Source organism: Stegastes partitus, unplaced genomic scaffold, assembly GCF_000690725.1.
Source record: "Stegastes partitus isolate 25-593 unplaced genomic scaffold, Stegastes_partitus-1.0.2 Scaffold1226, whole genome shotgun sequence".
NCBI lineage: Eukaryota > Metazoa > Chordata > Actinopteri > Pomacentridae > Stegastes > Stegastes partitus.
This window is the reverse complement of record NW_007578957.1, coordinates 152,148-206,950: the sequence shown is the minus strand read 5'-3', so window position 1 is coordinate 206,950 and position 54,803 is coordinate 152,148. Positions and strand designations below refer to the sequence as shown.

The window sequence follows — 54,803 nt, the reverse complement described above, 5'->3', positions numbered from 1 at the left end:
AATAGTGGGGGGTGAACAACAGAGTATTACTGCCCCCTGCTGTCCTCCTCACTGCCACCAACCTGGGCTGCACTTTCTGGAAGGTCAGTAAAGCACGCAGTGCACACATTTATCACTCACATCAGTGTAAACACAAAGCATGCGCAAACATCTCCACTTTATCAGTGCAAACATGATCAGTCGCCGTCCTCCATGTGGAGCCTAAATGATACCCATGAAGGAAAAGCCATCTGCAGCTGGCAGGCTTTAGGGTCAACCACAGGCCTTAATGCTGCTGCTGCTGCTGCTGTGGTGGTGGTTGTGTGAGCTTCAGGGCAACACAGAGAGCTCCATCCTCTCAGTCTGGTGAGTCTGTTTGCTTAAACAGAGCCTCCCTCATGCAGCCATGTGGGATCCTGACAGAGACGCTGTCTGGGTGAGGGGTGAGGGGTTGGGAATCTGGGGGAGGAATGTCACAAACAGGTGTCAGAGCCTGAGGAAACAGAGCCACTGTCTCTTTAAAAAAATATGCATAAATAAAGATCCATAATCATGTAACAGTTTAAGACATGTATTGTTAGAAACCCCCTCCTCATAAAGCACAATCAGCCTGTTATCTCTGCACAGCTATAAAAGCATCTCAGTGATAAGAAAAAACGACTTTTAATAACGGTCTGTCTTGATTGCTTCTTTAATTATCAAACAGACCGGGAGCAAAGTCCACCTGGACGCAGAACAGGGGAAAACAAATGAGGTGAACGTCCGCGGCGCACAGAGCAGCTTCGCGCCGAGCAGGATGGCAGCAGGACAGGCGTCTGTTCAGCAGCTCACACGCTAATATTCATGTCGATTTATGTCTGTTAAAAGCAGTAAGATGAGTGAATGGCGGTGACCGACTGTCGGATGGAAGATGAGTCCATGAGGTACTCCAAACGGTGAGTAAAGAGCGTTTTTTTCGCGCTTTTACCGCCGAGAATCCAACAGCTGAGTGCGTAAAAAGTGCGTTTTGGCGTATTTCTACCTAAAAGCAACAGGTTGACAAGCAGTTATTGCATTTTTTTAATGTTGTGTTACCATAACGATTGTGTCTTTAAGCATTCACGGATCTACTGTACGTTACTGTTAAATATTTGTCCTGTTTCTGGGGATTTTTTTCCCTTTTATTAATTAATATAAAAACTGAAATATAATGAAAATCCCCCTATAGTGCTATTATGATACACATTCAGTGAGATCTTCCATGATCTAGTCTATTACCTAATGCAGATTAGATTCAACTTTATTGTCATTGCACATTGTACAACGCCAAAATTGGCATTTAATCAAGAATGTAAAAATTATTCATTTACTAATACATACAGTATGTTGCAGTCATTTATAGTGCTACTATTACAATGCTATGTCCGCATTTTACATTGGCTTGTTTGATATTATAAACTGTAATATTTTAGATTTCAGGACCCAAACTGAACCACTTAAGCAAGAAAATCCTAACTTGTACTTTTACAAAGATAGATAAAACTTTCAGAAACTGATCAGTAAACTTAATTAGGAAACTCCACCACCAGGAATCACAGGGGGCACCGAGTTTGACCACTAAGTATATTTAACATGAACAACCAAATAAGAGCAAGAAAACAGTGAGAAAGGGTCTGTTGAGGATGAATTAGTTGGTCGAGTTTAAATTCAGTTTTGAATATAACACAGGTAGTTTTAAAAAACTCAAAGTTCACCCCTGACTGTCTCATATTTGTCTGATTTTTTTCTGTGCAGAAGTATGTTATAAAGTAAAAAACGTGTAAGATGTTTGATCAGAGGTTTGCTCAAAATCTTCACTAATAGTGGGGTCGTGTTGATTTTGGTTTTGTCAATCTGAGCAATGCTTAAAGTGCTATAACTTAACAAATAATCATGCTAGGTTCCTAAATTTTTCTAGACTCATTGATATGTACATATGACCTTTAATGCTACATCCCTGCTTTGATAGAATAATACAAACCAGTTATATGATGGTGCAAAGTGGGTCAAAAATGTTCAAGTTGTTTTTTTTACTTTGATATTTCACCGACAATAAAACCTTTAGAGGCTGGTTGTTTTTTCCTGTGATTGGCACCAACGGGGACTTTAAAATGTAGATGTTTTTTAGCATTTAGGCCAAATCATGGTTTTCTAGCTGATAGTGCTTCAAATAATTTCCAGAGAAGTGGTACCATAGGCAATCACGTAACCATGTTAGATTACGTCTAAAAGGAAGCCACACTGAAAAGACACTGTTGCATGGTACGAAACACTTTTACAGACAGTATGAGAAACAGTAACACTTCAGATTTGAGCCCAGTCTGTGCAAGATTTAAAATCCCAAACACTTTCCTTCTGAACTAATCATTGGCTTTTGCAGTTTTGAGGAAACAAACAGTTAGACTGACATAATGGTGGCGATCATACTTATTTGGATTCATTTACAGACTAAAATAGACATTTTTGTCTGTAAATAATTCATATGTGAATTAAAAATATTCCTACAATGTGGAGATTGGAAAACTACGATTTTTCTTTTAGCCCAGGTAACAATATTATATAACTCTGCCAGCTGGGACCATTATTGGAGTGGTTTTACCTTTTGTACCTGTTCAATGATTATCCTAGTATTGGCCATAAATGCAAAAAATGTAATTTCTTTTTCTTTTTTTTTTTGTCACGAAGTGTGTGTCTGACTGACAGCAGACTCTACATTTTTAAAGCTCCTATTAGTGCCAATAACTGGGGAAAAATTCTGCCTCTTAGGATGAAAAATGAAGGTTTTATGGTGGAATATGGGAATAGGAAAAAAAAACACTGAAATCTTTTGACCAAATCTGCACCATCATATAACTGGTTTGTATTGTTCTGTTACAGTTCTACAATCTCATTTTGCTTTCATCCAAAGCGACGTACATCTGAGAGCAGATACAGCCCAAGCGAGGATGTAGTCAGCAGAAAACAATCTAGATAAGTGCCACAGAGCAAGTTCAAGTGTGAATTATTTATTAAAGCAGGGTTTTACCATTGACTAACTCTAGTTTGTTATTGCTCAAGTTATGGCGCTTCAAACATGCCTTTTACAGATTGGTGTGAAGAAAACGACATGAGCCCACCCCTCTCTTTAAGAATGTTACCTTTAACCCCTGATTTTACACATTTTCAACTCCGTTAATACTCTTCACTTTTTAAAAAGTCAAACTGAAGATAGTTAGGGACGGGGCATTTGGCCAGTTGTGCTGGAATGACCCCACACATAAAAAATGAGAACATAGTTTTGTCAAGATACTATGACAGCTTCTGGTTACACCTTGAATTCCTTTCTGCTGATCTTTGGAAGACATATGGATTTCCTGACTGATCCACAGTGGAAATTCTTTCTTCTCACCACACCAAGACCAGATAACAGAAACCTGCACTAGATAACAAGGCACAGCAACCTTTGCACAGAATGACAGCGTGTCTTTAGCTGGTATCACGTATTATATCATGTATTGTGGGGACCAACTGAATGAGTAGCCAGTTGTGTTTGTCTCGGCAAACTTTATTTGCATCCAAGCGGTTATTTGTTAATCAAAGCTTCTTCTTTTGGTGTCCATTTAAAAAAACATTCAAATCATTTCCCGTCTGATTCATGCCTGTGACCTCCTGTGTTGCTGTTTGGACAGGTGGAGGACGGGATGGTGTGCCTCCGCCGTGAAGAGACTTTTATCGAATCATGCACTGAAGCCCCTGATCCCCCCCTTCTGCCTGGTGCTGGTGGTGATATATGGCCTGGCTGACAGGCTCAGGAACTTTGTGGCCGGCATCTTCATCCCTCAGTATCACTACCCGTATCCTGTGGCTCTCTGCTTCGGAGAGGTTGGTGCCTCACTGCAGCCTGGATTTGCTTTTTTGGACAATTCCCACTTTGGTTAGATTGAATAATCATTACGCATTTGCAAAGGCTGGTTAAAAGCGTGTGAAAGGAAAGCTGCGCACTGCACAAGGTCACTCACATGCCGTTTAGTTCACACACAGAGTAACGTGTCTCCTGACAGTCGGGTATTTGCAATTACATTTGTAGTGTCTCTGAAAGCGTTTAGCCATACAACATACCTGCACTGAAAAAAGTAATGCGTCACCATAAAAGTAAGAACAGTCACTGACAGCTTCATGTTTTATTGGAGCGTTGTATTTATTGGTGCAGTTAACTTTCACATGACCATTTCAACTCAGTATTTGCTGTGCGAGCTGGTTTGAAGGACGTGGTGGAGAGTCGGCTGTGGCGGGGAGTGACAGTCAGGCCTTAATGCCGCTGAACACATGATAGATGTTTAACCAAACGACAGTCCAAAGGCCTGGCATGTGAATGTGAACCTGTTCAAAGGTTACAGGAGGCGCTTGAGTGAGTTTTCTAAATGAAAGTCACTTATGTCCACAGATTGACCTTCACTGTTTATGTTTAGTTCTGGTTGAGTGTAATGTAGTGAAAATGTAGAGGTCTGATAGACATAGTCTGATAGACATACCGTTTACTTTGCGTGATGTCATCTCAGATGTTTTGGAGAGGCTGTAAACTCATAACAGCAGCTCACAGGTTCAACATTGTAGTGAATTAGAGAAGTTTGGTTGGTATGTTGTACATCTTGTGTACACATCCTTTATATTAGTTCTCCATTTCTGTTCTTATTTATGAAACCTACGTATTATGCTTCAAATGAACAGAAGAATAAGCCGGCATGTGAAGAGGATGTTTTCAGTTTTACAAAGGGGTCTTCTCACTGAATATAGTTAAATATTATTTAGAAAATAGCAAGTTTTAATTTATTAAAAGCCATATAAATTATAGTCAGTTGAGCATATTGACACATATTAAGGCTTCAACCAACGATTATCTTCATTATCAAATTTTCCAATATTCATTTTTACGATTAGGTCATTATTATTATTAACAAAACTAAAATGTAGTCACCAACATTTTTGTCCAACATCTCAAAAAGGGATTAAATATACAGTTAAAATGATGCTGAAAATATTTGACCTTTTGGTTATGTTTTTTCTTGTTTTGTTTTTTTTGTGACCGATTAATTCAATCCACTTATTGTGTAAAGAAATAGATGACTAGATGCAAACTCCCTCTTGGTTTGCATGATTTGCATTCAAGTGTCAAAACATGTCCGACTTTTACAAGATGTGTCACCTTCCTGAGAAATCTCATGGCCATAAACACCTTCTCCAATCATTACCGACGTGACTAACAGCGACTGTGTTGAACTCACATTAATCAGTAATTTAATGGCTCACGTCAACATGACAAAAACACTTCTGCTTTCTTGTGGAGGCTTCGGTTGCTAGATCAGTCATTAACACTATCTAATCTTCTCCAGGTTCTGGTTTCCCTCCTGTTCCTAAATCTCCTCCATGTCCTGACCCTGGTGCCTCTGAAACGTTACTCCAGGCGGCTGGGTGAGAGGCTGCTGCTGCCTGCGATATGTGACGGCGCTCAGGCGGTGCTGGTCATGTGGGCCAAGTCCAGGAGCTCGTACGGCTTCTTCCTCCTCACGCTGCCTCTGCTGGCACCACTGACTGTGGCCTTCAGCATCGTCCTGAAGCTTCAATCCCCGATATCTATCCACATCACTGCTCTGATTTCCATAATGAGTGGAACCTCTGTTGTCATCACAGGTAAACCTTTAGATGTCATTGGAGGTGAAATTCAGGGTTTCATCTCTTATTAACTTCGTCTTTTCTCTCTCCAGCATCCAAGGGTTTCTCTGGTGTCGACCCTCTGGAGTACATCTACGCGTCCCTGGCTTTAATCCTACACGGTGTCTCTCTGACGTTGCTGGCTAAAGTGGCCGAAGCTGAGCGCCAGCAGCCTCCTGGTGCCCAGGCCTCGGTTTTTGACATCTACTACACCCAGCTGGTGAACCAGAGCTGGGTGCTGGGCCTGCTGTGGCTGCTGCACCCAGACGCTCCCTGGAAGGTGTTGCGTCAGGGCAGCTGGCACAACCTGCTCTTCCACGGATACCTGCTCGCTATCCTGCTGCTGGGGATGGTGCTGAAGTTCCTGGTGGGTATTTCGGCTCTGTGCGTGTCGCCGCCTGCTGCCGCACTCCTCCACTCGGCAAAGCAGGTGGTTCAGCCGTTTGTTCGTCTTCTGTAGTTTGACTCGGTGAGGACTACGGAAGGTCATCGACTGTTTTGTACTGTACTATGACAACATGCACACACCAATACTGAATCACGGACCCCAGTGTTGTGTTATTCTCCTTCTGACTCACAAAATAAAGTCATAAAATACAGATCCTCAGCATGGAGAAGCAGCACGCATGAGGTAACTGTAATCATGATGGCTAATTGCAAACATATGGCACACTAATGATTTACAGTTGGGTCCAAAGGTCCAAATAAGGAAGTGTATTTTTAATTTTTTTATTAACTAGTAATCAATCATCAGGTGTGGTCTGAGATGACTACATATGGAAATGACGTGGATTATGACTCTCAGGCTGCACCTGTTGTTGCTGCATTATATTTATCACTAATGTGCTACATATGCCGTTGATGCAGGCTTCTTTCTGCATAAACACCACTTCTGTTGTTACTCTCTCAGTGCACTTTAGTTGTTAAATGTGTGTGACAATGTGTCAGAGAACTGAGGCAACTGAACATCTGTACAAGATAGAACACAGTGTAATCAAAACATGTGAAGACCCAAACAAACATCACCCTGTTCTGGTTATAGAACATCATGTGGCTTTTAAAACAAGGACAGACTAACTTTGGCCTTAAAGATGTGCTCCGATGCATGTCAAGTTTATTTTTAATTTTAACACACCCTTGTTGTGTTTTTTTGTATGTGAGAAGACATATTATGAGGAAAATATCAACCTTGTGGTCGAGCTTCTCACCTTGAAACTGTAAAGTACAGATGATACCGATTCAGACATCTGGAGGTTTATACGTAACATATGTTCAGGGTGGAGCTTCCTGTGTCATTATTCCTCATCACTGAATTGCTCCAATACCACAGCTTACCATTGTGTAGTTCAGAGTAGTTTTACAGTGTTGTAGGTGAGCTGGTGTGCTTGAGCAGCAGTGAGTGGGGAGGGGTGCATGGAGAAAAAGGCAGGAACTTTATAGACCTGCACATCCAAGCCATTTGAAGACATTAAGGGATTGTTTTCATGGAATAAAGAAACTTCTTTACACGTTATTTTGATACGAGAGGAACAATGACTGTGGCTCTAATAGGAAATATGTTTCAAACCCTTTGGCAATAAGACAAATGAGCAGGTGAGACAATCAAGGTTTCATTTAAAGCTCAAGGTGGTACTCTAGTGTCCAACGTGTATCAATAGACATCTTTTTTTTCCTCATGTATATGAATGAAAAGATGAGTAAATTTGAGATGTTAGCATTATTGTCTGATACTGGAAGTGGGAACACTTCAAGGTGGTCACAGACTTTTGGACCCAACTGTATGTGCAACATAATTAACAGTATTTAAGCGACTAAAGCTCCTGTTTTTACTTCTCACCGAATGTGTTTTCAACCAGAGCTCGAAGAAAAGTTGTCCTTCAATGACTCTGAAGGCTTTTTCAGATGAAAGGGGATAACGATGAAGAACAGGTTGAACTTTGCATAAATGTTTGAGCCCCGTTTATTACATGTTTATTTAACAGTGTTAAAAATATGTGAACTCAAATCATTGACTAAATGAATTTTTAACCAGCAGTTGGTTAAAGTTGCCCTTGAATGAATCTGACCGTTAAAATGTCAGATGAGAAGGGCTCACGATGAGGAGAGTGTTACACAGAAGCTCTAGTGAGGCTGTTGTATTTTATTTGAGAATATCTTTTTTTTTAAAGGAGTTATTATCCGAAGCTCAATTGCATTTTAATTTAAGTAAGTTATTTTTGATATTTTTAAAAATGTGGATATGTATTATATTTAAAAATGTAAATTATATCATTACTGATGCTTTAAAAAAAATACTGTGAAAAATGCTGTAAAACAAAGATAATCTGTAAACACGGAATAAAGTGAAATGAGACTGGACTTTATTTAGAAAACAGTATTTATTCTACGTGTAACAACCAAACACACATGTATCCCGACATGACACAAAACAGGATTCACAGTAAACATGACAGAAATAGTTCATAGCTGCATAATCTTACGTTTACATGAAGTGTATCGTGATTTCAAACAGAGGTAATGGAGAGAGTCTTTCGTCTTCTTTGTCTTGCACTCGGTTTTAAGGTTCTAACATGATTTCCCCAACCTACTCTTTACTCGAAATGTTTTAGATAACAAGACAAAACTGTTAGAGAAATCTGAAATCCACACTTCAGTCACATTTAAAATTCTGATGGCAAAACAGACACGGAAAATTTACAGTGCAACCAAGATTGAAGTTTATCTGGTGCACATGTATGAGCCTCCATTTAATAAACTCCAAACAATTCAAAATGAGTTTTCCAACTGCAGTACAGTAAATATCTTGTCTAGTCCTGAAGAAGAAACTATGCGCTGTAATGTAAACAAACCACCATAAAGCTCTAAGGGACATCTTCAACATCCTTTGGCAACAGAAGAATGTAACGAAGGCACTTCGTCATTGCTGGTGTGTTACTTCTCATTCAAACACTGCCTCATTCACTGTTTGAGTCTATGTGTTGTCCTTTATGAGCGATCAGCGTTGGGTGGTAGGTGTATCCCCAGGCTCTGCAGCAGGTTGGAAGCCGGTCCGGCCAACCCAGCCTGGCAGCTGAGGGACTCCAACAGGTTTGTGACCAGGTTGATGTCCACGTCTAAAGGCTGGATCTCCTCCTCGGTTTCTTCAACTTCTCCCTCTCTACCCAGAGAGGGGTGAGAGGAGCCATTGTCCGAGCTGGCCTTGCTGTAAATCTGCAGAAAGGACAGATGTAGATTCAGGAAGATACAGATGTTGAGGTTAGGGTTGAGCAGAGGGAGACGTGATGAGGATGTAATTACAATCCGTATTTACCGTTTGATTGAAGCTTTGTCCGATATTAGTGCCCATCAACTCCTGATCCATTTGGTCCATGTATCTTTTGAGGCTGTCCAAAGTTTCTGCCCCGTTCATCTCTGCATGACCTACGGAGGCCTCTTCTTTCTCTTCCTCCACCTCCTCCTCATCTTCTTCATCATCATCATCATCATCATCATCATCCAGATCGTCTGAGTCCAGCTCGTCTTCTTTGCTTGCTAATTATAAAAACAAAGGACAGACAGAGAGATTCAGTAAGGAACAAGTTTCAGCTGCGTATCTGTACATCTTTCATGACTTCTACATACCCAGTAGTCTGTCCAGTGCGTTAGACATGGACTCTGGGTCAAAGCTAAAGGGCTGAGTTGAACTGCTCCTGGAATACAAAGAAAGACAATGTGAGGCCTGAAACCGCAAGACTGTTTGCATGACTGTCTAAACACATTAGTAAGAAAGGCTGGAGTGTAAATACAGCAGCATTCACAGCTCAGGTAGACAAGGCAAAATTATGAACATAAGCACATTAAAACTAGACTTTGGTCAGACTTACTGCACCCACCAAGTGTGTGTGTGAGATTTTCTGTTTATTACCTTTTAGTAAATCATTACATTCATTGACTATAATTTGAATTTCAATCAGGCCTCATAGTCATTTAGTCTCACCAGGGCAGTTCGGCACCCTCATGCGACGACATGGCGTTGAGGAAGTTCTTCATCCCTTGACTGACGGCTACCAGGCTGTAACCGGCCTCCTCTTCCTCCTTGGTGTCCTCCGCCTTCTCTCCCTTCCCCTCTGCTTCCCCGACACGCTGCGCCTGCTTGGTGGAGCTGGAGGGGTTTCGGCTGCCAACATCAGCTAACCCCCCGCTTCTCTCCTGCAGCAGCCGCTCCAAATCCTGAGCTGTGATATCCAGCCAGCTGTCACCTGGAGATTGACACAAAGAGAAACTAATTATGGGATATGGTTGAAAGAGAGGAAGGTAGAGAATGGGGGATGCATACCAAAAAAGGGACAGGAAGTGAAAGGAACTGGAAGGAAGAATCCCAGGTGGAGGGAGCAGACCAACAAAGGCACCGTTTACTTTCTCACAAGGTCATACAAATGTTACAGCATGTACTTTTATTTAAGTAAAATACAAGCCATCATAGGCAGACTTCAGCTAGCTAAATGTTGTATAATTATACATTTCTATTGATCTGTAAACGATGAACAATCTCAAGTGAGAAAATTACACTTTAGTGAGGAGTAATGTCTTTCATGTGAAGTACGGAACCCAGTTTCTTTAATTTCAAACCTTCTCATTGTGCAGGAAATACTTACAATACACCTGCCAGAATTTATCATCAGCTGTAAGTAAAAATAAGTCTATATGTTCACATATTTTGATTTGGCAAAATTTCTGCTGACGAGACTGGTCAACTTTCGATCCAAATATTTTTGAGACACTTTCACATTGGCAACATTCAATATGCTCAACATCCAATATGCTCAACATCCAGTATGGCAACATGCTTGAAACGTATTGCAAATACCTTTCAAGCTAAAGACGGTTTAAGCATTTCATTGTCAAATAATTAAGTGTTTCTAGTCAGCTCTTTCACTTACTGTCCTCTTGGGGGAGCTCTGACTCGCGTTTCTTCAACTCCTCCAAGTTGAATGGAGGGCAGCTGTGCAGCAGCTGGAGAACCTCCTCACCTGGAGACAATGTACTGAGAAAACACAACAGGTACATTTAGAAAGACACACCTGGATGTCAAAGGCGGGTGTGTTGACTCAGAGTGAGTCATGTATAATTGCAGCCATGAACCTCACCTTGATGTTGAGGCGACTGACTGTTTAAAGAAGTTTTCTGCAGATCTTGTAAGTTCTCTGTAATGAGCCGAACCTTCCAGTTCTCCCTGCAATTGACAACAATTAAAAAAAAAAAAAAAAAACTTTGACAGTAGACACATGCTTAGTATATTGCATTTTCAATAAACCCTATTAAACTTAAATTGTATGCTTTTAACTTTAACAAATGGTGCGCTAAAAAAGTGAAACTAACCCGGAAGTAGCCGTTCCTCTTCAGACTGTCCATGAAGCCTTTCCACTGAGGGTTACAGCTGACCGGGGCATCAGGCTCTGAGGAAGGCAGTCTGCACTTAGAGCACAGGATCTCAAAGCCATGAGCCTGGGAGTGGAGGAAAAAACACAGATATGCACTTTTGTTAAACATGCAAAACACCCCGTTATCTGCATTCTTGCTTGCAGTAAATGCATGAAGGATGAAGAAAAACACAGATGATGTCTCACCAGTTTCATGCCAAGCTCATGAGCCTTGTACTGGGGCTGAGAGCGAGGAGGCAGGGTGAAGCCGCTCCGTCGGTCTGGGGTGAACTCTTGCTGCTGCAGCTGCGCATACAGGCAACAGGTGAACGTCACCTGGAAATATACATCAAAGCACAAAGGCTGAAACAAACCACCGAAAATATTAACACAAATAGTTATTACAGGAGTGCGCATTAAAACATCTGTTTTAAAAACATCACAGAATAACAATATCTGGACAAGAAGGTTTCCTTTTTAATCGTTAAATGTGAATCCTTTGCCTAGAGCTCTTCAGTCTAAAATATTTGCACGTGTTTACCAGTGTGAGGACTCTTGTATCAGGAGGAAAGGTCTTGAAGCTTCGACACGCCTGCAGATCGACTGGATCGCGCAGGTAGAACGCTGAAACTGCAGGAGCAACCAAGTCTGGTCGCTGTGCCAACACGGTGGCAATACCTGCAGGTATGAAGCAGTGGGAACGGTGGAGGCTGGTTTTTATCTTCTCTGGGTATCTGAGTGGAAAGTAAAGATTGATGCATGTTCATTTCATCATCTATTGATATTAATACATCTTAGGCTTCTGCAAGTCTTTTATAAAGGTTGTGGTTGTATTCAACATTGATTCTGCATCTTAAAACCTTGTGTTCTGACATTTAAATAGCCAATAATACCACAGACCACCAATGCTGATACTGATGTAATCATATTTTCACTTGTGTTTACAGCAGGAATGCACAGACAACACGCCAAATGTATTTATCACAATGTTATCAGACTTTTCTCATGTTCAGAATCCGTCTTACCCCTCTAGTCTTTTCCTCAGGGCTGAACAAATCTTGGGGCTTGCCTGACAGGCTTCTGGGTGGGCAGAAAGAAGGGCCAGAGCTTGTGCCACACTGGGTACCACATCGTTTGAGAAGCCCACGGAACTGGATTTAGAGGGACGAGGCAGAATATGCAACTCTCCTTGAAAAATAAAGACCTGCAAAAGAAAAAGAGTGGAGAAATGAAGGCGTGAACACAGACAAGATGTAAAAAGGCTGTACCGGTAGCTCACATGTCTTTTTACTTTACACTACTCACACATGTGATGACTTTACACTAATGTTAACTATATATATATCATACTCATAACTAAAGGTTTTAGGTTGATCTCATTCCTTTAATGGCAGCTGTTTGTTCATCCCACTAAAGTATGACCAGGCAAAGACTTGAAGATTATCAGAAAAAAATATTTAGTTTTTTGCTAAATTTATGTAAGAATGCACCAAAATGGACCAATGTCATTGAATATACAGCAGAAAAATTTCCACTTGTATTTGGGCCAGTCAGTGTTTAGGAGATAAAAGATCCTCATCATATCTGGCATCTGATTTGAATGACTCACCCTGTTTTCACTGGTGTCTGGGTTCAGCCACTTGGGCAGATAATCTGCTGCTTCAATCAGAATAAACTCCCCGTCGTTATCTTCAACTCTGCACACAAAATTAAAGTTGGAAGCTGAAACACATGTGACTGATAAACACTTTAATACAGCAATCATTATTTTTACTTTAAGAAAAATCTGAACTTCCGTCTTACCTGGCTGTGAGCTCGGGGAACGCCTCTGTGATTTGCTGCAGAAGATAAACAATAAACCACTCGTCCTCAACATTGTCTCCAAACTGAGTGCTGCCTCCAATATGAGCAGGAACACCTCCTGTCAATAAACAGAACAGATAACATTCTTCAGTGTACCAATCAAGTCTTTATAGACACATTTTATGGTCTAAATTGCTTCATATTTGTGCTTCTGACCTTTCTCCGGGTGATACTTGAGGTTGAATGGCTGATGCTGCCAGATGTACTGCATCAGGAGTGGAGCAACTTTTGCTAAAATCTCCTCTAGTAGATGAGCGAGGCGTGTTTCAGTCTCCTCTGAAGTTGAACCGTCTGGCTGGATCAAGAAGAGTTTGTACTGGACCACGTCCTCCTGAATCACTTTCCTCTGCAGGGCGTCCATAGTTGTAGTTTTTTTTGGAAGACCTGATTGTAAAAGATATTATCTGTAAGGTCTGCACTGAGAGCTAATCCAACATTATGTCTCTATTCTATGAAGATTCCCAGTCATCCAGGTCATGCTTAGTTTAATCGTAACAACTGGACTTGCTTGAGTTCCTTGAAGACGTTTCACCTCTCATCCAAGAGGCTTCATCAGTTCTGACTGACTAGTTGGGAGTTCCACATACTTATATCCTAAAGGAGCCATTAACACCTGAGTTTCGGTATCAGATGGGGGTTGTTGTTCCCCTCCCCCCTCGTTATGCGAGTCTTTCGTGCTCCCCCTGCCACAATGGCGTTCGTCAGGGTCTTTTGTGGCTAGGTGTGAATGTGGTTTCACCTTTCTGGGGAGAGTTTTTAGGACTGAATTGTAAACATTTTAGACCTTCACTTCTGTTAAGTTTGAAATAGATGGCTTCTTTCACTCCTCTCTCAAACCATTGTCCTCCCTGGCCTAAATCTATACATTACTGTCTACAATAGATTCAAGTGAAGACAATGATGTACAGATTAACGACGCGGATAACGAGGGGGGAGGGGAACAACAAACACCAGTTAAAACAAACTCAGCGTTAATGGCTCCTTAAGGATATAAGTATCTGGAACTCCCAACTAGTCAGTCAGAACTGATGAAGCCTCTTGGATGAGAGGTGGAACATCTTCAAGAAACTCAAGAAAGTCCAGTTGTTACGATTAAACTACGAGAATTATGTCTGTAGATTCACCTACAAAACAAGACTTAAGTATTATGAGCTAAAGTCTCAGCCGTGTAGGCAGCAGCTAACCTTAATACGTGTTACTTTTAAAACTCACGACAGTCTCTTTGAATTGTCAGTCGAACTTACCTTGTCTTGTAACTAAACGGGATGTATTATGTCAAAATAATCCAGAGTGGCATCAATTCTGAAGAAAATGAAACTGTACTCAATTCTGTGTGCGTTGCTATCACGCCATCTGTGTCTGTTTAGGTCCTGCAGCGAATTACAGTCGACTGCCTCAATCGTGTCACACCAAAGGTTCCTACATTAAATATTTACAGTGTTCAGCTCTGCTACAAACTAAAATAATTTACACGGTCCCAATTTTAAATAGCATAACAAAAATCTACAGAATTTATGATATCAAATAATTAATAACATAGTGAGCATTTAGAGTTTAATCAACATCACGTCGGCTAAGGTCAAGCGGACACATTTAATGATCGTAGTTACGTTGTCGCAAAGAACGCCGGGAATTGTAGTAATTTGGCAATGTAGAGTTTGGCTAGTTTGTGGAAGTCCGAAATCCATTTCCCATGAGACCTCGGGGCCACGAAGTTGCGTATCCATGACAGCCGCGATATTGTTGTTGTCGGTGGTGCTAACCGTAGCTAACATTAGCAAAGATTATCCTCTCAGCAGGCGATAGCTAGCTTCACTAACGTTACCCACTCGTTTATTTTAAGACAAAAACTTAATCAATTGGCAACTTACGGAACAAACAAAATTCCTATTTAGTGTAGCAACGTTAATTTACCAGGACGTGAGGTTTTTGGGAAATTATACAATGCTATTCGTGCCTTGTTGATGTTTTACCTGCACCGCTAGCTAGCTAATTTTTACACGTAGCTTCCTCTTTAACATTAGCAGCAACAGTTTGAAACAACGTTAGCATCTGTGTCCAGAGAGCTGTCCAGTGGTTTTTTTAAGGGGTACGCTCAGGACTTTTGTACTAATGTTGGAGAAAATGTCAGACCTCCCTCCAAACTGTTTGAAGAGAGTCCTGGAAGCGGAGGCAAGAATGAAAGACGAGGACTTGAGCCTATAAAACGGAGACGAAGGAGAATGATTTCACGATACAACAGGAGACCTGTATCGCACAAACTAGAGATGTGAGTATCGTTATTTAAAGGGCAAAGCTGTATTTGCTATTTGATCATCTGTAAAGTATGTTTTTTCTAGCTGTCAGGGATTGATGCTACACTGGGAGGAAGCAGGATGAGTGACTGACTTGTCCAATGCTATCGATTGACAGCCTGAAATTAATGTTTGTATTGACCCAGTTAGTGACTGCCCATCTGGCCTGGTTTAGACATACAGCACATGATGATGTCCACCAGTTTATTAACCTACCAACCACACTAGTATTTGACTACGCCAGATTTCCTTATTTCCACAATATCATGGTGCAGAGAACAGTCAGATGCAGAAACTTATACATAAGTGTATTTAAAGGTATGCAAAACCACCAACATGATCTTTTAAAACTTATAAATCAACAAAAAACATGATTAACACAGATCACATATAACTGAAGAACATCATAATTACATATTTTATATAATTTTTGTTTTGTTTTGACTGGTGTCTGTATAATAAAAGGAAACACAGCATTATACTTTCATGTCAACCTGTTATGTTATTCCAGCTCAAAGCCCATCACTGGCATTAAACGCATCCCCAAAATAAAATACACTCTCTTTGTTAGTTACTTATTTTTTAAAAATTCAATACTCTCAATCTGTTTTCAGTCGTGGGTTGTCTCGAAGCAGCCTCGACCACCATCCTCTCCCGGAAGAAGCAGACGATAACCAAACCCCGCCGCGCTACCTCCACGACCTGCAGGAAGCTGTCTCCGCACACAACAGGTAACTCAGTTTTGGAAGTTCTACAGACGGACATACAGGCCTGGGTTGTACCGTAAGGAGGCAAATCTTGAGATTAAACTACTTACATCAAGTAAACACACACACACACTCTCGCTTGCGTGTTTTGTAATGTTACACCATCTCGAGTGGACAGCTGATTCCCAGGGTTCTTGCTATGTGACACCCAGAAGCAGTGGATTAATTCATATCACATTGCCTCCTTCAGATGTGCGGTTAAAAGAATAAATAATGAGGCAGCCTGTTAGAATATTCAATGACTTTGACATTTGCCCTTCATTTTCCACTTTGATTATATCACAACCCACCACCAGTTAGATTTCCTCTGCCACATAGCAGAAACTTGATTTACATTTTGACAGATATGTTAGGAATGGTTTGCAGTGGGAAGGAATGTTAGAAACTAAGACAACCTATGTGTCCCCAGTTTTCATTACTTTTCAAGCTGTGCACACTCCATGTAACCTCCTTGTCTTTCTGTTTAGCTCAGAGACGTCTGCTGCATCAGGCCACTCTGACTGTCCCACCGTCATCTCCGTAGACTCCAACCAGTCCTGGTCAGGTATCCACAGCTCCACAGGCACTGGCATCTCCACAGAGAGGAGCTCTGTTTTCTCCTGGGGCTACGATGTAAGTCTGCTCTGAAGACGACAATATCCTAATAGTGAACTGATGTTAGCTGTTTGCGCACACACTCACGCGGGACATGTTTTTCCTCGAGCATTTTCTCATCCTTGCTGTTAGTCTGATTCTACAAACAGACAAACACGCACATGTTGATGTCGAATTTTGATTTACTCACTAACATTTGTCACCTTTTTGGCAAATGTTTGGGAAACCATAGAAGAATATGCAACTAGTATTTGTGTTGTATAGCAGATGGCTTGTTTGTCTGCGACTTCTTTATTAATGCAAGGCATGATTCCACTGGGTATTGGTTTGTTATTTTGCTGGGCTTTCTAGACTCAGCTGGTCCTGCAAAACTTTTCCAAGACTCAATAATTTATTTAGTTCATTGTCCTCAAGTTGCTTCTGAGAAAGAGAAAAAAAAAAAAAACCTCAGTTATGCAACCTAACCTGCTGCTTGCTCTCCTCTTTCCTTGTCGCTCCCTTTTTTGATATCACATGAACAATCCAGCTTGACCACGAGCACATCTCGAGGGACCGTAGGAGCTAATTATCATGCACGTTGAAGCCTGCTGTGATGATGTGTCGCCAGTAACTGATGAACAGACTGAAAAGCAGCTGCTTTCTGTCATGGAGCTGGTGTATGAGAACAGAGGTATAACTACCTTTCTTTCCCGTGTTTCTCTCTGTTTCTCTGTCCCGTAGGAGTTCGACAAGGCAGCGTCACGGCAGGTGCAGCAAATGTTTGAGGAGATCGACAAAGAGCTGTACGAGGGGAGAGACGGCGGGGGAGGGATACTCCAGGGGCTGCAGGATGAATGTCAGCAGTGGGCCACGCGTTTCCCACATCTTCGGTATGTTATCCGCTGTTTCCTACCGGCTCCCAGCTCTTTGAGTTTCTGAGTGAAACATGGCAGCGGTGGGAACAAAGATTAAGGCTGATTGTGGAGAAAAACATTTCATTCTTGTTGGAAAACACATTTATATTTTACCTATTCTTTTTTTTTTTGTGTGTGCATGTGTTGCTCAGGATCCTGGGGACTCAGCTGCTGTGTCCCAGTGATGAGGGCTTCCAGTGGTACGCTACTTCAGGGAAAGGCAGCTCTGCCAGCAGCCCGTCAATAGGCAAAGAAAGCAGCGTGAAGTCCCAGGAGAAAGATAAGGGTTGCACAGAGTAAGTCTTCACTGCACTGACTCACTGGTTGGCTGACTGACAGGCTGTCAAAGTTCACCCGATACAGTTCCCCGAAGGCAGATTCAATTTTGTGCTAGTCATGTCATTCTATATGGTGATTTAACACATACTATAAATACATATATCAGTCATTCATTGGAATTGCGTTACTTCGAAACAGCTCAGGTGAAGTCTATTCAGTAATTGCTGGTAGTGAACTCTGTCAACACTAAATAACAAACACACAGAACAAATTACAGTGTTTTTGTTTGAAGCTGTGGCCCAAAAGAGCGACTGTGTGTTTGAAGAAATATTGCAATGTCTGTCTGTGTCTGCTGGCTGTCCAGATGACTGATGTTAGCGTGTCAATTATAGAGGAGTCCTGGCTTGCTGTGGTTTTGTGACCTAGATCCTCTGGCTTGTTAACTGAGTATTTAGGCTGAAGTCCTGCTGGTTAGATGTGCTGAAAAAGAGGCCACGACTGACACTGTTGATGGTCGACGAGGAGGCGCTAGACTATCTGACTAGTTCACCTCTAAACTGGGTTGACGCAACAGAGTTAAAATTAAATCAGACAGACTTGTACATATGCAAAAGTGTCTGCTAGTGCCAAGAATTTCATTCTGCTTCTCGACCCGGTGTTGTCAGACGGTATTTATTATTTATCGACAACATAGAGCTTCTGTCTGTGTCCATTTTGTGTGCACAGATTGAGGCGCTCAACTGTGTGTGCTCTTGTTTTGGGGAAAGTTTGAATGTGCAGGGCAGGAGGGCGGCGCTGATCAAGTCCTCCTCAGCTGAACTGGATGAACCTCCATGCACCTCCAGCAGCCATGACAAGCCCAGAGTGATTGAAGTAGAAGGTTTGATGGAGGAATATCTGGCTTTTGATAGCAGAGACTTGTGAGTTACTTGCTTTTTACAACTGTAAAATACCAAACCTAACGCTTCCACTGCTTGAATAAAAAGGGATTTGTTTTCTGTAGGGATGACGACTGGGACCAGGACTGTTCGGAGTCAGTACGGAGGCATCACTGCCTGCCCCCCGTCTCACCCTACCGGTGTCGCCGCCAAGCTGTCCTCGATCTGCTGTTTGATGATGTGTGGCGGCAGCTGGTTGGCTGCATGAAAGAGTTGGTCCAACGCCACTGGGAGTGCTGCACCTCACGTGGGGCTGAATTTCACTGTTTTGCATGCATTAGGACAAAAACTCTCTAACAAACGTACATTACTTATTTGGAAGTGAACCTACATGTGTGATTGGCAGATGACGACAAGATTTCTGGGAACTTGAGCCCCGTGCCGCAAGACTCCCAGAATCCCTTCATGCTGCTCTCCACACTGCCCACGATGCTTCCCAAACTTGGCCAGAGCCGGGTGCCCCCGCTCACTGCTGGTCTGCAGTTCCAGGTCAGTGGTCTGAGGGGGGGGCTGAGGGGTGTCTGGGTGCGTCTAGGGGGGCAGACTGGCATCCTCATTTAACCACTTTCATCAGTTCAGGATTCAAATCTCTAAATCATTTTTGTCTTTTAAAAAATGTTGCTATTTTCTATCTTTTAACAGATGCCATGAAAAAATATTCGACAATGATAACATCAGTGACCTTTTGTATAGCTATAGTTAATCTCAAATTACTCTTTTTAAACAAAAGACAAAGACAGCAGCACATTTAGGACATTTTTATCAGCGAGTATAATATATACTATGAAAAGAAAAAGATTAAACTAGAATGAAAACGCTTCAGATTAGCCGGCATAGCAACCAATGTTAAGGTGTCTTCTTGCGTAATCCCTTCTGATTTTACACTTGTATGTATTGACAGACTCATCTTACTCTTCTAAGCATCATATGCATCTGCTCCACAGTTCGTAGTAGATTATCACTTGTTTTTCACTCCTGCCTGTTGCTCTTCAGCCTTACAGTGCTTCCAGTTCATTAACTCGTATCACTGTTTTCTTTCCTCTCTGCCCTTCACTTTGCCAACGTGTTTTGTGTTTTCCTTACATTTCTTTTGTCGTTCATTCTTTTTCTTCTGTCTTCATTTCCCTCTTTGTTCATCACCCTTCTTCCTTTCTTCCTTCTATATCCACTACTTTTCTTTGGACATGCCTTTTCTACCTTAAAGAACACAAAGTCAAGGGGCTCAAAGCACAAGTCCAGACGGAAATCCAAAAAGCAGAAAAGGCCTTCCGCTGTATGTAACTCCCTCACTTAGAGCCAAAATGGCGGCGTGTCGCGTGCACGCCGTCCATCGCGGCTCATTTTCTTTACCTCTAGAATAAATGTGCTTGTGCCTGTTGATTAACACGAAAGCATCACCATCGTTTACCTCTTTAATTAACTGCAACTTACTTCAACATGTAAGACTTTATTTAGATCCTTGTTTTCTTTTAGGAGAATGTTGGAATGCATTGTTTTGTTAGTTATCGCCTTTGTTGCATTTTAATTGTTGTGACTATTATTTTTGGATGGTGGCGTAGCAAACATGGGGTCCTTACATCACTGCATGATGAATAACCATTTCTTTGAGTTTATACTGTATTGTGCAAATGGAAATAACTAACCAGTGGGTTGCTCTCATATGTTTGTCTCCTCTCTGCTCCCTCTGTCCTTGATCCCTTAATCATTCTTGTCTTTTTTCATCTTTTGCCCTTCATCCCACCTGTCTCATTACTTTCTCTCGCTCATCTCACACCGTTCCCCAGGGCGGGAGGGTCCCTGTAGGAGCAGCAGCAACTCAGCACAACCTGAATGACCTCATCGTGATCCATAGCATCCCCCTGCAGCAGAGGAACCTGGGTGTGCTGGAGAGAAACCAGTACGGACACGTTTTACTCCCCAAATAGGAAATTAAAGCCAAATCAGTCACACATTTAGAAAGCATGTGTATATTCTTAGTATGTGACTAAATAGACATAGATATCTTGTTGTTTTCCATTTACAGCTAAACACATTCACCTCCCTCATGCCATGTTTTTGTCCCTGGTCTTAACACCTTGTTTGGCAGAGTACTCAGCCAGCTGGCTGGCTAAAAATGCACAATTCATCCTCTGTGTTTCACCCTCTCCTTCCCACTCAGGGAGCCAGAGGAGCGAGCGTCTCACAGACCAGGCTCCAGCGTCGTCCCCTCCAGCAAACCTCGCCCTCGCCGAGCCCTGGAGCAGAGCTCTTCCTCGCTGTCCCGCCCGGCGCAGTCGGCTCGGCGCAGAAACCCTCCTCCCCGAACCCTCCTGCCGCTGGTTCCCAGCCTGAGTCAGTCCAGCACAGCGGGATCCATGGATGAGGTCATCCGCGGGACACGTCTGTGAGTTTTATCATCCCGGGAACCCCACCCTCACTCCCGTCTCGCTTTTTACTCCCTCTTTCTCCCCTATGGCCTCTGAAGTTGTGCAGAGGCAGAGAGATTGCTTTGAAAACACACTCCCTTTCAACGTGTGCCTTTTGGCTCCGTGTCAGTAGAATAATGAGACTGGGAGGTGATGGAAGTTTCGTATGTGAAACCGACTTAACGGATGAACTTGTCAGGAACGAAAGGTGACAGACAAATACTATAAAAGCTGGAAACTCTACGTGATTATCTAATAGTGAACGCAGGAAGTGTAAAGTTCATGACTTTTGTAAAGATACAGTTTGACATTTTAGGTGATGTGCTTGTTTGCTTTCATACTGAGAGTAAGATGCAAATAATGATTTTATTTTTCATCACTGTCATCAAAATCAATTGCACAATGTCACCGTGTCTCGCCAAGAAACAGTTCAGCACATTTAGCTGATTATCAAAGTCTGCTTGGAAACATTTTAGCCTTTTTTTGTGTTGTGGTGAAAAAATTAATTCTAACTTCAGAGTTTCACAGAAATTCCTTCTCATCTCTTTACAAACTTGGAATCATAGATACAGCATAGAACAAACAAACTCTCTATACTTGCTGTCTTTAAGTGTGTTTTATTCCCTCTGCAGACCCACAGCCAGCGACCGACTAACGTCTCCAGCGTTGCCTCTCAGCCGAAACACACTTCTTCCACCCATTGGCACCGGGGATCCAGAATCATCTCACTCAGGGCAGCAGTCCAAACCTGCACAGGTACAGGCAGCAGCACCATGTACCAGTATCCCCGAAGAGTCACATAATGTATAGAGCCCAACAATGTACTGCAGCATTTTGTAAATGTGTCGATCAGTTTTTTATATGCAGTAAAACCCCCGTCATCAGCTGTGTGTCCATTTTTCCGTCCCTCTAGCGTCATAAAGGCCCGTCCAGCCGAGCCCACAGCGCTATAAATGACGAAGCTGGAAGTTCAATACCAAGAGATCGTCACCACCTGCTGGACGTCTTCTCTCGCCCCAACACAACTCACACATACAGGGTGAGAGTCTGGTCATCTGCACAGAATACAACACAGTAGACTTGCAGTAATAATAAGCAGTAACAGTTTTATTTATGGACAAACACAGTAGGTCTTTTTCTAACAGTGTTTTTGTAATTCCAAGTTGTTAGCGGTTGTGTTTAACTTCGGTGTGATCAGTATGTATAGCAGTACGTTTGACTCTGGCTGTGGTTTTTCAGTCGGACACTCCGTACCGTCGTTCCTTCACAGTATTGGACAACATCGGGCAGGGCCGGCCAGGCAGAGCCTCCGTGGGCACAGGTCAGAAATTCAACCTGAATAGCTGAATAGAAATCATTAAAAACCTGCAGGAAAGGGGTGCAGTGGTTCTCAATGCTTCTGTCAGTAGAGCAGATCATCAATGTTCTCATTCAAACTGATGTTAAACTTGATAATACTGTTAAATAATGGCGGATAAAGTGGTGAGCTGGACGTCATCATAGTGTTCAAACTGAAATGTCAGTGATTAGTGATTACTAAAACCACTTAGAGTGACAGAAGCTGGAAATGTAAACCATTTATCTAAAGCTGTGAGCAGTCAACTATGCATCCATTATGCTTAGCTCCTTATTTTACCCATTTATCATTTCCTGTTCTTGTAGCCTCAACATCTCTGTACACTTAGGTAGATTAACTGACTCCGTATATGGATATACTTTAATAAAATCACAATTTCTGTTTGATTCAATCAGTTGAAGTTCCCCACAAACTTTAAAAGTTGGGGTACAGAAACATTGGTTAGGAATCTCTGGTACTGCACACAGATTCCTGCTTTTCCTTTAGGTTGTTACTTACATTAACTGCGTCAAAATGGATTCTGTCGCACACCGCTTGATCACTTATGCATTCATGTATTTATTCATTCCACCAGACTCTCTTGGAATCGGTGTGACTGGCATCAGCCTCGGCATCAGTAGCTCATCTTTCTTGGACTCGTTTTCCCATCACCCCCTGGGGCACTCGCCCATCAAAGACGAAGAGGAGCCAGACCCGCAAGCGCCCGTCCCAGGTCAGTAGATTAAAGTGGCTGGTGAAAGCCTTCCAGATTTGGACCTCAGATCAACTATAAATGTGAGAGGTGGCAGCAGCTGGCTTCAGCTTTACCAACTGGTAATCTTATTTAGGTTGAGGTGGTTCATTAATTTCATTTTTTTTTCTTCTCTCTCCCTCCTGTAGCTCCACTGGGGCCTCGGTCCTACACCAGAGGAGGCATCTCATCCAGAGCCAGCAGACCTGGCTTGTAGTTTGCCTCTGCTCTCCGCACCTTTCAGCCATTTATCTTTATACAGCGCAACAACGTGCAGCATCTGTGCCCACTGAACAGTTTTGTTTTACCGAAGTAGCAGATTTTTTTTTGTTTTTTTCACATTATGCTGCTTTAGTAAAGTTTTTGTTAAAGGACTATTTTTGTATTGCAGAAATCAGCTCATGTGGCTGCCAAACACAACTGACTAGCAACAGTAACTCCATCATCATGTACAGAATGAGCTGTATACATGGATATTTGTACTGGGTATGTATGATGTGAATGTGTATATATATCTATTTATATGTGAATGTACTGTATATTATCCTCTGCGGTGTTGTTGTTGTACTGGTCAGTGACTATGCAGGGAATAACACACCCACCCAGACAGGGATAGAGAGGATAAAAGGCACTTTTTTTTCCTCTCTGATGCAACATCAGAGAGTTTGGTACTGTATCTTTTATAAGAACACAAGTTTCCGTCGCCCTGCGTTTAAAAAAAATCTGTATATATTTCGAGCCTCTCATTGCATATCATTGGAACAGTATCACGAGATGCCACCTTTCTGTTAAAATCAAAGGAATGAATGTGGCATCTGTATGAGCGCAACATCTCTGCAGCCCAAGTGCTTCTACTAATACACCACTGCAGGAATACAAGAGGCATTTATAGGTATTTGTAAATAACTAAAGGAATTCATTTGTCATGTTGGTACAAAATGCTGTATTTGGTGTCATTTTTTTCCTTTTTTTTCTGAGCAAAGCCAAGTGGGGACGCTTTGACAGGTAACATCAGGGTTACTGCACAAAGGCTAGTTTCTACATGTATTCATTCTTGAGATATCAGACAGCCATGCCACAAAGGCAACAAAAGCTTGAAAATTAAAGCTCTTCAATGCATTCTGTTTTATACTTAATAATAAAAAAGCTGCGTACAAACGATGTACTACATAAATATGGATTTATTCGTGTTTTACAACGAGAGAAATGACAAGAAATAAAAGATGCATGAACATTTATGAGGAGGTCTACAGAGGGAACCACGTGTACTTCAGTGTTAATCAAAAAACTGTCTTTTTTTTTTTTTTTAAATGAACAAATGCAGATATCTGCTGCAATCAGAACCTTTAAACTCTTCACTTTTTTCCTTTTTTTCCTTTGGGTGTTTTTTTGGCATATTTTGCTTCCAGGTCTGAGAGGAAACTGTTGAAATTCTGCTCTCTGGACTTCTGCTTTTGCTGCAAAATAAGAAAGAAAAGTTAGAAACAAACAACAACAACAACAAAAAAGCCAAATTTCATATGTACCGTACATGTGTGCATATATACTTGTTACCTTAAGCATCATCACAAGACTATCATCCTCATCGCCGAGCCCCATCTCTTTCTGCATTTCTTCTGCTTCTTGTCGCTCTCTGTCAGCCTGGAAGATCAATTGCAGTGAGACTTTGTAAAATTCAAAGAGAGTGAACACACCACTGAACATCAAAAGTAGATGATTAAAGGGTTATGGGTATATTATGGCAATCCAACAATAATGAAAAAGAAACTCAACTGAACAAAATCTACATAAGCTGTGAGGATTTTCAGGCTCTCACCCTCTTCCTGCGTGCCCTCTTCTTCTTGTTACTCTCCTGAGTAAACGCTGGGAAGGATGTGACTTCGCCGCCGTCTATGGCAGCCTGGATGATGCTGCACAGCCTGGGTTCATCTTCCTGGGAGCAGCACAGAGCCGAAGCTGTGATGGCGTCCATGTCGCCCTGGTGCTGCACGTAAAGCCGGATAACATCCTCACGCTCCTCGTCGGAGCCTTTGTATTTCTTCTCGAACTCAAGGATGTCCTGCACTGTGATCTAGGAGGAGGACGGGGAGAGAGGAAGCGACACAATGTGAAATTGAATGATGCTGCTCCAAATGAGCTAGTTGAGAAATACATTCAAATTAATGTATGGCAGATGCAGTAAACCCCCAACATTCCTGGAATACAAGTGACTCACTTCAGGAGTCACGTCATCACATGTATGAGACAAAGCAATCAGAGTGATTCATTATTGAGTCACGTTAGTAAACAAACAAAACACCTGCTGAGCTCCTGTACCTTGGGGAAGAGGAGTCTCCAGTAGTCTTCCCAGCAGCGGTCCTGACTCAGGACATCAGACTCTTCATCCACCACTCCCTGCTCGTCATAAACAGCCCTCTGCTCCTTGTCGCTCAGCACCGCGTACAGCTTCCCCAACACCTGCACGGACATTTTACACACATATGCAGCCCCTATTATACACTAAATATGAGAATTATAGAAACAGAATTTGGGTTTTTCCTGGCTCAGAATGGGGATTTAGGAGGTGACCACGCATGGCAGTAGGGATCATCAGTCTGTGTTGAGAGAGATCCATCCATTTTCCTCTAATTCTTAAGTTGGGATTTTTCTTTTGCATAGACTAAAAACTCTGAGGGATGCTTAAAATCTCTTTGGAGGCTGCAAAAAATGCCTCAATCCAGGAGAAAACCCTGATGCATGCATTAAAAGACCAGCGTATTGTGTGCATTAGTAACCAGCAGTTCTAAAAAGTCACGTCTACGGCATGTTTTGCCAAGAAATTTGTCAAAACTCAACTGTGCCTTATATTATGGACGCTGCTCCTTTTAAAATCTATGGCAATGCTGTAATTATTTAGCAGATATTTTTTGTACCTGGAAACACTGGATTACCAGGGTTGTTGCAACACTGCTATAGAGTATTTTTAGATTATATAATTCACTTGAGATGCCAAAAAGACTGACATTTCATTCTGGTTATATGTTCTGTACACACTAGTGTTTGGACTGAGTACTGATAAACCCATGAAACACCATGACACATACAGTATAATATAATATGTAATGATGAAACTACACATTATGCTTAGTTTGCCTTCATATCTATGTTATTTTGCTGCTTAAATGACACCATCTTTAATTATTTGAGTGTGTATGTATTTCAGGGGTGTGTTAAAGCTTGAAAATAAACAACAACAACAAAAAAGAAGCTATAAAAGGAGCAGGTTTTGTTTTCAATAAACGTAAAGACATAGCTTACCTGATGAATCTAATAGGCTAACAGGCCTCTGTTTCACTGGTAAAACAATGCTTGAAAAAACTCATCACACATGCATAACAAAAGGCTTTAGGATAAATGTTGACTGCACACCAGGAGGAAGGTGCTCAACCTGCACCATCTCAGTTAGCAAAGCTAGCTAGCTGGTTAGCCTAGCTTGTTTTGTGTGCGCTGTATGACAGCTAACAACAACGGAGGGCTCACCTGGAACTTCTCCGTGGCCTGCGGGTCATCGGGAGCCCGGTCTGGGTGGACTTGTAGAGACACTTTGTAGTAGCTCCTCCGGATGTCCGCCTCGGTCGCCTCTTTGTTGATTCCCAGAACCTCGTACAAGTTGGAGGTGCTGAACAGCTCCTGGCAGCGGTCGAGCAAACCCATCCTGACAGCTCTCCGGTTGCACCGAGGACGTTATTCCGAGTTTTGACCGGTAAAGTATCAACTCTTAAGCTTCCAAACGGCGTGTGTTGCTTCGTTTTATTGCTGTTTACTCTTAAATTCTACCAAATCTTTTGTTCTACGTTGCCTTGGTGGGAGATATCAATTTGGCGCGCTCGCTTGTCACATTCACCCGTACGTACAGCGACGTGCTGACGTAACAACAGAAACAGCTTCTGATTGGTTCATGTGACCGTCGCCGTCAAATAACGTAATGAGGTTATTGTTAGTTGGAAGTTGGTTTCTGGGACACTTTGGGTCAAACTTGTTCGTTATGCATAAGATCAACTATATTCTATGTTCTTTGATGTTACTCTGACTTTAACTGCAACATGAATTATAAATTGCACATACAGAAGTGTTTAAAATATTTTTTTCTAAACAGTTTTAATCTTGCTATATAATTTACAATTTAGGATCCAAGGAGAAGAGTTATAACTTTACTTCATTATCGGTGGTATTTTAAATCCAGGACAAAAATAATCCATAGGGATTTTTTTCTATTCTATTTAACCTACAGTAATCTAAGCAGTAACCTAAGAAATCAAGCTATATAGCAAGTGATCAGCAAGTTAATGTAACAGAACATTATTAGCTAACATAAAGTCAGCTACTTAGTCTTCTAGAGATATGATAATAATAAATATTTACTGCTAGTTTGCCCTGATGTTACTGTATAAAATGGTAGTGTACACAATTAAAAATCAATTGTAAGCTTAGTGTTTTAAAAATCACTGATGTCCAAGGAATGTCCTGTTTTTACACTTACACATTATACACAAGAAGTTTTTTTTTTTTTGTCATTTTTTGTTCTAATTAAAGACACCACATGACTCCCGTGTTAACAATAAAGAAAAGTTAGTATATGGATATTCTGTTTTTAAAAAAACACAAAGGCTTATTTTGTACTGTAAGAAAATGACCTTATCTCAAAACCACTTCTTTTGATTTTCTCAGATCAGTAAAATGATTTCAATACTACTTAAAGATTAGTAAGGTCACTATCATCCAAGAAAGGACCTGAAATGAATATTGACTGATGGTCAGAGGAGGAAATACAGTGAGTAAGGCTTTTAACTTTGAGGGGGCATTTTACTCCAGTTTACACTCTCTATACATATTGATTTATATTTTTGTGGCATAGTTTAGATTCATTTGTCCACTTTGAGGGAGGAGGTGCAAATGAATACAAAGTTAATCTGAGTGATCACCTTCATCACCTATTTGGGCATTTACAGTCACCAGATCTCAACCCAGTTAAACATCTGTAAGAAATTTTGCACCAGTGGGTCAGACAACACTCTCCACCAACGTCATCAAAACACCAACTGAGGGAATTTCTCATGGAAAAAAATGGCGTTCAGTCCCTCCAGTAGAGCTCCAGAGGATGCTGTATGTTGAGGATGTTGTAGAATTAATGCCATGCCATTGCACTGGGGCTATTCTGGTGGCAAATGGTGGCTCAATGCGCTACTAAGACACTTTGTGTTGGTTTTTGACTTAATTTGTCACCCATCTGCATATACTGGTATGATGTTGGTTGCATAGAATTACACCAACTAGCACTGAATTGCTTTAGTTAATTGACTCCTGGTGGGTCAAAAAGACTTGCAAAAAATATATGTGTAGAGTCTGGTAAATCTCATTATTAACTGATAATTAATATGTTATTATATTAGAATTTGGTTCATTTTAAATCGTACTTTAATTGAAACACTTTTGTAATTAAATTTAATTGAACCTTACACTGTTGTTATAATCAGCTGCACATTCTATGACTTTGACCCACTTCAGAAATAGAATTATCAGAATCTGACAGCCAAAAACAATTCAGTGATGTCTGACTGCAGGTAATATTTGGTCTTGTTTATGCAGACTTTGGGTTATGACATAAAAAAATTGATTAGTGGACAAACGACAAACTATATTAGCCTGGCAATGCACAGCTACTTTAAAACACAGTTCTTCTATCTGAAACACTGCTTAAATTTCCCTTTTATTATTTCAACTTGAGTCTTTCCAATGCAGTTATATCTAGTTACCAAAATAAAAATGCAGAATTTTCCTACGATTAAGTTTCGCAAATTATTGAGGCGTTGTACTCAACAAGCCTAATCTAGTACAATACAATCGAAGCAACCATTTGGATGCAAGAAAACCGCCTTGCACAGTCTAATTTACATTCATAGATCAGTCAGTCAAGAACATACAGATACCCTAGTATTTATTGGTGAGTTTGAAGCAGCACAAGAATACATCAAAGACAATGAGGCAAGTCACTAAGTATTTTTCACTGCTTCATGCGAAAGCAGAACACAAAGATACACACCGACTTTGAACTTAGCATCTTTAGATTGCACCCATCTGTGTTTCTAAGCCTGTACAATATGCAGCACTGGAGATGTACACTGCAAAGCCATCCTGTCTCAGATGTTATCTAATTATTGCCCCATCTGCTTCTGTTGCATATTTGGCACAGTCTCTGTTGTTGTTGTTGTATTGACTCTCTGTCATCACGAACCTCGTCTGTCCTTTGTACTCAGACACAAAATAAGCACTTGGACAACTGGCACATCATTATCATGATCAACAACGAAAAAACAAAATGACGAAAGCACAAGAGTTGTATTGTAAATGGTATGAACTTTTGCTGGTGCGCACATCTTTCTCATACGCTTTCCATCCACTTGCACTAATCGTGTAAGTAGAGTTTGAAGACAACCATTGCTCCTCCAGAGGGAATATGTCCTCGTTATGGTAACAGTCTCTCCACAACAGTCAAATGGCTTCGTTCTCTTGGTCAGTCTTAACAGCATGTCCATGGCTGATGCATTTTCCCCTAAATTGGGACAGTTTCAAAACCTCCTGTAGGGGGCGGCAGCTCAGCATTCCTTTCTAGTCTTCACCATCTTGCTGGCGTACTTGATAGGGATCCCCCAGCGTCTCATTAGATAGACATCAAACACATAGGCCATTCCTGGCTCCAGGCCCCCGATCACAGCTGTAGTGACGGCCCGTCGAGGATTCAGCTCCTGGAAATACTTGCAGAGAACCCTCTCGGTGTCAGAGCGCGACTCCGGCCCCAGACAGGGCGCAGTTAGAGCTGTGGTCTCCGCTTCACGGTTTCCAAGCTTTCTGCGGTACACACAGTACAGGCTCCTCTCCTCTGTGCCCATCCACGCCAGGGTGACGCTGTTGCAACCACGCAACCGGTTGAAGGACTTTATCTGCAAGGTGGAGGGCAGAGATGGGACCCCTCGGCGGTGGTAGGCTGATGACGTCTGCATTTTGACTGAAGCCATCAGTCCTCCTGGCAGCGCTGGGTCTCTAGCAGCAGGGATCTGCCCAGCGGTAGCACCTTCTCGCTCCAAGTGGATGAGATATGAAGGACTTCCCTGGAGCCAAATGTGCACCAAGTCCCCTCCCACAGCTTGTGAGGTCAAAACATGACCTTTACTCGACACGGTAACCTTGACCTTCTCATCTCCACCGCAGCTCTGCAAGGTGAGGAGGCCGCTCTGCTGCCAACCGCGAGTACGGAAACTGAAGAACTGCTCTGATTTGGAGCTTCTGTCGTGGAAGGTCACCCATCTCAGCTCTCCCTCTCGAAGCGTGGTGATCGCGGGTCGAGCCTCCTCGTGTGTCCGAGCGTAAGTCCCCTTGTAGGCCGCACTGGTCCCGTTCAGCCTGTCCATCACAAAGACGTCAAAGAAATACTGGGTGTCAGGTAGGAGCTCGGAGACGGTGCAGACGCTCTCCGTCCCCTGACATGCACACTGAAGATCAGCAAACTCATCAGTGAGGGAGGAAGGTGGAGAGCTCTGGGGTTCAGGAAAAGTGTCCCACTGCTGCCACCACCACTCTTTCAAAATGGGCCACACCGTCACTCTCCTCTTTTTCTCCTTCTTCTCTTGCTTCTGGTCGCTCTCCTTCCTCATGCTCTGCTGGGCAGCACAAAGGCTGCGGTAGTTTTGCTGAGAGTTGACGAGGACGCAGTAGTCGTAGCTGTTCTGTGTGTGTGGGAGGTCCGTTATGGAGGCACTGGGCGCCCAGCTGAGGGTGACACTGGTCATGCCCACACCTAACGTGTGAACTCGCGGGTCGGCCGGGAGCAGAGGGAAGATGCCTGAGGGCCCCAGGCCTTCATGGAGGTACACTGTAGCTCTGGTGTTCTGCTGTTTGGAGCGCAGCCTCAGGATGTAGATGGAAGCAGGAGGGTAGGAAGGACCCCTGTATGTGTCCACCGCGTTGCCGGCGAAGCTGTGTATTTTCTCCTCGGTTGCAGGACCTCGCCACCACACCTCGGGCGTGCTCTTTTTGGTGCTCCCTGTGAGGAAAGGCGAAATTGATCAAGTCAGAGATGTGTCTTGCTCATTGTTGCGTCACTTGGATGTTTGACTTTCAGTGAGCAGAAGGATGCATGTTCACAGTTTGACACGAGAAGACTGTTTTTACATTCATCTGCTAAAGAAAGGAAGCTTCTCGCTACGCAACATAAATCTAAACCAAATATATGATGCAACTTATTAAGTGTTGTGTGGAAACTGGCAGCCTTCAGTAGACACACTGACGATGGACTTTTGAGGAAAGTAGGACATATATATAATGCATCTAATATTTGCGTATTCATAGATTCTGGACTTTTAAATTAGGCAGAATGATTTGACAGAATTTTCGGGCCCTAATTATAATTCAAAGCAGAATATTCTGATATGTCTTAAAACCAGTCTGGAAGTGATCTTAGAATATTATGACCAAACACTGGATGATCTTACATCAGGCTGCTAATTGTGATTCTTAAATAAATAGTTGACATTTTTGAAGAGCTGCTTACCAGATGACATCCATGCCACATTCACATCCATGTGGTATCTATACAGTTGTCTTAGTGTCACCTCCAGACAAGGTTGCCAGGCAACCAGTGGAGACTCTAGCACGTCACTGCGTTCAAATAATAAATAATTTCAACAAATAATTCTATGCAAAAGCTTAATTTTTGCTTTTAGATGTCTGTTTATGATGTGGAAAATTTAACACACACGTTACAGTTTAGTAACGTCCGGCCCAGCTAGCTGTTTCCTACCACTTACAGTCTTTATGCTAAGCTAAGCTAATCGCCTCCAGCTCCATGCTTAGAGCAGCATTTACATTTTCTCAAACTGTTCATTTGATTCTTGCTTTTCTTAAAAGTCATATTTCGCTTCCATGTTTCTACCTGAATCCACAATAGTTTATAATTGAATTATAGAAATTAAATGACACGTAATAGACGCTGTAATCAAAAACGATGAAGATCAAACGAACAGAAATTCTATTTAGTGGTTATTGAGCCAATGTTGTGTTTTATAACAATGTGGAGGGACCAGGAGAAAAGAAAGCAAAACTATTACACTGTTCGGGTGTATTATTGCACATTTTATATTTTAATTTACAAGTGCAGCTACTTCAAACTACCTAAAACTACAACTCATCCCACTGAAACCTGGCTGATATATAGAAAAGTCTGAATAAAAGAACAGATAAATGCATAAAATGTCAACTGCCACTTCAAAAAACGGTTGCCATTATTTTCATTCAAACCTCAAGGGTTCTCATTTTGAAAAACAAACTCGTCACTTGAATGACGCAACTGGCGAATAAACACGAAAAAAAAATAAAAAAAATCACCACCACTTGTCTTCACTGTTCATGTCTCGACTAGATGAAAAATCGCTCCTCAAATGAGACCAAATGTTACAGAATCAAAGTGAATAATTCAGGCTGGCAATGGGGACCCATGAGCTCGGGGTCTGAATGATTCATGTGTCATTTTATAACTTCATAATGTTATTTTAGCATGTCGAGAAGCTTGTTTAGGTAACCTGGAAAAATGCTCATGGAACAGTCTGAGGGTCTGTTTTTCTTTTCCAGGAATCTGTGGCTTTTTTTTTATAGTCTTGAAATGTGATTACTTTGGTTTACTTTGAGCACTGATTGCTCTTGCTTGAGTACTTATTGTGCAGCTCCATAGTAAGTTTAATCCTCTGAGTTTATTTAATTAGTTTGGTTTGCTAGCCGCAGAATATTGCAGAGCCCGGTTTTATTTTATTGTTTACTCAATATTTGGATTGGGAGCTGGCAGCCGTTTTCGGTGTGTGTTTTACGATTCTTTAAAATCCGAAGCCTGGGATAAAATTTATGATAATGTGACAGCCAGATATGATCACACTCACTGTCTCTGTCCTTGTCAGAGATAATGGGTGGCATTTAAAAAAAAATATAGCCCTTTTCCGTGCTTTGAACTTGAACAAATGGGCGCATTGTGCTGATAAAGAGATAAAATATCTGCAAGTTTGGAGACAATCGCTTTTCAAAAGGCACTCAGGCTTCAGCTGTGAGATGATTGTTTGATAGAAATCAGTTTGTTGCTCTATGAATGCGGTATAACAGTGGTAGTAAATTAAAGCTGTGACCTCCAAGCTGCTAATATAAAAAAAGACAAACAAACAATGCAAAACCCATAAAAACAAAGCTTTTATCGCCTGTTAGCTTGGTCATCCTCTCTATGTCATATACAGCACATTTTGATCATAAAGCAGCTCCAGGGCTCTTCTACACATCCAGATTTAAGCAACGATTAGATTCTCTGCCCTTCGCTTAATCCCTGTATGTTCTGTAATCGTGATCACATCTAACTGATCGTCTTAGCTCAGCCAGATGTGGAGGGAGCTGAGGTAAAGAGGGTGTCCAGAGGTGCGGTCTTACTATCTCCACTCACACTGCAGGCTTTTGAGCGGTTTGTCCTTCAGGGTGCGAGCGGCCAAGCTCCACTCGATGGGGAGGTCGCAGGGGCCCACGGTCACCGACATGGCCAGGGCTTTCTTCTTCAGCGTGAAGTACAACCTGTGGACAAGCACCAACGACAACGGCGAGAAGTTGTTTGATTCGTCATGGGGGGGAATGTCAAACAGATAACAAGCTGTTTCCATTCAGCTGCAAGGTGAATGATGGGAAGACTAGATATCTCCCAGTGCACACTGAGCAACATTCTTTCATTTTGTTGGATGATTCTTAGATAAGGTGGTCTGGTTATAGTGGAGTCTTTTTTTTATACTCAAACTTGACGATTTCAACGCTTCAGACATTTGCCTGTGTTTCTATTCGCCTACATGCTGATCAGTCGTTTGATAGCAGATCAGGAGAGGTGACCTGGGAATCTGATGATAAGGCTGCACTGACAGTTTCAGATGGATATCTGCCGGCTTGCTGCAACCATCTGGGATCGTGCTTAGCATAGAAACTATTAAGTTCTTCTTTTTTTTTTGTGATCAGATGTTTTAGGAAAAGTGTTACTGCGTGCTGGATTGCAGATTTGCATAACTGATGGCACTTCAGATGCTTTTTAACATTCACGCTGCGGCGATCTGGTCTTATGTCACTTCTATCACTATTCTTTATCTCTGAGGTTGATCTCATTTCAACTCAAAGTGTTTTGTAGAATTCCTTTACAGTAAGTCACCACTCATGAGAATTTAGTAACCGCATGGTTGTTCCTTAATAAATATTAGGTCTACTTCTGCACAAACACAATTATTCATGATGCTGTGCAGATGGCGTTTGTTTCCAAACAGATGTGCGACACTGTCGTTCTCAAGGGCACATTGCAGCTTATTTAATAGAGTGATTAATTTCCGAATCAGTGTTTTCTCTCCATTATTTGCCATGTGGCTCTGCATGACTGCACTGGTGGACAGACTGCTGCACACAGGGAGATGCATTTCGCAATTTTCAGCTCCCACATTCAGAAAGCAAGCACTGGCACTGTTGTGTCGGGTTCAGGCCAAATGGGCTTCACTTCCTCTTGCTCTCTCAACAGTGGAGCTGGAATCAGCCTCTGTCTCCAGAAAGGTGACGATGGAGAATGACTGGTGACACGTTAGTGAAGCAGGAAGGACGAGCAGACCTCAGGATTTACCCATGAGGCTTCGTGAAGTGCAAGTGAGGACAAACGTTCACTTTTCTCGCTGTTAGCGAGTCATTTAGGGTGAGTTTGAAAAACATATTTAGCTCCATGCGCGGGAGTTTAACTTGCTGCAAAAACAAAGCAAACTGTTTTCTGTTTGGATTATCAGTGACTCATTTGCATCAGACACAAGTCTCAGTAGAAAAAAGTGACATACTGAGATATCATGTATGATGAAAGTGCAGTTTTTATCCATTTTTATAATCTTTGATGGCATATATTACCAACATGTGATGGTTCCAGCTTCTGAAAAACGTGAGCATTTGACGTTTTCTCTTTCCAATAGTCAGAAATTGAGTAACTTTAGATTTGGGACAATTAGTTGGATAGATTTATTTGAAGAACTGTGATATATGTTATATGCTAGAGTGCTTTCCTACCTTTCTGATCAGTTTTAGGACCCCATCTCAAAAAGAAATTAACCAACATTCTTGACAATATGTGTTAATTTGAATGTATTTTAATCTTTATGTTATTTAACTGTATTTAAATGGATCTTATTATGATTTTGTTCTCATATAAGATTCAGTCAGATTGCCATTATTCACATTTTTGTGTGATTATATTTTCACTTACTGCCACATGTTGTAAAAACTGTGCATTTCAAGCAGGTACCCATCACTTCTTTTTTTTTCTTTTGACCTATTTGTTAATTTGCTAACTACTTTTTATGAACACAAATCCCAGCAGTAGTGAAAAGCAAATTTTAAGGTATTTTTCAGCTCTGTTATACATTTCAAAGGGAAATATTGCACTTTTTACTCCACTGTAACTTATTTGGCTTTACATTAAACATCAAAGCAAAGCAAAAAATGTATGGATCCTTAATTCTAGTTGAATAATGGAATATAATTTACTCTGAACTGCACAACTTTTTACTTTTTATGTACTTTTGCTTAAGTGAAAACTTAACTGCATGACTTTTACTTGTAAAGGAGTGTTTTTCAACTGCTCCTTTTTCTAAGTACTTTTCCCACCACTGATCACAGCACCTCGTTCATCAACGGATTCATCAATATTAAAAATAATCTTGGTGCAGCCCTAATGGCAAGCCACACGAATACTTCCCATCTGTTACCTGCGGGTTCGTCCTTTAGGGAGCGTTACAGAGGTGATCTTTCCCTCCGGTAACCACGTAGTCGGGCGAAGCGGCACTTCATTCTCGGGTGCCAGAGCTGAGTGCACCTGGGGCCACGAGGAGCCCCAAACCAGCGCCAGAGCTGCACCGAGACACCAGGAGAAGGTCGTGAGCGCCATGGCTGATTCTTTGCTCTCTTTCTGTCTTGTACTCTTCTGACTTTCCTCAGTCCCTTACGTCCTGGATACCTCCCAGACTCTGAAAAACGCACGGTGGAAAGGTCAGGAACATCAATCAGAGCCCATCAGTAACACACACTCACAGTCAGGCACTCAAACACACTTAGTTAAATTCCTACTGTACCATTCACACAGACACTAAAGAGCTGTAGCGGCTGATGATTCATTGATATGAAGAAACATCCTATCCTATTCAGACAGAATTATTCATGCCGGGGAAAAGAAATTGCCATGCTATATTACTCTGGGATGTGTGTGTGTGTGTAGCACAGCTTGACACTCACTGTAAAAAATCACCCATCGCACCACTTTTCAAAGTGTGAAGTGGGTTGCTAATATCGCTCTGAAGTCGATGCCTTTACATCTACATTTCTATTTTTAGTTGGAGGGTTCAAATGGGTCTGTTCTCCAAATATCTTTCATTACGGTTATTAGCAGGCGTGCTATCAGGAGAAAGTGACGCCATGCTGGTGTGCAGAGAGGTACACAAACAACACCTGGAGGTGCTCTGATGCAGTCAAATCCAATCAGCATAGATTAATGCAATGCCTAACAAGAGTGTCAGATGTTGTCTTTCTTTCTCTCTTTTATTTTATTCTACTGGTTCACTGTCTTTTTTTTTTTAATGTGTGTGTGTCTATATGTGGGTGTGTGGTTGTGATTTAGTGATAGTAGATGATTACAGGTCTCAGTGTTCTTCTTCCTCCCGGGAGAAAACACATTTGTTCAAAGTCACACAGTCTTCACAAACGCACTCCCCGCCTTCCCCTAACAAGGTGTATTATGTCAGCGCCGTGCCCTATAGATCAGATGACAATCACAGTGGAACCACGGAGGCAGCTACAGAAGGTACATCTGAGTCTTGCGGGCCCCGGGACGCTCCGACATCCAAACTCACAAACCGTCGCACAGCTACAAAGTCGCACAGAAGCGCCTGCTCATTATCCTTGCACAGAAAGAGGGGAGTGAACGACCCATAAAGCTTCAACTGGGAGACATGCAGCGGGAGAGAAAAACAGATTGAAATGGGAGGGAGGAGAGGAAAGGGGTAGGCAGAGGAAGGGAGGGCTGTGGAAATGGAGAGCAAGAAGAGGAGGATGTTGGATCCTGGAGTAATTAGAGGGAAGAAGACGGAGAGAGGGAAAGGGGTAGAAAGTGAAAGTGAAAAAAGAGGAATCAGAGGAGATTGCCAAGCAACAAGGTTGCAATGAATTTGTCTCTGAGTTTTAGCCAGCCATATGAAGCTGATTGGTGTTTACTTTAGACCCCGTGCCAAATGTCCAGCGTGTCACATATTTCCAGACGGCTGCACAACCTCACAGCTCCTCTCACACTCCCCCCCTCCTCCTCCTCTTCTTCCTTCCCACCACCACCACCACTCCACCCCGGCTTCATTCAATCTTCAAGATGAGACACAAAAAAGCTTGGCGGGCTTGTTTCTTCAAAACGCACCCGCTGATAAAATATGCATACGGCTCCTCAGCAAATTATGGCCAATTGAATTTTCATAAGGCAAAAAGGCTGGGTCTTACAGAGAGAGGGAGCTTAGTGAACTTAACTACCGCCCTCTATAAATAAATACACACTCTCCTTTAAACACAGGAGCTCATGACTTTGATGGTCCCGCTCACTCACTGCTCAGCTCTATTTGAGTTTCCTCTTTCTATTATGTTTATCCCAGACTGTCAACTGGCTGCATTTATTCTGGAAACTGTTTGGGTTTTAATTAAAGATACTTGAGCCCTGCTCTGTTTATCTTTTTCTTTCTCTCTCTCTCTCTCTCTTTTTCCTTTCTCCTGTCTGCTTTTTCACTTCATCTGGCCTCCTTATTTAGAAGTTGATGCAGGCTCGGTTTCAGAGGGACAGGTTGAGTGCTGTGTGTGCTGTCTGTCTGCACATTGTATTAGCTATCTTCTATCTCCCTGGGCTCTGGCAGGACCATCTGCCTTCTGTTATCTGTGGGCAGGGACAGATTAAATGGCATGGGGTGGTCCCTGCAGGATCCGTTGTCCCCCCCTCCCCTCCGCCTCCTCCTCAAACTACTACGGGCAGAGAAGTCGGCCTGTGATTCACGGCGGGGGTTGAAGAGATGATGGCGGGTGTAACATGCGATGACCATGGAACTTGATAGGATTTTACGGCTGATTTTCTACCTCGCTGCGTGTACATCTGAATACATTAACCCTTCTTCCTGACTGTCCCTTTTGTGCCTCTTGTTCTCACACACTTTTATACAGTAGCATGCCATTTCTTCCTACTTTGTGTCTGTTTGTGCTCCATCTGCACTCACACTTTTCTTTGAAAATAACAAGAGAACACACCACAACCTTTGCACAAATGTGATGGTATCACAGTTAAAGTACCTTGCATCTGTCCAGTTTTTTTTTCTTTTCTTTAACCCTCCAGAGATCACACACACACACACACACACACACACACACACACACACACACAAAAACAACTGATTCAAAGAAACAAGTTGCTGACTTACACAACCAGTTGAAATTTGAGACGCTGACGCACTCATTCACACACACACACACATGCTCTTGCAAGGACAACATGCATGCATGCATCCCCCCTTACCTTCTCTCAGTGCACGCTCTCCCTCTCTGGTGCAGGGAGTGAGGGATGGGATCAAAATGAGAGAGAGGATGGAGGAGGAGGAGGAGGAGGAGGAGAAGAGATGGGTTGGAGGGGAGGAGGGGGGGACGGATGAGAGTCGGTTGCGAGGAGAGGAGGAGCGACGGCAGGTTGTTGTCGGGTGTTCCACTGACTCCCATGAGCTCCCCCCTTACTTCAGGAGGTGTCTGTTCAGGGCTCAGGTGTCCCTTCAGGGCTCTCCCGGCTCCGGTGCGCCCCTGGTGCGGCGCGAGGCTCCCCAGACGCTCCTCCTCACTCCCAGTCCTTCACACGTGGAGGCTCGTCCTGCTGAACACAAGTGTGAATGTCATCCAGTCAGCGAAGCTTCCTTCTCCCTTCTTCTGCCACTCTTTTCTCTTTCTCTCTCTTCCCCCTCCTCCTTCTCCTTCCTCCTGTTCTTTTCACTTGTTCCCTCTGTTTACCTCCTCCTTGCTAGAGCTCACTTGCAATTCAAATGGACTCATGTGTGACTGTGTGTGTGTGTGTGTGTTTGTGTATCTGTATGTGCAATCTGAGAGTGAGGGAGCGAGTGGGTGAGTGTGAGGGGGCTGACGGTGAGGTCGCTGAATGGGGGTGGTGATGAGAAAAGAGAGAGAGAGAGAGAGAAAGAGAGAGAGAGGGAGAGAGTGTGTTGTGAAGAGCGGCGTTAGGGAAAGGGGAGGTGATGTAAAAGTTAAATGCATTCACAATACACCAGTGTCTGGCCGCCCCGATAACATCTGTATCGACGGTTTCAGACGGCATGTTGGAGGTTACGCTGTCTTTGTGCCCTTATCGCCTGCTCAGTCAGTGGCTTAATCTGCCTCTAAATGAACATGTTTAAATGGAGGAGCAGCCTATTAGACCCCTGATAGATTTATGCAAATATTTAGCGCACATCCTGGCTGTAAAATAAATTAAATGTTAAATTAAAAGAGTGGAACTGTATCCTAACCCTAACCCTTGATGCTTATTTGTCTTGTAACACTTAGTGGCTACTGACTTGGAACACTCGCTTTATGCACTGAAACACAAAGTTAAATTATTTGTATGTGAAAACCGACTTGGCAATAAAACCAATTCTGATTTGACAACAATTTATCTGCTTTTTTTTTCTCCATTCCTAAAATAGAGTAAGATAATTGTATTCTTTTCCTTGCGAGGTTTTATCGCTTCATATTGTTTTCTACACTGTTGTGTGCAGTACAGAGCTACAGCTTTAAATGATTATTTATTGTTTACTGTATCACAGTTTAGCTATCAAATGTGGATAACTGCAGTCATTCATCTCATGGTTTCATTGGATTGTAGTTGGTTTGGTTCTGTTGTGGCCTTCCTTTACACTCTGCTTTTTGACTCACGTTTCAAAGGAGTCCAAATCACAAAACACTGCAGCAGATGGTTCTGTTGTCTTTATTTTTCTAATTCCACCCATCATCTATACAGCGCTTAATCCTCACTAGAGTCGTGGGGGGCTGGAGTCTATCCCAACTGACTCAGGGTGAAGGCAGGGGACACCCTGGACAGGTCACCAGTCTATCACAGGGCTACACTTAGAGACAGACAACCAAGCACACTCACATTCACACCTACAGACAATTTAGAATCACCAATTAACCTCAACATGTTTTTGGACTGTGGGAGGAAGCCGGAGAACCCGGAAAGAACCCACGCTGCACCGCGAGAACATGCAAACTCCACGCAGAAAGATCCTGGATGTCCTCACTGGGATGCAAACTGACAACCTTCTAGCTGCGAGGCAACGGTGCTCACCACTGAGCAGCCCTATTTTTCTGATTGATTAAAGTCTTAGGGCTGCAAGGTGGCTCGGTGGTTAGCACCGTTGTCTCGCAGCTAGAAGGTCACCGGTTCGCGTTCAGGTTAGGATGCCTGGGATTTTCCACGTGGAGTTTGCATGTTCTCCCCGTGCAGCGTGGGTTCTCTCTGGGTTCTCCAGCTTCCTCCCACACAGTCAAAAAACATGTTGAGGTTAATTGGTGATTCTAAATTGTCTGTAGGTGTGAATGTGAGTGTGCTTGGTTGTCTGTCTCTAAGTGTAGCCCTGTGATAGACTGGTGACCTGTCCAGGGTGTCCCCTGCCTTCGTCCTGAGTCAGCTGAGACAGACTCCAGCCCCCCACCATCCTAGTGAGGATTAAGTGATGTATAGATAATGAATGGATTTCTAAGTCTTAGGTGAGGTCACGTTCTACACGTTTCCCGTCATGGTTTCTGCTGAAGCTGGCCCAACCCCCTACTTCTGCCACAACCGATCGTCATCTAATAAATCACAGAAAATACAGTAAATAATTACTCTGTGTATCATCACTGACATCACTTCCAAGCGCAAATTCACCTCAATAAATAAACAAATATGTGAGAATGTAATTTGGAATTAATACATAAAAGTGGTTAAAACACAGACTCAGAAATGATGGATGTAGTTTTAAATATGAGGATTACTTGTATGTTTTTTTTCAGTATTCGGGTTTATAAATTTCAAAATAAGAGCAAAGAAATAATTGCAGTTCCTTACTGTAGTGTAATTTCTTGGATGGTGGACACATCATATTGCAGCAAAATGCCTTATTTATTGTTACATACTCACATAATATATACATAGTTGAACACCAAACTAGAATAGGCCTTATTTTTTGTTATTTCAGTTCATGCTTGTCCTCTTACATATAAGATTAGTTTCATCCTGGTTAAAAAGTTCAGAGTTAGATGTAGAAAGTGTTAGCTCAGCTTAGCATCAAAACTGGTAGCAAGCGAAAAGCTTGCCTGACTCTCCCAAAAAGGTAAAACACTTGCTTCTATAGCTCCTGAATGAACACATTATACAGGATCTCATCTGTTTAGTCTGAATACAAACTTTTAATACAGCTTAAACAATTGACTGTGTTTGTAGTCTTTGTGCTAAGCTACGTTTCTGCAGACACACGAGACAGGTGTCAATCTTTACATCTAATGCTTTAAGAAAAAATAATGAGGCTATTTCCCAAAATATTCTATCTTTTATAAAAGCCTTTATACACTTCATGCCTGCAGTCTTGCTGAAGTTATAGAATATTGTTGCACTTTGGCAGCAGTTCAGGACTTTGTGTTTGCTGGAGCTTGGTCTCAGAGTGAACCCACCTATCCGTGGAGCTGAAATTAAAAACCTGCACCCCTGCAGTTGGCAGCGGACACGACATACTAAACTGGGAACCTAGCAGACAGAGACAGGACGGCCATATTGAAGGCTTCTTGTCCTCCACCTACAGGTCAAGTGTGGATCTCGGAGGACTGGAGGCATTCATATCGGTAGCTCTCCAACCCCACCCAGCCCTCTCATCTCCACACAATGGTGGGCCTCATGTACGCTGCTCCCTCTCCTGAGCTCTTTAATCAATATCATCAGGAAAATAGAAAGAGCAGTGTGCTAACTCCCCCTTTTTTTTCCCCCCATTTCTGTGATGGGGGCCTTTTCTCGCTCATTCACTGGATACTTCAGTGTAGGGCTATTGAGGTCGCTCTGAATGGGACCCACTCCACCCAGAGGGAATATTGTCTGACCGCAGACGAGAATCCGAGAGACCCCCCCAACCCTCCAACCCTCCCGGTCTCTCTCTATCTCTTTCTGCCTCTTTCTGCCTCCAACATCACTTCAAAGAAGAATTAAAAAAAAAAAAAAAAAAATCACTTCAAAGAAGAATTAAAAAAAAAAAAAAAAAAAGTGGCACATGAGCAGCGCTATTAATAAATGTATCACTTCAGTGGCCACAACTGGTCCTTCTTTTTTTTTTTTAAGTGAGGACCCTTTACAGCGACTGGACTCTCTTTCAAAGCCACCAGTCTTTCTCTCCATTCGCTGGCCCACTTTACAGTCGCTAAGAAGTTCTGAAAGTCGGCAATCTGGCACAGCACGATATGGCGGGTGCCTTTTTTTTTTTTTTTTTTTGAAGACTGGGTGGTGATTAACCTTGGAGAGATTACCGCACGCTTTGCGTACGAGCTGTGTTCTGACAACTTTTGTGCTGTTTTTTTTTTTTTTCCGAGTCGATTTGAGCATCACGTCGTGGTGTGTTTTTCCTCAGACATCTGTTGGACATCTGTCAGACCTGGAATGGATGAACAAGCTTTAGGGTGACACGAGCTCTCTCACACACATCCTCTCTGTGTTTCACTGCCATCTTGACCGGCTTGAATATTTTCTTTTGATCCCCTCCCTCCTCTTCCTCCTCCTCCTCTTCCTCCTCCTCTTCCTCCTCTTCCTCCTCTACTCTCTTCTTGTGTTGCCTTTTAATAATTTACCAACATACAGTCACAGGACAAATTCCATTCGCAGAAAAAGCGACAGAAAGTGAGAGTAAAATTTTCATTTGGCGTAATTGCATGAAAAGAAACTGCAAAACTGGCCTTTTCATCTATTATTGATGTGTGCTTACAAGCCATGCATAATGCAAGCAGGCTGTCTTTATGACAAGCCATGTATTAAATATCATGTTCTGGGGGTCGGGGGGGTCTCGAGCTGCGTGCTTTCGCCGCCACAGTTAGCTGGTTTTGCGGTAGCGGCCTACATGGATGGACGGGGGGAAGTCGGAGGAGAATGAGGGATTGACAGTGAGTGAGAGAAAACGATGGTGAGAGATTGACAGAGAGAGAGAGAGGGATGAGATGAAATGGGGGGTGTGCAAGCTGACAACGGGTTAACAGGAATCTTTATTTTTAACAACATGTCATCACCAGCCGCCCATCTGCTCCTGTGCTGTCAGAGTCCCTCGGGAGAGTGTGTGAAAGAGGGAGATGCAAGCAAAGCCAGATCAGATCACTGATCAGCACCTAAAGGAGGAGGAGGAGGAGGAAGGGACAAGGTTAGAGAGGCGGGTGGCACGTAGATATGCCTCCCCTCTCGTATCCAAATGGGGTGTGACGGGAGGCTGGAGGACAGGAGGAGGTGGAGGTGTGACAAGAAGCAGGATTAGGTGGGTCAATCTACAACTCTGTGTTTGGATGGGGGGGGGGATGGAAGGTGGTCCAGAGGTAATGAGAGGGAATCTATTAGCACCAAGACGGGTAGCGAGGAGGAGGAGGAGGAGGAGGTGTGGAAGCTGTGCTGGACCTCCAGGGGTGGCCCCGACTACTCGTTTTGTTTATTTCTTGCTGGATAAAGGGACTAGTCCCCGGGGAGAGAAAGAAGAGATTGAGGAGAACCGTAGGAGGAAGTAGCGAGGAGCTGGGGGGGGGAAGCACAGCCAGCCAGGACCAACCGCTCTGCCGTTCCGCAGGTCACTCATCGTTAGCAAATACAGTTTCATGTCTATTCAGTACAGTTAATCTCTTCAGTTTTGTTCTCCTTCTTCTTCCCTCTCCTCCTCCCAGCTCAGGCTTGTTTTTCCCCCTCCGCATACCGAGGCGAACTTGCATCCCTCCAGTGGTCCACTCCACTTTATCAAAAGTTTTGAAAATCTGATGGAACGAAAACATCTTGTTTTGATATTTATGATGACGCACTAGTATTTTTTTTGGGGAGAGGAAAACATCTACAGCGAGCAATCTTTTAGTCCTCGCGTCTGCACTGGATCTGCATCTTATATCGAGTGCTGAAATCTCTCTCCTGCTCTCCCTCCTTTTTCCAGTGTCTTTCTTTCTCCCCCCTCATCCTGCAGGCAGGGTGGATTTGAAGGCTAATTAGTCCAGAGAAACCAGTCATATCAAGGCGCCCACCCCGGGCCACACACATCCCCCCTTATTGATACCAGCACGGGTACGGCTGCACGCAGACGCAAAACAGTAAACAAACAAACAAGATGCAACAAGAGTTTATAGAGCAGCATGTATTATAGATGGAACGTGCACACAGAAAGTCAGCGAGCTTGCATTATGCAAGTTTTGTTTGACCTTGACAGAGGTCAAGCGTTTCATATTCTGCATCGTGCCCAGAGATGCTATTTACAAGGCGGGCTGCGATGAAAAACTGTTTTTCAGCATCGAAACCGTCTCTCTTGCCTTCCCTCTCCTCCTCCTGCTTCCCCGGCCGTCCCTTCCCCCCCTTCACTCTCCGTTCTCAGTCTTTCCCTCATTTCTGATCCATTTTTTATGCATTACTCCATTACTCTCAACTCCCATTTACAGTGCATTACCTCCTCCCATCTTTCACAAACACACTTTGTACTTCTCTCTCCTTCCTTCAGTCACTCTGCCTCCCCCTTCTTTCTCCCCCCTCTCTCTCTCTCTCCTCCATTGCATTATGACACTTTTCTCTACTTCTCCCCTTCACCCCCTTTATTATCTCTTTGTCTCTTCTCTGGTCACGTCATCTCACGCTAAGCGTTTCTTCTCCCCATATCTGTATCTCCCATCTACTTTGTCTTTCTCTTTACATCACGCTGACAGTCTGCACTGCCGTCACCCTCCCTTTTAATTGGTTTTTCAAAGCGTGCCATGTAATTTGGCTTCAGTATTGCCTATTGTCTCTGCTCTTTTACAGCACAATTGTACAAATGTCAGCAAATGTAATTAACAATTAATGTAACTGGCAGTCAGTCCGTCCGTCCAGACATTTAATTGTCCCATTTGAGCGCACGTACCGACGCGCAGACAACCAGCAGACTTTCAGATTTGATGATCTCGTAAATCACCGTATCACAAGCAGTGAAACAGATGAGTGAGCAGTGTGCAGAGATGCAACCCTGCAGCTGTTAAACCAGGTAACCGCGATGATGTCAGTACAAAAGAGACGCAGGAGTTGGTTGCCGTTGTTCATGTCAGAGGTAGTTCTCTTTGATCGTAGGACACAGCTTGCGGGAACCCATTCTCATTGCTGTGGATAAAACAAACAAACAGAAAAAAAATCATCTTGAATTGGAAACGCCTTTGATATAAGTGAGGCAAATCAGAAGTACTGTAGACAATTGGATTAACTAACTTGGAGAAAAAAAAGCTTTTTTTAAAGCTAAATATTTTAAGAAAAATAGCTTTGAAATTATCTTTAGTTTGGAGAAAATGTGCGTAATAGTAACTCCAGGGAAATAAATAATGGCCATTAAGAACTGATTATTATGCAAAACTGAAGACCTAATTATGAAATTTAATCACCATTAAATACTTAATGGTAACACTGAAGTTCTTGACAAATTGAATGAATAGTAAAGGGAAATATTTTGCACTTAAAGCCATCTATAGGGTTGCTTTTTTCTTTTAAAGGTCAACTTCAAGTCATATTTCAGCTTCACAAATTCGGATTTTTACTGCCAAATATTTATGATAAAACATATTAAACTATTGGAAATTCAAACTGTCCATAATTGTTAATCTTAAACTTAGTAAAAATTAGATCTGGATATTTCAGATACCAAGGATAAACTATTTTATTTGTCATTAGAGGACAATAAAGCCTGTGGAAATGGCTAACTGTTAAAGCTGTCTAAGGTTTGTTAAAATAAACCTAAAAACATCATCAGGGGTTAATTTTCCTGATGTCAAATTTAAAAAAAAATCACAATCTTTGATATCCAGTGAATGTGTTTTGACTATTTTTAAAAGGTTGTCCGTCCATTAAGTCTGTAAAAGTGCAATATTAAACTTAAACTGAAGCAAATTGTTGTTGTTTTAGGAGGAGAATCCTAGTTTAGATGTCATTTTAGAGTAAAACTGATCAAAATGTTAAGAATGATTGTGATCTTTGTGTTTTTTTTAAACTGCAGTAGACAACCTCTGATTTAGGACTGTACTTGTTACAATAAAAGGATCTTTAATCCATCATTTTAATGAAGGAGCAGTGACTAACACATGAATTTGTAGAACCAGTCCTCAGATTGATCCACCAGGCAGGTTGTCCACTCACGCAGGGTCACCTTCCTGTTCTTGTTACGATCGCATGACCTGCAAACACAGCAGAGCGCGACACATGGTGGTCTCATAACGGGCGACAGCAGGACTACAGAAACACATGCATTCAATTACACGCGTGCACCTGTTACCTGTACACGCAAAAAAAATGACAGGAGATGCACCGATAGAGCTAAAAGACACGTCTATAGGTATGAAAAGAACTGCACTGGGGATCCACGGCAGCCGTTGTCTTTCAGTTCACCGTGCAGCGGTATCTCTGAAGGGTACTCCTTCAATTTGTGTTAATCCATAAGCAGCGGGAGACACAGTGGGTAATAAACATTATCATTGCTGGGAATGGCTTGACATTGACACAGCCGGCCCTGCTCCCACAAAACCTGTCATTGCAGACTGGCAGAGAAAAGGGGAGGAGGGGTTGGGTGTGAGTGAGGAGGAAAAAAGATGGAAGGATGAAGGAATGACGGAAGAGTGAGGGATTGACGAAAAAGGGGAGGCTGAGGATAAATCTATTTGCAGGAAAGATGAAAGGAAAGTAGGAAGAGGATGGAGGAGGGGGGGAGGAAATGCTTCAGCTCGGAGGAAGTTAATGGAGAGATGGAGTGGTCATGGGATCGTTAGGGAGGAGGAGGACACAGGAAGAATGGATTGGCATGGAGGATGAATGGGTAGACGGCGTGCAGCGAGAACAGCATGGTGGGAGGTGCAGCTTGGTCAGAGCGGAGGCGCAATGTATCGCAGTGTGACATTTTTAACCCTTGGTGTTTCAGTAATTAGCTGAAAAATAACATATTGCAAGAGACAGAAGGTTTTAATTACGAGCCTCTGCGTGACCCGAGGTGATGTGAACATAGCGAGGAACAGGTCTTGACCACTCAGATTTTATCTACTGATCATGAAATCGGAGATGTTTAACCGTGATTGCATTTGCAGAAAAAACCTGCTGACTTCCTGCACTAAACAACATTCAGGGTCATTAGTTCGTATATGTGATTGCTATGACAGGATGTGCTCCTGAATTATCACACAAAAGAATCTAGCAGCCTTGTAATGTGAAAGTGGTGGTGGTGGAGGAGGTAGGACTGACTGAAAGAACGGTGTAGCACAGTGCTCCAGAGGCATCCTCTTATAATGCAGCTTCTTTAGGTCCCTGCGGCTCAACTTGCCATCTTTGTTCTTGTCCAATAAAGTAAATCTTTGCTAAAGAAAGAGAGAGAGAGAAACAGAGATGAAGATATTGGCGGAAAAGCAACTGTTCAAATTATTATCTTGCACCGTTAGGTGAAATAAAAAATGCACTGTTACCCGTGTTAGCAGGAAGACCATGTGGACACCTAACTTTTCATCTTGCATCATTCACAGGTATTTAAAAAAATAAATAAAAGTCCAATACTTTGGTTTATAGATGGCCAATTACAGTATATAATAGACACACTTCCTTCAGGATTAATAAAGTTTACTCTTATCTGAAATGATCATTGAGCAACATGACTAACATGTTAAATTATTCAAAATCGTATCACCTCATACTGGTTGCACATCTAAGTTGCCAAGTAGAGTTCTTATGAATGATCAAAACCAAATTCTTTAGAAAGACTATATTGAAAATAAAGGCCTCAAAGTAGAAATTCAACGCAACAAAAGTGAATCCATCTGTGATCATAGAAACAAAACTGAGTACACCTGCCCAATATCCAATAAGCCGAATTGCATAAACATGTTTATAAAATGAACTGAACCCCAGAACGTTCTTACTTTGGACCTGTCAACTGTGAATGTGACTGCATGTCTGCAACACGACTCCACATGGAAGAGAATTAGCAGACAAATTGAAAAATCCAATTGCATCATTTCACAAAGATGGAAAAAGAGCGCAGGAAGATTGACAGTCAACCAAAAATCAGTCAAAACAAAGTCGCAGCAGTAATCAGGAGGTACCAAACGAACCATAGTACGACTAATCAGATGCCTGACAGTGTGCGAATTATGCAATTTTGCTCTGAAAAACAGACATGCACATGTTATAGATTTGGCACAGGGGTTATCAACATGTTATCAGTGTGAAGAATAGTGTATAATGTCAACATCCATGGACAGAGTGGATGCAAAAAACACCCATGCTTGCCATAGTGAACAAAAATGCAAGACAAAGCTGTAAAAGAACATGAAAAGAAGCCGGATGAATTTTGGCAGCACATTCTTTGGCCAAATAAGACAAAGGTAAATCTGTTTGGCTCAGATGAGGTCCAGTGTGTTTGGCATGAACCACAGTGGATGCATGGTCCTGACAGTGAAGAACAGTGGTGGGCTGCATCAGTGCAAAAGGTATCGGGGACATAACATCTACAGAGACTACCACGGGTGCCTTTGGATATATCAAAAAGTATTGGCTGACAAGATGACTCCAAGTCTCCAGAAGTTGGGAAGAAGAAGAATTTTCCAGCATGAGAACAGCTGGAAACAAACTGCCAAAACCGCACAAGAGCTTCTAAAGAAGAAAAAAACGCTGACCTGGCCAAGTATGTCACCGGATCGAAGCCAATAAAACACTTATTCTAAAGAGAAAAGTGGAGCGACAGGACCCCTCGAGCAAAGAGAAATAAAACGGAGGAAGGGCAGAACGTCACTTTAGAAATTTGCCACGATTGATCCTGTCGTCGAGAATAAAGGTGGAGATAAGAAGTGACTTTTGTTGCATGGAGTTCCTACTGTGAGGCCTGTATTTTTAAAATAATACATTTAAACCATTCATTTTTAAATTTACACAAGAGCAACTACTAAAATTAGAATGGTGCCATTCTTATGAGGTGTTGACATGTTGTGTTATTTGACTTTTAGGCGATATTGCACCTGTTGTACAGCTTCAGTGGCACTAATGAGAATTTAACAATCTAACATCACCGAAGGACACAAATTATGATCAAAGGGGTGAGAGCGCATAATATATTTTGAATGTACGACCATTTCAGAACTCTGTATATCAGCTTCCGAACCATCAAAATAATGCATGAGCCTTCGTTTTAATTCATTTGAGGCCACGAGGTCAAGGTGGCTGGTAAAAGGATATTAAGTTATCCCTCCATTCACCAGCTTATTGAATAATTTAGTGATTATTGACCAAATCCTATTTATACGTGGTGTTCTTGAGAGCCCCTGCCTCTGCGTGTGGACGGCTTCACCACAAGCAACACAAGAACTTGCCACTTACGGTAGGTTGTTAACATCGATCAGTCGCTAGACAGTCTGCGAAGGCCAGTTTGTATACCAGCACGATGATGGGCGTCTGGTGTGAAAAACAACTTAATGTTCAGGGTTCGGTTACACTGGGAGTTTTTTTTCTTCCGGCCACAGTTACTTTAGCACTAGAGTTTGTTGTGGATATCGATTTGATTTGCATCATCTTTAGCTGAGGTCATCGTGGACCATAAATCATGTTTACTGCTTCGCAATTATCTTCTCCTTTGCCAGTGTGTTGCTCAGGTTCACTCAGAGTGTGAAGTCAGAGCTACCTGAGCCAGCTGGGTCCTCTGGGTGTGGCTGAGGCAGCTCTGGGGCGGAGCGGAAGGCGGGTACGACGCCCCCATACGACTCAGGAGCAGGAACCAGTCCAGGAGACGGTATGGGAACTGGCCTAACTCCTCCTCGGTGCATTTCGCCTTGGGGACTGATCAAGAGGGATAACAGCTCATTTATGAGGATGCAGCACACAGAGGAAATCCTGTGTAATATCTAATGCAGTGTGTGTGTGTGTGTGTGTGTTTACCCAGGCAGGGCCCTGTGTGAGCCAGTCCAGTGCGGCGTCTCTTTCTGCAGGCTTCTTTGTGAAGCAAACACTCGTTCCCATAGGTCTTTCCCAGAACGCTGCACACTGGTGCCCTCTGCCTGATCGCACAAGTCAGTGCCCACATGCAAAGCGATGCGTGAGGATGACATGGATGTGCAAATGAAGTGCTGTGTGTTATGATTCTACTCCAAAATCTTATTTTAGCGTTGTATGTGTATGATGCACAAGATCAAAGACAGTAAAAAAATTAAGAAGATTCGCTGGTAAAAGAACAAAAAAAAGGGGAAAAAAAGTGTGTTTACCGCGGACAGGACTGAGGACAAACACATTTGGGGACGCGGATTCCATTTTCTTCGACAACCTGGCACCAAGATCCGACTGGTGTGTGGCACTTCAGGAGCTCACAAAGCTTTTCTGAAACAGGAAAAAACAGGAACTTTTCAGTTTCATCACTTGTGTGTTGTTTCTGTGAAGCCTGTTCAGCTTCCACTACCAATTCAGATTGTTGTTAATCATAAAGCTTATCTTGGAAAGGTGGATGCAAAGCTGAAGTAAATGACTGATGAGAGGAGGGTGAAGGAATAAACGCAAGCTGTCGGTTTTTAGATGACTGCTAAATGTGTAGCTCTTGCTCCCAAAATGCCAGTAAAGTGCAAATGTTCACACAGTAAGAGACACATCCTTTCTACAGATTACAGATCCTGGTAGTGATCAACACATTTTGCATGTACTGATTAAAACAAGTGTTTCCTTCTAAACTGTACGCTGAGTGATTTACTGCTCTCATCTGCATATTTATGTAAGAATAATAACTGTATAGATCATTCTTTTCATTTCACATGTCACTGTAAAACACTTTTGGCAGCATTCATCACATTTTTATGGAACACATATTCCCTTTGCTTGGCTTTTTAACTTCCCTGCCAGTTTCGGATGACCAACTATGTAAATAATTTGAAACATACTTTTTAAACCACATTTTTTTGGTGGGAAAAACAACATTTCCTGCAGTCCATTATGCTGTGTTGCACATTTGGAAAGAGAGCCAACACCCTGGAGTAAATCTCACTGCGTCTATAAGAGCTGTGCAGCTGAAACACAGTCATGGATAGCATTCCTTCACTGTAAAGTCTTACCTGGCTCTACTCTGCCAATGTATGGTCTCAGACTCTCCTCAGCTTGTCTCTGTCTGCGCTGGGCTCTGCCTCCCTGAAACACAAAGACACATAGAGTTTTCTGAAAGTTCCCTGTTATGCTTTCGACAGGATGAAAGGATCGTATGTTTTTATATTTCATTCCAGAGGCATGCCCTAAACTTATCTATCACTGTAAAAATCACCGGCTCATTATGAACCTCTTATCTGAATCATCAACAGAACGTCTGCTCTCCCTGAAGTCAGTCGGCAATAAATAATCCAAAACATCTATACGAAACCACATTGAAAATGGTATGCATCCTATATCACATCCATCTCCCCCTCGTACGCTCCAATTCCAAACTTATATTTTCAGAAACTTTGTAGTCTGCGCCAGGTCCACATCTGCCCCCAGAGTCAGATCAAATAGAAAACAGGTGAACCGAAATACTGGAGCCACACTTTCATAACTGTGGATTTTAATAACACCTATTGCAGGGAAACAAACTGATGACTGGAGCAGCAAATGATCTGTAACCTTTTGGTTGTAGTTACTAACACGGTCATGAACACTTCCCTTGTGAAACCGGAATATAACTTTGCTTTGAGCACATCTGGTTTGTAGTTTTTTTAAATGCATATTAAGAAAATTTGCTCTCAGATCCAAATCTAAATATAACATTATTCGATTAGGGCACACAAAGTTAGACTCACCACCGCTGTATGGGACTGAAGACTCAGGAGCAGAAACAAGGCAAACATCAAGCTCAGGTTCATGGTTGATGCATCTGCTGGGCTACAGGGAGGAAATGTGGAGCCAAATCACTCTGATCTCATAGCCACACTTGCTATCTCTGTAGAGGATATAAGAGACTGAAAATGAAAAAAAATCAGACATTTCTGCATCTAATTCCAGCAGCAGTGAAGTCAAATCAAGTCAGTTTAGTTGAATAGCACATCCAAGCAGCATGAAACGTCAACCAAAGTGCTGAAACATCAGAGAAAGCAAGCCATTGAAACAAATAAGTTAATTAACATCTAAAGATCTGGTGTCCACACACGTGGACATCACATTTTGGGTTATATTAATACAGCAGTTAATTCTTTTTAATTTAAAAATTTGTATTATTATTTTTACTTTATTATTATTATTTATTTTTTATGTGTTTTAATTTTATAAATATTTTTTACTTTTTAAAAATATTTTTTATTTTTTAAAAATATATTTATGTTTTCTTTATATATTTTTTATGAGAGAAATTAAAAGATGCATATCAAACAAGAGCTCGGGTCTTAAGAGGTTAAAAAACATAATTTTCTTTTTTTTTTTTTGATTATAAATTACAAGACGAGTCATTATTACTGTACACCCAGATAAGAACTGAAACTGAATCTAATCCGCAAAACCCAGGAAGTATATATATATATATATCTAATTGGGATTTCAAAAACAAGAGAGAGAGAAAAAAGGGATCAATATCATCCTCTTTAATTCCTTAATATCAATTACATTTGAGTTCAAATCTGAGAAACAAACAGAGCTCAAAAACCATCAGTGCTCTGTCTGTAGGTGCATTTTTCTCATTCCTCCTCCTGCTGGGCTGTAATTTACTGACCATTACTCTTTTTCCACTCATTCTCTGACAATGTAAGCGAGAAACAAAGCAGCTCATTGAGTCTCCAGTAAAACCAAAGAAAATAATTTGCCATCACGGAGGAACCTGAGGGTTGAATTTCACTGAGAAAACATTCAGCTTTCAGTTGAGGAAGTTGTTACAGCCTAACAAGTCATTTTCTATCCCCACCGACTGCTTGGAAAAAAAAAAAAAGGAAAACACATATCTTACCAGGGCCTCTGTCACTCCTTCCTCCTGTTGTTATTCCCTTGTTAGTGTTCTTCTTCTTTTCCTTGTTGCCAGTCACTTTTTTCTCTCCGTCTCGCCGCCTCCTGTGAGGGTTTGTGAAGCTTGCTTCAGGGGTCTTTGCTTTTGCTTTTCATTTGATCCATCTAGTTTTTTTTAATATGTGTGCCTTATCTAACCCCTCCTCTGTGCTCTTCCTTGTCTCTGCCTGATTTTATTTCACATCAACTCCCTGCTGATTGCGACCGAGTGGACAGGTATCTGAGCTCAGTGTTGGTTTTAAGGCATTGTGCGGCTGAATGTTGTTGTTGTACGGGAGATCTGAGAGCCGGAGAGGGAGGATGAGGCTTTTGTTAGGTGGAGTGGTTCTCATTGAAGTTGGCACCGGTCCACAGAATGATTTACAAGCCAGTGAGAGCATATGGTCACACTTTTTTTTTTTTTTTTTTCACTCTTTCTCACATTGAAAAATCCCTTTGTAGTTTTAAACGCACACTCATGGAGACACATACAAAAGGAAAACAGTGTGAATGTGTGCAGAGGAGGGACACTGCTGAAAATATGAACAGCCAGATGAAGCAGTAATAAGGAAAAGGCTGCTCTCTAGTGGTTGTAGCGCTTGATAACAGCTTCACCGCTTCACATTCAGAGGGACTTCAGGTCTTTTTTTTGTTTTCTCCAAAAAAAAAAAACATAATTTGTGAGTTCTCTGGCTTGTTAAAGTTTTGTGTCAGTTTCCTCTTAAAATATTTAATCCTCCTGGAGAAATGCTTCTTGCTGAACGGAAGCAGAGCTGAATAATAAATTGGGAAGAAAACACAACACAACAAAGAACATTAAAAAGTAAAATGCAAAAAAGAAATTACAGATGAAAAAACAACACTTTATGTAGCTTGTTGTTAAGTAGCAGGTCAGTTCGTTTTCTTCTTGGTGTAATTTAGCCAAGACTGCACTACTAACTGTGCAAATTGACCCTTTACCCTCAGGGTCCCTGAACGCCTCACAGTCATAGTCCATGTATATAATTTTGTGAATACATTGCAAATAGAAATATACACAACTAAATTATGAAATCAACAGACTCAAGGTGGTTCCTGCTTCATCACCTTACTTGACCATTTTTCCCAAAAACTGTCAAAATGTCCATTCATTATCTATACACCGCTTAATCCTCACTAGGGTCATGGGGGGCTGGAGTCTATCCTAGCTGACTCAGGGTGAAGGCAGGGGACACCCTGGACAGGTCACCAGTCTATCACAGGGCTACACTTAGAGACAGACAACCAAGCACACT

General features: G+C 42.2%; 5 protein-coding genes across 8 annotated transcripts; 1 reads left to right on the top strand and 4 right to left on the bottom strand.

Annotated features, from left to right (window-relative positions):
- Window positions 1–8,044: 8,044 nt before the first annotated feature.
- Window positions 8,045–14,282, bottom strand: ecd (ecdysoneless homolog (Drosophila)). Its single transcript, XM_008297522.1, has 14 exons — window positions 14,192–14,282; window positions 13,104–13,331; window positions 12,888–13,005; window positions 12,694–12,781; window positions 12,110–12,288; window positions 11,626–11,818; window positions 11,292–11,420; window positions 11,044–11,169; window positions 10,812–10,897; window positions 10,605–10,708; window positions 9,662–9,923; window positions 9,307–9,374; window positions 8,996–9,216; window positions 8,045–8,895 (listed from the first exon to the last, which is right to left on the bottom strand). The coding sequence occupies exons 2-14, from the start codon at window positions 13,306–13,308 to the stop codon at window positions 8,671–8,673; spliced, it is 2,004 nt and encodes a 667-aa protein (XP_008295744.1). The 5' UTR covers window positions 13,309–13,331; window positions 14,192–14,282; the 3' UTR covers window positions 8,045–8,670.
- Window positions 14,283–14,988: 706 nt separating this feature from the next.
- On the top strand, window positions 14,989–24,362 carry fam149b1 (family with sequence similarity 149 member B1). 2 transcript variants are annotated; one of them, XM_008297520.1, is made up of 16 exons: window positions 14,989–15,216; window positions 15,856–15,972; window positions 16,476–16,620; window positions 17,323–17,471; window positions 17,648–17,791; window positions 18,542–18,694; window positions 18,778–18,959; window positions 19,059–19,201; window positions 19,917–19,985; window positions 20,497–20,609; window positions 20,871–21,095; window positions 21,750–21,873; window positions 22,031–22,156; window positions 22,357–22,438; window positions 23,049–23,186; window positions 23,354–24,362. In XM_008297520.1, exons 1-16 carry the CDS (start codon window positions 15,170–15,172, stop codon window positions 23,419–23,421), a joined length of 2,025 nt encoding a protein of 674 aa, XP_008295742.1. In that variant the 5' UTR covers window positions 14,989–15,169; the 3' UTR covers window positions 23,422–24,362. The 2 variants fall into 2 exon arrangements, with proteins under 2 accessions (XP_008295742.1, XP_008295741.1); XM_008297519.1 differs by lacking the exon at window positions 19,917–19,985 and having other exon boundaries at window positions 15,070–15,216.
- Window positions 24,363–24,367: 5 nt separating this feature from the next.
- dnajc9 (DnaJ (Hsp40) homolog, subfamily C, member 9) lies at window positions 24,368–27,082 on the bottom strand. Its single transcript, XM_008297521.1, has 5 exons — window positions 26,724–27,082; window positions 25,521–25,661; window positions 25,021–25,275; window positions 24,759–24,845; window positions 24,368–24,661 (listed from the first exon to the last, which is right to left on the bottom strand). The coding sequence occupies exons 1-5, from the start codon at window positions 26,895–26,897 to the stop codon at window positions 24,560–24,562; spliced, it is 759 nt and encodes a 252-aa protein (XP_008295743.1). The 5' UTR covers window positions 26,898–27,082; the 3' UTR covers window positions 24,368–24,559.
- Window positions 27,083–29,836: 2,754 nt separating this feature from the next.
- Window positions 29,837–36,213, bottom strand: ndnfl (neuron-derived neurotrophic factor, like). Its single transcript, XM_008297518.1, has 3 exons — window positions 36,035–36,213; window positions 33,712–33,836; window positions 29,837–31,281 (listed from the first exon to the last, which is right to left on the bottom strand). Exons 1-3 carry the CDS (start codon window positions 36,211–36,213, stop codon window positions 29,837–29,839), a joined length of 1,749 nt encoding a protein of 582 aa, XP_008295740.1.
- An 8,469-nt stretch (window positions 36,214–44,682) lies between these two features.
- Window positions 44,683–53,738, bottom strand: sparcl2 (SPARC-like 2). Of its 3 annotated transcripts, none has more exons than XM_008297513.1 (9): window positions 53,495–53,738; window positions 52,362–52,520; window positions 51,648–51,720; window positions 50,814–50,925; window positions 50,491–50,609; window positions 50,237–50,391; window positions 47,815–47,927; window positions 46,666–46,760; window positions 44,683–45,699 (listed from the first exon to the last, which is right to left on the bottom strand). In XM_008297513.1, the coding sequence occupies exons 2-9, from the start codon at window positions 52,422–52,424 to the stop codon at window positions 45,644–45,646; spliced, it is 786 nt and encodes a 261-aa protein (XP_008295735.1). In that variant the 5' UTR covers window positions 52,425–52,520; window positions 53,495–53,738; the 3' UTR covers window positions 44,683–45,643. The 3 variants fall into 3 exon arrangements, with proteins under 3 accessions (XP_008295735.1, XP_008295736.1, XP_008295737.1); XM_008297514.1 differs by having other exon boundaries at window positions 52,362–52,501; XM_008297515.1 differs by having other exon boundaries at window positions 52,362–52,443.
- Window positions 53,739–54,803: the final 1,065 nt, after the last annotated feature.

Bases quoted from the DNA above. Each gene is read 5' to 3' on its own strand.
- ecd (XM_008297522.1), bottom strand. From the start codon at position 13,308: ATGGACGCCCTGCAGAGGAAAGTGATTCAGGAGGACGTGGTCCAGTAC. The intron at 12,289-12,693 runs GTGAGTCATTCA...TTTCTTTTGCAG, and splicing joins CAGACACCAGTGAAAACAGG to GTCTTTATTTTTCAAGGAGA. The intron at 9,217-9,306 runs GTATGTAGAAGT...TTTTATAATTAG, and splicing joins CGCACTGGACAGACTACTGG to CAAGCAAAGAAGACGAGCTG.
- fam149b1 (XM_008297520.1), top strand. From the start codon at position 15,170: ATGATTTCACGATACAACAGGAGACCTGTATCGCACAAACTAGAGAT. The intron at 18,695-18,777 runs GTGAGTTACTTG...TGTTTTCTGTAG, and splicing joins GCTTTTGATAGCAGAGACTT to GGATGACGACTGGGACCAGG. The intron at 20,610-20,870 runs GTACGGACACGT...CTTCCCACTCAG, and splicing joins GGTGTGCTGGAGAGAAACCA to GGAGCCAGAGGAGCGAGCGT.
- dnajc9 (XM_008297521.1), bottom strand. From the start codon at position 26,897: ATGGGTTTGCTCGACCGCTGCCAGGAGCTGTTCAGCACCTCCAACTTG. The intron at 25,276-25,520 runs GTACAGGAGCTC...TCCTCCTCCTAG, and splicing joins GGAGACTCCTCTTCCCCAAG to ATCACAGTGCAGGACATCCT. The intron at 24,846-25,020 runs GTGAGAGCCTGA...TTGATCTTCCAG, and splicing joins AGAGGGCACGCAGGAAGAGG to GCTGACAGAGAGCGACAAGA.
- ndnfl (XM_008297518.1), bottom strand. From the start codon at position 36,213: ATGGCGCTCACGACCTTCTCCTGGTGTCTCGGTGCAGCTCTGGCGCTG. The intron at 33,837-36,034 runs GTAACAGATGGG...GCTTGTCCACAG, and splicing joins CCTAAAGGACGAACCCGCAG to GTTGTACTTCACGCTGAAGA. The intron at 31,282-33,711 runs GTGAGTGGAGAT...CTTTCCTCACAG, and splicing joins ACCGCTCAAAAGCCTGCAGT to GGAGCACCAAAAAGAGCACG.
- sparcl2 (XM_008297513.1), bottom strand. From the start codon at position 52,424: ATGAACCTGAGCTTGATGTTTGCCTTGTTTCTGCTCCTGAGTCTTCAG. The intron at 50,926-51,647 runs GTAAGACTTTAC...TTCCTGTTTCAG, and splicing joins CATTGGCAGAGTAGAGCCAG to AAAAGCTTTGTGAGCTCCTG. The intron at 45,700-46,665 runs GTTAGTCACTGC...TTTTATCCACAG, and splicing joins CTGGTTCTACAAATTCATGT to CAATGAGAATGGGTTCCCGC.